Source organism: Echinops telfairi, unplaced genomic scaffold, assembly GCF_000313985.2.
Source record: "Echinops telfairi isolate 266 unplaced genomic scaffold, ASM31398v2 ScPeMD7_7458;HRSCAF=8496, whole genome shotgun sequence".
Taxonomy (NCBI): Eukaryota; Metazoa; Chordata; class Mammalia; order Afrosoricida; family Tenrecidae; genus Echinops; species Echinops telfairi.
The window spans coordinates 35,897,784-35,967,872 of record NW_022111358.1 but is presented as its reverse complement, the minus strand read 5'-3'; the positions used below and the strand labels follow the sequence as shown (position 1 = coordinate 35,967,872).

Genomic DNA, 70,089 nt, shown 5'->3' with positions numbered 1-70,089 from the left:
AGGCATTTCGTTCAGAGGATGCTGCCTCACCCAAAGGTAGCCCTTGGCCCCTCTTTCATTGACCTGCTCACTTCTGTGTGTCCCCCCCACCCCCCCACCCACCTACCGCCCCAACTCCCAAGTGAGGCACTTTTGGTTTAGCTACATCTTTGGGCCGACAAAGATGAGAATTGGCCAAGTTCAAGAGCACTTCTCTTTCCAGCTTGAAATGCCCACGTTGTCTTGTTTATGTAGTTGGTGAGCTAAGACATGATGGATTCCGAGTTTACCGTCCATGAAGCAGCCAGTTTTTATGAAATCCATGGGTGCCCCAGAAGTCCGGAGGACAGAATAGAATATTGATGGATCCTATTCATTCAATAAAAGAGTGAGTTTGCAGATGGTCATTAAAAAGAAAAAAGTTTAAGTAGACACCCAACGGCTCCTTCAGCTAGTCTTGAAGATGAGATCTCAGATGGGGTGAGTTTTCAAGAACAATTTACCATCATGTTGAGTATTGTTGGTCAGAATTTGGGACTTGGATTGATTGTTCAGAGCCAGAGCTGCCGGCAGGTGGCATTGTATTTCAATGAGTGAAACCTTTAAATCTAAAAAAACCACCAACTTTCTCTTACTGATTGCAAAAGGCAATTCCCTTGGCAAACTCCATGGATCAATGAGGATAAAAGTTAAGGTTATTACAGGGCTTGATAAAAAGTTTCTCTCCCACAGAAGGGAGAGAAAAAAATCTTAAAGTTTCCCACTGTTTTGCTGTGTGTGTGTGTGTGTGTGTGTGTGTGTGTGACCCCCTCAGGGGTTTTTTGCAGCCCATCACCTAGCCTGCATAGCCCATATAGTGCCCCCACCCCCACCCTGGAAGAATTAAATGATTGCACATTTTTGCTAACATGTGGCAGCAAATTGGAAGTAATTGTAGCGTTTGGAGCACCCAGCCAACCCTCTGGTGGACCCTTGTGATGTTACTGACCTCAAGGCCCTGCCCTCTGTGAGCCCAGGCCGCAGGATAGCAAAGCTTTTCTACGTTGGAGACTCTTTTGGGGTTGGGCCTGGGTAGGGTTGCTTTTGAAGGCGTATTTTGCCTCGAGTTCGAGAGTTGAGAGGGTGTGCCAAAGGAAAATTATATACACACACACACACATTTTAAGTAACAATATTCTAAGTGCTGGGTGAAACTTTTTAACAGCTTTAATAAGTATGAGGGCACTTAAAAAAGTTTGTGGGGAAAATGGGATTGAAAGATAATGGAGTGATCCCACACACCTTTGAAGTCCCTTCATCCATTATACCTGTTTATTAAGATCGCAAGATCAAGCACAGAACACTCAGGTACACTGGAACTTCAGATGAACAACAAGTGCTTTTTAGTACAAGTATGTCTTGTGCAATATTTGGAACACACTTGTACTGAAGAAAGAAATGCTTGTGTATGAGACTTGCGGATTTAACTGGCCATCCTGTATTTGTATTTGCTACATCTGGGGAATCCTATTTTTAGTACCTATACAGAGTCGTACCATGACCACCACCAGCCAGTTGTAAAGCATTTCCGTTGCTCCAAAATGTGGCTCCTGCCTGTTTACAGTCGGTCAGTCCCTGCCCCAGCCCCAGCCCTGCAGCGACTCGGGGAAGGCTATATTTTGAGGGGCCGGTAAAGAAAAGGAAGGCTCTTCATGAGCTGGATCGCCGCAGTGGCTCAGTGATGGGCTCGAACGTCAGAACCGTGGTGAGGATGATGCAGGAGCAGGCGGCGTTTTGTTCTGTTTAACGGTGGGTCGCGGTGAGTTGGAACCGACCTCTGTCACCTAACAACAACAACAACAACAACGTATTTTGAAGCAGATATTCTTGGTCGTTGCACAGTTGCTGTTGATTCTGAACAAACCAGTGCCTGGTTCTGCGGGATCTACACAGTTGCGTTGTTTGCGGATCCAAGTGCAATGACCTGCTTCACAGTTACAGTCTTCTCTCCGTTCATCAGGATGTTGTCTCCTGGCCCCGTGGGGAGGGCTTTTGTTTTCTACATCAGCAAGGACTTCACGTCCTCCTCGCACAAGGTTGTGACATCTGCATATCGCTGGCAGTTAATAAGCCTTCTTTCAATCCTGCTTCATTCTTCTTCATATAGTCCAACTTCTGGAATTATTTGCTCAGCAAATAATAACTGATTAAGGATGGTAAAAGGGCACAACCCTGACTCACACCTTCCAGATTTTTTAAAAAATCATTTTATTAGGGGCTCATACAACTCTTATCACAATCCATACACACATCAATTGTGTAAAGCGCATTTGTACATTCATTGTCCTCATCATTCTCAAAACATTTTCTCTCCACTTAAACCCCCGGCATTAGGTCCTCATTTTTCTCCTCCCTCCCTGCTCCCCCCTCCCTCATGAGCCCTTGATAGTTTATAAATTGTTATTTTGTCATATCTTGCCCTGTCCGACGTCTCCCTTCACCCACTTTCTGTTGTCTGTCCCCCAGGGAGGAGGTCACATACAGTCCCTTGTAATCGGTTCCCTCTTTCCTACCCACTCTCCCTCTACCCTCCCTGTTTCGCCACTCACACCACTGGTCCTGTAGAGATCACCCACCCTGGATTCCCTGTATTTTCAGTTCCTATTTGTACCAGTGTACATCCTCTGGTCTAGCCAGACTTGCAAGGTCGAATTCGAGTCTTGGTAGTGGGAGCGGGGAGGAAACATTTAGGAACTAGAGGAAAGTTGTATTTCTCATCATTGTTACATCGCACCCTGACTGGCTCATCTCCTCTCTGAGACCCCTCTGCAAGGGGATCTCCAGTGGCCTACTAATGGGCTTTGGATCTCCACTCCGCACTCCCCCCATCATTCACTATGGTAAGATTTTTTGTTCTGATGATGCCTTATACCTGATCCCTTCGACACCTCGTGGTTGCATAGGCTGGTGTGCTTCTTCCACGTGGGCTTTGTTGCTTCTGAGCTTGATGGCCGCTTGATTACCTTCAAGCCTTTAAGACCCCAGATGCTATACTTTTTGATAGCCGGGCACCATCAGCTTTCTTCGCCACAATTGCTTAAGCACCCATTTGTCTTCAGTGATCCCTTCGACACCTCGTGATCACACAGGCTGATATGTTGTTCCATGTGGGCTTTGTTGCTTCTGAACTAGATGGCCGCTTGTTTACCTTCAAGCTTTTAAGACCCCAGACGCTAAATCTTTTGATAGCCGGGCACCATCAGCTTTCTTCACCACATTTGCTTATTCACCCGCTTTGTCTTCAGCGGTTGTGTCGGGAAGGTGAGCATCATAGAATGCCAATTTAATAGAAGAAAGTATTCTTGCATTGTGGGAGTACTTGAGTCACCTTCCTGATTTTAAACCCCTTGTTTATCCCCATATTTTATTTGCACAACCGCCTGTTGATCCGTGTGGACATTCTGCACGAGCACCTTTCCTGATTTTAGATCCTCGTTCGGTTTGAACGACTGTCTTTTGGCCAGGGACAGGCTCCGCACGAGCACAGTCAAGTGCTGTGGAATTGACCTTCTTTGAAATCTTATCCACGGTTTATTATACTCCACACCATCCAGTGCCTTTGCATCTTCAATAAGACACAAGTCCGCAACTTCCTAATGTTCTCTACTTTCAGCCAACACCCGTGTGATGTGTGCAGTGCTCTCCACTGGTCTGTCAGTTTGTCATCCTGTGGTGGGTTGTGTGACGTCACTGGAATGTCAAAGTCCAGCAGAGTCACCGTGGTTAAATTATACAGATCCCTCAAGTTTTGCATACAGGGTTGGGTTTCACTTCTCCATGTGGTCCCCTGTGAGGCTGGCTGCCCAGCGTGGGTTTGCCTTTTGTCATCCGAGGGGCCTCTGGGTTGCAGGTATGGATTATTTTCCTTTTGTGGTGTTTACAGGACACATAAGTACCTAGTCCAGGGGAGGCTGAGAGCCTTCCAGCCGGAAAGGGGGAGGAGGTACTTTCCGGGTTCCTGGGCTAGGGCGGGACAGGAGGTTGGAAGAGCTATTGGCCCATCAAGGACAGTGCGCACTATGCTGGCAATGCCAAGCCATGACTACTCCAGTCCTGTTGTGTAGTCACCTAACAAAATGAAATATTGCAAGCTAAGGTGCCTAGCCTAGCCACGAGTCAGAATTAGCAGCTGAAAAGCAGCCCCCATGAATTCAGCGTTGGTTGAACACAGCTTTGGTGCACAGCCATTGCAAGCTGACACATGTCATTCAGGGATTACTCGTGGTAGATGGCCCCTGCATTAATGACTGCTGTTTCCTGGGCAATAACTTTCTAAATGCTTTAATCCTCACCAAAGCTCAGAGTAGATTTGGGGGATGCTGTGCTATAATGCAGATGGTGTAGAGGGTTACACATTGGGCTGCTAGCTGCAAGGTCAGCAGTTCAAATCCCCCAGGCAGGAGAAAGAGGAGGCTTTCCACTCTGCAAAGTGTTACAATTTTAGAAACCTACCGGGGCAGTCTACTCTATTCTGTGGAGTCACCATGGGTCAGAAGTGACTTGATGGGCAATGAGTTTGGTTTTGGTTTGGTATTAGAAGGCAGGCACTACCGATGCTGTCTGTGATAGGATAATGTCTATCCACACACAAGGAGAGTCAGATAATACAACTACTATTCAAGTTTATGCACCAACCACTAAAGCGAGTGATGCAGAAATGGGAGGACTCTACCTGAGTCTTTATTTATTTTATTTTTTTTAACATTTTATTAGGGGCTCATACAACTGTTATCCCAATCCATACACACATCAATTGTGTAAAGCGCATTTGTACATTGTTTCTCAAAACATTTTCTCTCCATTTAAACCCCTGATATTAGGTCCTCATTTTTTCCCTCCCTCCCTGCTCCCCTCTCCCGCATGAGCCCTTGATAGTTTATAAATGGGTATTTTGTCATATCTTGCCCTGTCCGACGTCCCCCTTCATCCACCCTCTGGTTGTCTGTCCCCCAGGGAGGAGGTCACACACAGTTCCATGTAATCGGTTCCCTTCTACCTGAGTCTTTAGTCTGAAGTTGATCAAGATGCACGGATAATTATTGGTGATTGGAATCAAAACATTGGAAGCAAGGAGGAAGGTATAGTAATTGGGAAGTAAGTTCTTGGTGATAGAAACGAAGTTAGAGATCATATGATAGAATTTTGCAAAACCAATAGTTTCTTCATTACAAATACCTTTTTTCAACAACACAAATGGTGACTATACATGTAGACTTTTCCAGATGGAATACATAGAAATCAAATTGACTGTATTTGTGGGAAGCTCAGTATCAGCAGCTAAAACCAGGCCAGGAGCTGACTGTGGAACAGACCTTCAATTGCACATATGTAAATTGAAGTTGAAGTTGAAGAATATTATTAAAGCAAGTCCACAAGAGCCAACATATGACCTTGAATTTTAAGAACATTTAAAGATCAGATTTGGTGCTGGAGGAGATCCATGTTTGTACTCATTCCAAAGAAAGGTGACTCAACAGAATGTGCAAATTATAGCACACTATCATTGATATCACATGCAAGTCAAATTTTGCTGAAGATCATCCAACAATGATTGCAGCAGTACATTGACAGAGGCTGCCACAGGTTCAGGATGAGGACATGGAACAAGAGGTATCATTGCTGACATCAGATGGCTCTTGGCTGCAAGTAGAGAATACCAGAAATATGTTTACTTGTGTTTTATTGACTATGTGGATCATAAAAATTATGGATAGGCGTGAGAAGAATGGGAATGCCAGAACACCTCATTGTGTTCATGTAGAACTTGTACGTGGATCACGAGGCAGCTGTGAGACCAGAACAAGGGACTATTGCATGGTTTAAAATCAGGAAAAGGTATGCTTCAAGGTTGTATCCTTTCCACCATATTTATTCAATTTATGTGCTCAGCAAACACCAGAGAAGCTGGATTATATGAAGAACAGCATCAGGGTTAGAGGAAGGCTCATTAGCAACCTGCAAGACGAACGTGAGAAGGACTGAAGCGCTTGCCCAGGAAGATTTGGGTTGCAGCCTTCCATATGGGTTACACCAGTGTAAGGAAAAGCAAATCCTCACAACTGGACCAATAGTAACGTCATGATAAGTGGAGAAAAGTCTGGAGTTGTCAAGTTGTCTTGCTTGGATCCACAATCAGTGCTTATGGAAGCAGCAGTCAAGAGATCAAAAGACACATTGCATAGAGTAAATCTGCTGCATAAGACCTCTTTCAAGCGTTAAAAAGCAAAGGATGTTACTTTGAAGACAAAGGTACTTGTGATAGTTGTGTGTGTGTGTGTGTGTGTGTGTGTGTGTGGTGTATGCCAACATGGCACTTGTAAGAAGATATGAGTGGAGTTGAGCCTGTCAATCAGGTCGCAGTTTGAGGACCTCCTCTGGAGATGCGACTGAGAGAAAAGGCTCTCTGGAGGCTGGCACCTCTCTCTCTGCCCTCACCTACCTGGTGATGAGCCACCTTGAGACCTGTGCGAGCCCTGTGATGCGGCCATCACCATTGGATCCACTCAACTCTGCACCCACAGGCCTGGGCGCTTCCTGCATTCTGCGTCATTGCATGTGGCTGCGTGAGTCTGAAGAGGGACTTACGGACTTGAGTTGGACTGAGCTCTCTGTACTGCTGTCTGTGGGCTAATTTGCTGTTATATTTCGTTTTGCTACATAAACTTATCCATATATATCTCCATTATAATGATTATATATAATCTTTGTAATCATATAATATATATAAAATCATTATAATTATATAGTTTATAATATACATATGTATAAAATCATTAATATCCTGGTTTGGGTTCTCTACAGTGCCCCTGACCCAAGCCATGATATTTTCTTTCTTTTTAATTTATTTATTAAGTCATTTTATTGGGGGCTCATACAATTCTTATCACAATCCATATTTCCATCCATTGGGTCAAGCACATTTGTACATTTGTTGCCCTCATCATTCTCAAAACATTTGCTTTCGACTTGAACCCTTGATATCAGCTCATTTTCCCCCTCCTTCCCCACTCCCCCTCCCTCATGAACCCTTGATATTTTATAAATTATTATTATTTTGTCATATCTTACACTGTCCGACATCTCCCTTCACCCACATTTCTGTTGCCCATCCCTCAGGGAGGAAGTTATATGTAGATCCTTGTAATTGGTTCCCCCTTTCTACCCCACCCTCCCTCCACAAGCCATGATATTTTCAATCTCCTCATATTCATGTTACAATTAGTCATTGAATAAGGAAGGCCAAAGAAAATGAATACATTTGAAGTATGCTATTGATGAGGAATACTGAAAATACCATGAACCTGCCAAAAGAGCAAACAGATTTGTCTTGGAAGAAGGATGGCCAGAATGCTCTATAAACTTATCCATATGTTAACTTCATGGTCTATGGTTCAAACCCATCAGCCACTCCAAGGGAGTATGGTAGACAGGGTTCTCTAGAGAAACAAAACGAGGACACTTATGATTTTATATATATTTATATAGATAGATATACAACATAAGAAACAAACAGCTAATTAGTCTATAAAGCAGTACAAATAGCTCATGCAACTCACTTCCGTGATATAGCTAATACACTGGCAGTCCTTCAAGTCTTGAGGGCTGCTAGGTGCAAGTCAAGGAAGCAGACAGCTAAGTCCTCTGTAAAGCAATTCAGGCTCTCTGGCCACAGGCAGCAAACAGCAAGGCAGGTCACCAACAGTCAGCCAGATGACAGGACCCGACAGTCCCGAGCTCTGGTGATGTATACTCAAGTAGCGTGGCGAAGCAGGTCTTGAAGGAACCTCAAACTACAACGACACAGTCCATGGGTTAGGTGTCCCTCAGGTAGTGTAGTTTGCAAATTGAGGCAGAGAACAAGCTAAGGCAGCCACACACTGGTCCGACCAGCAAAGAGCAAGAGACAAGACGAGGCTCGCCGAGCCATTCATCTTTCCCCGCTTCATTTAATCCCACGTGTGTCCACTGGCCAGATTGGCACAATAAACCTACCGATCACAGGGAGAAAGATGGACTGTCTGCTGCCATGGAGATTTTCTTCTGCAGAAACCCCGAATAGGGTGGCTGTGAGTTCAGATTGGCTTGAGGGCTATGGGTTTGGCTTTGATTTATCGTGCGTCTTGTCTTGCCTTTGCTCAGAAACGGGTGCTCAGAGTGGTGAAGTAAGTTCTCGGCTGACTGTGATGTGATTGGCTCAGGCATCAGAGTCCCTGGGAGGAAGGGCTCAGTGATCTTCCCGGGGGAGTGAGATGGCCAAAGAAGCAGGGAAGGGTATTCCAAATACAGGGAACAGCATACACACAGGTCAGAGACCAAAGAACAAGGTCCAATGATGAGTAACCAACAAGACGGGAACAAAGGACCTTTCAGAGGTTTGCTTAACTAGACTGTTTCTTTAGAAAACAAGAGCCTGCTTTGGGCAATGGAAGCAGTCTCGGAGGATGGCCCGACTCTGAGAGTTGTGTAGCTCCTGGCTGACTTGGCAAAGGGTCTCTGTCTATGGCTCACCCTCACCGGGTGTTTCTCCTTCAGTTCTTAACGGGTGACTAATGCCTGGTGAAGCACTCTCCTGTTACGTTAATGGTCAGGGGTTCAAAGCCACCAGCTGCTTCTCAGAGAGAGAGATGTGGCGATCCTGCTTCCAGGAAGATTACACGGTTACAACCTTGGGGATCCTCTAGGGGCAGTTCTGCCCTCCCCTGTGGGGTCGCTAAGAGTCCCAATTGGTTTGAGGGCATATCACCACCACTACCGCCACAATACCGCAGCTTTGTACAACACAGTGTCTCCACCGACATCAAACTCCACACTCACTCCAATTCATAGCTGCCCTGTGGGCTAGAGTAGAGCTGTGGTGTCCAAGACTCTTTACAGGAGTAGAAAGCCTCTTCTTTCTCCCACAGAGCAGCAGGTGGTTTCAAACTGCTGACTTGAGGTTAGCAGCCCAGTACATAACCTACCGCCCCACCACGGCTCTTCCATGAAGGGTATAGGGGAGCTCACAAAGCTAACTCTAGAAACCCACTTGGGATCTCACCTCCTCAGTATTAGAACGATTGTTGCTAGATGCCATCACGTCGGTATCGACCCATCGGAACCTGTGTACAACAGAATGAGGCCCTGCCAGCCCAGCACCATCCTCCCAATGGTTATGCCTGACCCATTGTTGCAGCCACCGCGTCGGTCCATCTCCTTGAGAGCCTTCCTCTGCTTCGCTGCCCTCCACCTTACCAAACATGACGCCCTTCTCCAGGGACGGGTCTCTCCTGACGATGGGTCCTAGCTTTGTGGTTGGTGCCTACTTTGACTAATAGTTATGTGTTGGTGAGATTTCCTTGAAGGTGGATCGATATCAGCCCATCGCAGACAACATCCTGCCTCGGTTTGCTTTGTCAAGATTCTTTTTGGCATTGATAGCCACACGGTCCTCTGGATGGTGTTGTGCTCGCCGTAGTCAAGCAGATTGTCTGATTCAACATCACACGGGTCTCGTTTCTGCTCGGAACCCCATTTCCTGTGCATGTGTTCATGGGAACGTGCTGGTGGCAGGCATTGAAGTGCTCTGATGACAGCAGGTGGATCTCCGCTCTCAGAATCCACCCCACACACACCCCACACCCCGCACCCCTAACGCCCCCCCCCCCACCACCACTTCCCCGTCCCTTGAAGCACCCGCGCTGCTGTCATGCAGCTAAGAGAGTCTCAGTGCTTGACTTCTCGGCTCTCATCAGCAGGGATGGTTCTGTTTGTTCCCCATCTGGCTGCGGCCTCCTCCTTCCTCCCCGTGTCCCAGGGGCTCTGCCTGCAGAGGCAGCAGGCAGTTAATCAGCCTGATGGGACACTGGGGGTGGGGGTGGGGGCCTGGGGAAGGAAAGGATCTATTGCAGACTCTCCTGGTGATTTATCGCCATGGAAACGGTGCTCTTTTCCTCTTTGCCCTGCGCTGGCTGGCCTGGAGCTCATTGTTGATGCGGGCCTGCACGGAGCAGAAGTTCCTTCCTCTTTCCTGTGGCAGAAAGGCCACAGTCACCTATGCTGTCCCCGCCCAGCGCACCTGAAGAGCCCGCTCTTGGAACAAACAATCTCAGTTGATTCCCGGGGGGCCAGTGGGGGCCTTGGGGCAAGTGGTGCCATGGAGAACAATGCCTGGAGAACAATGCAGCCCCCAGGCTGAGCCTGGCCCTGCTTCCCCCTTCCTTCTGACGTCCAGGCCAGGCCAGCCCGCTTTAAAAATGGACTTCCAGGCAGCAGCAGGTAGAATCCTACCAGGCGCCAGGAAACACCAAGTCCAAGTCCGGTTGGGCGAGCAGTCTTGGGCAGAGGCCGGGCAGAGTCATCTCCACCGTGGAGACCCCAAGAGAGAGACTTTCTTGGAGGTGGTGGGCATAGGAGGGGGGTGGGAGATGGGGGAGAAGATGGGCTGCAGGGCATCTCACACCTGTGCTTAAAACAAACACTTGGAGTTCACCAGAGCCGCAAGTGGTGTCAGCTGGGGCCCGGAGAAGACTGGCTCAGCAATGCCTGGTCCTGACCCTGGGCCAGTGGTGAGCGGGGATCCCAGGGACAGTAAAGGCTGCTCTCTGACCAGGCCGTGCCTGCCCCGGGGGTGTTGCTCACGTTCAGAGTCTGTTCCTTTTCCATTGCTGAGTAGTATTCCATGACACGGATGGACCCTTCCCTCCGTGGCAGACGTCTGAGCTGGGCCCAGGTCTTGGCCATGACAGAGAGCTGCTACGAGCAGGCCTGTCCAGGTGTCTGTGTGATTCTCTGGGCAGTACTCTGCGTTTAAATCCCTCAGAGTGGATGGCAGGCATTTGTGAGGAGCTCCTCTGGAGAGCCACGTGGGGTGTCACCTCCCTCCCTACAGCACATGGATCACATTTCTGTCTCACCAACACCCACCACCCTCCAAGTTGGCTGCCTTTTTTTTTTTTTTTAGTTTCTAACTTAATTGTATGTTTTCAATCTTTATTTTTATGTTGTTTAATCAAGCCATAAAGCTGCCAAGAAACAGGAAATATTGAGACAGTTGTGTAGAGCCAAGGGAAGGGCTCTATCCTAGAATAACCCTGGTGAACACGTATTTCATATTCTGTAAATGTCAATTTTTTTAAAGGTTTTGACCTCTTTAGTCTTTGTTCTGGGCCAATTATTATTCCCGCCCCCTCCCATTGTATGGCATTTCAAGAAGTCCTGAAATGTTTTTGTTCTTTTCCTAGAAGTTCTGGGTGGGGAACTAAGATGCCAGCAGTCCAGTACTGACCCTCAACTTGAACTTGTGGTGGGCTCTTGGGCGAGTGTACTCACTTCTCTGAGCATCTTCTTCCCCTCCTGTCAGTTGAGGATCATCCCCCTATGGGATGCGCAGGAAACATGAAGCCATCCACAGAAGACCCCGAAACGACACCGGTGTTCACCGCAGCATTACTCACTGTAGCCACATGGTGGGAACAACCCCAGCGTCCACCAAGAGACATTCTGCCCCAGGTTACAACACAGATGAACTTTGAGATCATGCTGCTGCGTGAATGAAGTCAGATACAGAGGGCACGTCTTGTGTGACCCCACTTGTTGGAAATATCTAGAAGAGACAGAGACAGAAAGTAGGTTAGTGGTTGGGGGTGGGGGTGGGGAGAAATGGAAAGTGATTGCTAAGGGGCACAGAATTTCTGTTTGGCGTGACGGAAATGTTTGGAAACCCATTGTGATGGCTGCATGAGATTGTGTGATTAATGTCACCCGGTTGTGTACTGGAAAATGGTTAACATGCCTAATTTTATATTGTTATATTTTAAGCCAATTAAAGAACAAGAAACAATGCAAAAAGACTGAAGAAGAAGCCGCCCTGACGGGAACGTGGAGCGTGTGACACCAGAGAAGAGCTTTTTCAGGGGCACTGGCACGCGATCACCAGGGACGGCCCTGCGGTTGGTCATCTTAGCACTCGGGACACCGTGGTAAATGATTTTGGGCAGGTCAGCAGCCCTGCAGACCCCTCGAGGCCCAGGTCTCATGCGCCCCTCCTCCCCCGGGCCCCAGCATGGTGTGTGGTGAGCATGAGAAACGCCGTCCCATTGGCCTGAGCGCATCTCCACTGCTTCATCTACAGGGAGCCTCCCGAGAGGACAGGGCCTGCTGCTCCTGGGCCTCGCCCAGAGAAGACTATTGCCGGCACTCCCTTCCATGTGGAGCCCTGGTTAGTGTCCTGGTTCCCCTCTGTAAGCTGACTTAGAGCCCTTTCGGATGAAGATCAGACTACAGCCTTCAATATGGGTGACACCTGAACCTGAAAACATAAACCCTCCCAACTGGACCAGTCAGCAGCATCCTGAGAACCGGAGAAAAGGCTGCAGTTGTGGAGGATTTACGTGGATACACAGGCCACACTCAGGGAAGCGGCTGTCAAGAAATCAAACACCGGCTGCAAACGATTTCTTTAACGCAGCGGTTCTCAACCTTCCTACTGCCACGACCTCATGTGGTGGTGACCCCCAACCATAAAATTATTTTCATTGCTACTGTATCACTGTCATTTTGCTACTGGGATGAATCGGGCGACCCCCGTGAAAGGGTCGTTCGACCCCCAGGTTGAGAACCGCTGCTTTAAAGTGATAAAAGCAAAGACTTCACTTCGAAGACTCAGGTGGACAGGATCCAAAGGAGGCCCTCGCCTCCTACACGTGGGAAAGGGGGACAATGAATGAGGAAGATGGAGGGATCGGTGCCTTTGGGTGATGACAAAGAATAGTAACCCTACTGTGGGCGACCAGGAAAAGGAGCAACTCCGTCTTAGAAGAAGCACAGCCAAGATGCTCCTTAGACCTGAGGCCCGAGACGAGCCTTCCGGTGTACATTTCACGGAGAGCAAGGCTGATGCCGTTCCCGGGGGTGAATTCCGATGGGGCAGGCTGGGGCATAGCCCAAACCCACAACTGTTCTTATCATTGTTGTTTTAGATTTTTACTGTGCCCTGCTGACGACATGTTTCCAAAGGCTAACTCTCATTTGATCTTCATAACAAGCCTGTGGGTTGGGTAGAGGGGGCTTCTCATCTCCAGGAGGAAACCGAGGCCCAAAGCATTTCAGGTGTTAACAGTATAGGAGGGACAGCAACTGCGGGCTCCAGATTCGAGCATTTGTACCTGTACGCTTTCTGACTGGGGTGACTCTCTGGTTCAGTGAATTCAGGATGGTTATTGTTGTTAGGTACCACTGAGTCGGTTCCGCCCATAGCACATCAAAACAAAACACTGCCCGCTCCTGCGCCGTCCTCACAGTTGCTCCTGTGCTGAGCCCATTGTTACAGCCTTGGCGTCAGTCCATCTCCTTTACCAAGCATGAAGTCCTTCTCCAGGGACTGGTCTCTCCTGACAACACGTCCAGAGTACGTGAGACAAGTCTTCTTGCCATCCTTGCCTCCAAGGAGCGCTTTGGCCATATTTCTTCCACGAGATGTTTTCTGTTCTTTTGGCAGTGCATGGTACTTTTAGTGTTCTTCTCCAACACCTTAATTCAGACGCAGCGGCTCTTCTTTGGTCTTCCCTATTCAATATGCATATGGACATTCAAAATATTGCGGCCATTGAAGATGCCATGGCTTGGGTCAGGCACACCTTAGGCCTCAAACTCCCCTCCCTGCTTCTCAACACTCTGAAAGAAGATCTTGTGCAACAGATTGACCCAGTGCAACGTGTCTCTTGGCCTCCTGACTGTTGCCCCTTAGAGCATTGACTGTGGATCCAAGGAAGACAAAATTCTTGACACCGTCCATCTTTTCTCTGTGTTTCATGATGTTACCTATTGGTCCTCTTGTGAGGATTTGGGTCCTCTCTACATTGCGTTGTAATCCATGGTGAGAGGATACAGCCTGGACACACCCCTTCCTGATTTTAAACCTTGCAGTATTCCCTTGTTCCGTGTGCACAACTGCCTCTGGATCCGTGTGCAAGGTCCCCACGAGCACAACGAAGTGTTCTGGAATTCCCATCCTTCTCAAGGCTGTCCGTAGTTTGTTAGGCTCCACAGGGTCAAATCCACAGTGAGGATGCACACAGTTGTTCAGGTTAGTACCTCTCCCCTCGAAGGCTAATCGGACTGTGGGCCACAGGCTAAGGAAATGAGAGGCCTGTCTTCCCTCCTGCCTGCTCACCCTCCCCTGGCTGCTCAGAAAAACCACTTCCTGGGGTTTTTCAGCTTTTTTGAGCAATGACTACATTGCTGTGATTTGGGTTTTTGTTCTCCAATTTGTATTTTGAAGGCAGAAGCATGCAGCAACCCCTTCGCGCATGTCCTCCTTCCGTTCCGTTTGGCCAAGCAGGGGAAGAAGGGAGCACACGCTGGCTAGGAGGAAGGCCCCAGTGCACGTATGAGGCCTGCTGGGTACAGCTGGGGCTCCGACCTTGGCATGGTGGCAGTCAGTTTATTGCTGAGCAGTTGATGCTATCGTGAGAAACGTTTTGAATATCCCACACAAAAAAGTTTTGAGTAGAAAGAGCACATCTGGAAAAAGTGGAGTCAATTCTGACTCATGGCCACCCCAGAGGGCTAGAACTGCCCTTGTGGGTCTCCGAGGCCGCACCTCTTTACAGGATAGAAAGTCCCATCGCTCTCCCACGGAGAGCGGCTGGTGGTTTCGAACGGCTGGCCTGGCCGTTAGCAGCCCGATGCATAACCACTATGCTACCAGAGCTCTTCGAATGCTCCTCAGAAGTTAGGGTTTAACTTTCCTCTGTGCTTTGGACATGTCCTCAGGAGGGGCCAATCCCTGGAGAAGGCCACCGTGCTTGTTACTAAGTAACGTAGGGAATCAGGGAGATAGCAGCAGACCCTGGGCGAGATGGCGTGGCGCAGGGGCTCACCCAGAGCCAGCCTTGTGAGGCTGGTGCCGGGCCAGGCGGGGCTTCATTCTGTTGTGCACTTTATCTCCGACAGGACACAGCGACCCACGAGCGAGGAAGCCACTAAGGAAGAGGGAGGAGATGAGACAGCCACACGTCAACAGAAAGCCGCCCAGCCTCCTGTGTTTAAAAAGGTGAAATAGGAAGCATTCCACACATATCTGTGTTTGTTTAATTTGCAGCATTTTAGTGATTTACTCATACCTGGGAAATGAAAAACAAGGAGCATGATCAGCCTTTGATAAAATGACTGAAGCAGTGGAGAGTATGTGGTTTAGTTTACTGTTGTGATTCGGGGAGGCTATCGACGTCAAGGTTTGCCGCATCAACCTTGCTTACAGGTGCGATCCAGGGCCATGACTGACAGCCCAAGTGTGGAACCCTCACCTCTCTCCATTTCCAAACTTGTCCATCACCCCTCCAGTTCTTAGTATCCACTAATAGACACTTTGGTCAAGCAGTGGTACACAGGCCGATAAAACCCGCTGCAGCCACGTTTATTCTGACTCAGGGAATCTGCTGCAGGGCTAGTGAACTCAAGAACCCTGAGGTGGGCCTGCTTCTCAACAACAAAACCCCAACTCACCACCGTAGAGTCCATGCAGACGCATAGTGAACCGGCAGGACAGGTGGAACTGGCCTGCTGCTTAGGGAGAAGAAAGCCCCATCTCTCGCCCATGGAATGGCTCGTGGCTTCAAGCTGCTGGCCTTCCCATTAGCAGCCCCACACGTCACCACTATGCCACCCTGACTCCTGGCTACGCAGCAGCACCCAACCAGGAAAGAACATGGAACCCTTTTTGCTTATCCCCCCGAGTTTGGGGGTATCTTTTTCCTACGTGGCTGTTGGTTCAGAGAGCCCTGGTGGCTTGGGGGGTCATGTGTTGAGCTCCTCACCACCAGGCCACCGTGAGTCACCGTGAGTCAGAATTTACTCGATGGCAGTGAGTTTTGCGTTGCTGCTCCTGTAAAGAGTTACAGTCTCAGAAAGCCCACAGGGAACATTCTACCCGGTCTTACAGGGTTGCTATGAGTCAGAATTGATTCCGAGGCAGCTAAGCGAATTTGTTTTTTGGTTCCCCCCCCCCCAGCAAAACTATTGGTTCATATTATTTCCTTGTTTTTCTTTCCTTCTTGATTTTTGAAAAAAAAAATCATTTATTGGGGGCTTATATAACTCATTACAATCCATCCATCCATCCATTGTGTGTCAAGCATATTTGTACATTTGTTTCCCTCATCATTCTCAAAACAGTTGCTTTCTACTTGAGCCCCTGGCATCAGCTCCTCATTTTCCCCCCTCCCTCCCTGCTCCTCCCTCCCTCATGAACCCTTGATAATTTATAAATTATTATTATTTTGTCATATCTTACACTGTCCGATGTCTCCCTTCACCTACTTTTCTATTATCCATCCCCCAGGGTGGTGGTTATACGTAGATCCTTATAATCAGTTCCCCCTTTCTACCCCACCTTCCCTCCACCCTCCAGTATCACCACTCTCAACACTGATCCTGAAGGGATGACCTGTCCTGGATTCCCTGTGTTTCCAGTTTCTCTGTACCAGTGTACATCCTCTGGTCTAGCTGGATTTGTAAGGTAAAAGTGGGATCGTGATGGGGGGGGGGGAGCATTTAAGAACTAGAGGAGAGTTGTATGTTTCATCGTTGCTACACTGCATCCTGACTGGCTCGTCCCCTCCCCACGGCGACCCTTCTGTAAGGGGATGTCCAGTTGCCAAAGATGGGCTTTGGGTCCCCAGTGTGCACTCCCCTCATTCACAATGATATGATGTTTGTTCTTTGATGCCTGATCCCTGATCCCATCAACGATCACACAGGCTGGTGTGCTCCTTCTTGATTTTTAAGAGTATATCTGAGAGGTTGATCCTTTGCTTATGATGTGAGTTGCAATTTTTTTTTCCAGTTTGAAGTTTTTCTCTTGACTTCATATTCCCCCTCCCCTTTATTTCAAAGCACAACCTCCTCCCCCACCCCTTCATGGAACACAGTTTATTTGTCAGTTTTGTTGTGGCTCCTGGACATGAGTCATCGTATGCCTTCACCAGTCGAGGCGATGAACAGTTCGTCCAGACCATTTTTTTTTTTTTTTCCGTCCAGACCATTTAAGGTTTCATTTGAACATTCAATTCTTTGGTCCAGCTCTGGCACCTAATGTCTAATGAGGATGGCGCAGGACGGGGAAGCGTTTCATTCTGATAAAGCACACGGCATCGCTATGTGTTGGAACGGATCCAATGGCTTTTAACCACAATAACAACCCCAACTTGCAGGGCACAGTTTCTCTGTTTTCCTTGAAAACGGCAAGCTGTATTTCCTCATGGCATTCTAAAAGCATTAGCATCTTGAGTCAAAGGGTGAGTATGTTTGGGAGGTTTACCTTGGAACTCAGGCCTTGAGGTCAGGCCACTTATCACAGTGGCTTAACACCCTCAAGCAGCAAAGGATGCCTTGTTTTGGGTCTCAGCGAGATTAGGACCGCCCTTGCGCCACCGAATCTAAACGTATCGTCTGAAGGCAGCATTTATTACATTAGTCATGTTTCCTTTTTTCCCTCCCAAATAGACATTTGGTAGAGGGGTGGGGTAACCTCCGGTCGGTTATTTAAGATCATTTATAATGGGGTGGGGGGGGTGGGGGGCACAAAACACTACCAGCAGCAACAAAAGCGAACAAGGCAGTTGCAAAGCCGGTCCCCTTGGAAATCCTTGACAATGGATGAAGGGTGCTTAGCCTCCAGTCGTTCTTGCTCAGCTTTTGTATAGGCAGCCGTTGGCCACTGCTCTCTTGGTACTTGCCCTAAGGCAGAGAAAAATCCACTTGGATTCTTCAGTCTCTATGGTCCCTCGCTCAAATGTCACTGACCACTACCCGGAAGAAGTATAAGGGAGTGGTCTGCTGGAACCACTGGTCATCTTGACCACACGTCAATGATTGTTCAATTCTTTCCTGACGTGTGTCCCTTTACGGGCCCAGTCTTTTGCTCTACTCGGGGTTTTGATGATCTACCAGTCACAGCCACTGCCCCCTGCCACCGAGGAGCCAGCAGCCCACTTGAGGGAGGACCGAGGTGTCATGGAAGATTGAAGAGAGCGACTGGCAGAGAGCGGGAAGCACACGAGAGGTGAGGAGATATGCAGGACGAGTCCTGCTCCGGAGAGGAGAGGGGAAACTTCTGGAACGGATGCTTGAACGGAGTCGTGAAAGCTAAGTAGGAATTCTCCAGAAAAGGAGAAGGAAAGGGGATTTCAGGCAGTGGGCACAGCACTGACAAGGCTCCGACACACGATGTCCTCTGGGGACAATGAATGGTGGGAGCCACAGGGAAGGTTCCCTGAAAGAGGTGGGGAGAGATGAGCCACGGGGCTATCCAAGGACTGAAGGGGCAGGGGTGCAGAGGCTTAGAAAGGATGACAGGAGGCTTTACAAGGTTTTACCCTGAGGGGCGAGAGGGCCTGATTGACCACGCTGTGGCCTGGGATTGGAAGTACAGACAAAGGAGTGGGTGAGGTAGAGTGTGCCTCGCAGGAGTGCTGGGAATTCTTTACACGGAGGCTGACTGAGCAGGCTCGGGAGAGCATGTTCGTTCCCCCCTGTTCCAACCTCACGGCCCCTTTAGTGCCAGATCTCCCTGGCAAAGCCCGCATGTTCAGAAACAGTCCACCGCCCTGCCCAGGAAAGCCCTGATTCATGCTCGGTGGAGAGTTGCCCTTTGGGGCCTACAGGAAAGGCCGAGAAGGCATCTCTCTGCTGTTCAAGGAGAGAAGTCTTTTGGGTAGAAACTGACTGGGCCATAGGAAAGGGTCCTCAAACACCACCCCCCACCCTCGAGAGGCTGAAGGCAGGTCAGGGGCTCCAGGGCAAATGTTACTTCTTGTGCTCTTTTTTCCCCCTAAAGAAACTAAACAAAGCAAGTGCGTTTAGTGGCCCCCGCAGGAAGACCGGTCATTTCCTGAGGAGCTATCAGGCCAGCCCAGGCCTCATTGTTCCCGGTTTCCAGCAATGGCCGCCATTCCCTGACCAGCGCCCCAGCCGGCCACTCCACAGGCGACAGGGGCAGTTGGTTCCCGGAGCTGTTTGTGTTTTGCACCGGCAGGTCTCTCATCTGTGCAAACCGCCTTGGGCCCCCAAGGCATGGTCCGAAAGCAGAACTAACCTCCCACGATGCAGCCGGTGTGGCCCAGAGGGGACAAGATGTGGCTGTGGCTCGGTGTCCTGCTGACGCTCTCACTCTGTGAGTTTTTACTCTCTTCCCTCGTCTCTGAAGCTTGATGGAACCTTCCGAAACCCAGTCTTTCTTTGTCTTTTCCAGGTGCCAGCGTTGAAGGTCAACAAGAGAACCGTAAGTTACGAAGTTTCCACTTCGTTTCCTCTTGTCTTTTTCTTCTGTCTCAGCTGGCTTGGGTGTGACCGTTATAACACTTGGGGAAGAGAAAAAAAGATTCTAATTGAAGCATAAAGCTTATTGCATTTTAGTATTTCTAGAAGGTTTTAGAGCAAGACACTTCTCAAGTATTCTAATCTGCACGGCGCGGGCTATACCTTTTTCTTTCCCATCTAGAAATCCTGCATTTCTTTTAGATTTTAGCGACCATGTTCTAATCAGCATGTTCTAGATGTCAAATGCATTTTAGATTCTATTGAACTGTTGTATTCCTTACTGTCCTACCATATACGTCTTCTTTTCATCCTCCGCCTCAATTGTTCGCATTCACAGATGAGAGCGCACTGACCCGTTAGAGACACGAGACTGGGGCTTAATGTAAATTGTTGCTGTCTAAGCGATCTAAGATCTATATTGGGTTTTAGTTTCCACCTCCCTTGCCATTATACCTGTGCTATTCTGCGCAAGTTCTCAAAGAAAGAGAGGGCTAGCATCCATTTGAGAGCTGCTTTTAAACATTGCCTTGAAATAAGTAGATTTTGTTGTGTTTCACCTGGGACCACCGTGAGTGAAGGAGGGCTTTGCTGGGGTCCGGGAACTGGATGGGGAGAAGATGCTCTTGTGAGTCACTTTCAAGAATGTGAGCGATTGTGTTGTAGACACTGTAAAGCTCTTTGCAAACAGTGGGTAGGCAGGCAATGCTGGTGTCTTGACCCAAGGTTCTGATGAGCAGCGGCTCTTGGGGGGAGAGGGCCTACTGTGCCAACGAGCCAAGGCGACTGCTGGGGTCTCGGCTGGGCTGCTATGGGGACTCTACCCTGGTGTCAACCTACGGAGTAAACCCCCCAAACTCACTGCCATCGAGTGGAGCATTAGGCATACATGGTGAGTTACGCCTTGGACTGCTACCCGAAAGGTCAGTAGTTTGAACCCACCAGCTGCTCTAAGGGGGGAAAGATGAGGCTGTTTGCTCCCCTAAAGATCGACAGCCTCAGAAACTTGAAAGGGCAGCTCTATTCTGTCCCACAGGGTTGCTATGATATGCGATAAAGGAGGCAGGAAATCCTTTGTCTTCGTAACCATCCTAATTGACCAAGGAAAAAACCCATGCGTCGTTTTGTCATCGGCACTGGACCTTCCGCTCTCCCAAACTCCACATTCTGTGTCTAGACCCGCAGGCCGAACTCAAGTCTCTTAAGCCAGGTTTACGCTGGCTCTCTAGGGCTCTTTTCCAACTTGTGCAATGGGGTCGGTATTGGAATCTATTGAACCGAGTCCGTGCGAGCCAAAGATAGGAGAGGGGAGGTGATTCTCAGGCACGGTGTCTGCCCTGTGGACACTGTTTTACGCTAGCCTTGCTCGAATCCAGTCCTCTCCGGCTTTACAATCAGCTCCTGCACCACCCACCCTCCGGCTTGTTCACGCCAGGCCACACCCTGAAAGCATCCCAGATTTGGAGCTTCTCTTTGTGCATCCGGTTTCCCGGAATCTCCGTTTTCTCCTGCCTTCTGCCCCACCTCAAGGGAAATCTCTCTCCCCGGTTCCTAGACAGCATTCTGAGTGGTTCTCAACCTTCCTGGTGCCACGACCCTTTAATACAGTTCCTCATGTTGTGGTGACTCCCCAACCATAACATTATTTTCATTGCTACTTAACTGTCATTTTGCTACTGTTATGAATCGGGGGACCCCCTGTGAAAAGGTTATTCAACCTCCAGGTTGAGAACCGCTGCCTTGAGAACTTGGCTGGCCATTGTTTCTCTCCCCTTGTTTTCTCCAGCCTTCCGCACTGTTGGAGACCTTGAGACTGAGTGTCCGTAAGACCAACACACTGGGTGTTAGCAGAGCAGGGACCAGAACCCATGTCCCCCATCACTTAGAGTCCAGAAAGGTGCACGCCTGTGAGATGCACACACTCCGGCTTGCTCCAGTGTGGCCCACTGCCTGCAGGTCAGGACCAAGGTCCTTTCCTAACTATTCCAGGCCTTCAAAGCCCTGCCAAATGCCCACCTCACCCGCAAGGATGATGATCTCAACTCCATCTTCAGCAAGAAAATAGTGGCGGTCTGTCTGCAGGGAACTCCCACAGCTTCCTGCCCTGCCCCGGCTGCGAGCTTATCTGGCTCCCCACCCATCCTCCAGCCTCAGCCTCAGGGGTGCTGTCCCCCCTCTTTGGCCAATCAGGGCTTCCTGGCTGCCTGGGCTCTAAGCCCACCCCTCTAGAGTCTCCCCCAGGACCTTCCTCTGTCACGCGCTCAGCACCCCTTCCCTTTCGCCACTCTGAGGGTTCTCATTCTCCCTCTACTGACTCCTTTCTTCAGTGCAAAATCACGACGGAGTCGCATTTCCTCTTTCGTAGGAAAAAGAAAAATCACACACCAACTCTTCCACTTATCTCGTGCTTCTCTGGACAGCCGCTTCCTTTCTCAGTCCAACTCCTTTGAAGGCTGCTTTAGCATCTCCACCTCCGCTTCTTCACCCCACCATCGACTTGCTTCCCACTCCACCACTGTCTGGCCTCAACCCGCTACCTCACCCTGGGAAGAACCGCTCCCTAACGGGTCAAGCAAGGACCCCTGGATGCCAATATCAACAAGCAAGTCCTGCCTATAGCCCTTTGGGCCCCACACTCCCTCAGACTCTATCCATCATGCCTGAGTGTCTCCTTCCTGGGCCTTCTAGTTCCTCTTCCCTGATTTTCCCCCTATCCCCAACCAGTGCCCCTCAATCTCCTTTAGGAGAGATGGTGACTTAGAATGCTCCACCTTGGCCTGGTCTCAACAGGCTCCACCGTCCCATCCTCTCCTGACATCTACACACACACACTCCTGGTCCCCTCTAGCCCTGAGTGTCAGTCTTAACATGGGGCCGGTGGCCTGATGGTCCTGCCTAGTTATCCCTAAAAGAGACACACAAGCTCACGGCATTCGAGTCAATGTGGGCTCATAGAGACCTGACAGGGCAGAATAGACTGCCCCGGCGGCTTTCCGAGATGACAACTCTTTACTGGAGAAGAAAGCCCGGCTTTCTCCCGAGGAGAGGCTGGTGGTTCTGAACCTTGTGGACCACAGCCCAATGAGTAACCCCTACACCACCCAGGCTCCCCTGTTATCCCTCAGGCCTCTCAGATTCAGCTGCACAGTGACGGCTTTCTCTCCTCTTCTCTTCCCAGTGTTCTCTCAGGTTGGTGTCTCCCTCATCCTCCCGGGCACCTAAACAAGAAACCTGGTATTTCTCCTTCCATCTTTGCCACAACGCCTGTATTTCATCCAATAAGTCCGTTGGAGTCTGCCTCTTCCCTTCACCCCCAACGCCCCTGCCCTCATTCAGGCCTCAGTAGCTTCCATCAGAACCATCCACAGGCGGGTTTCGGTAGCCGGTGCACCATCATCGACCTAGAATCCAGTCTCATCTGGTTGCTCCCTTCCAGAGGGACCAGCTCATCAGCACTGCAGGCGGAGCCCTCCTTTCTGGTGCCACCCACCCAGACCCTCTGTCCCCACACTCAGGTTCCTGAAGCCCGCCATGCCCAGGGAGTGCTGTGAGGTCTTGTGATCCCGTGCCCTCGTACCTGTCGCTCTCCCGCCCGACCTCCTCACCTCTCCTTCCTGGCCCGCTTCAAGGTTCAGTGCCTGGCTCATTCCCTTCGACCGTCCTTGACTGTCCCTGGGCAGCCCTTCCTCGGGGAGCTATCATATGGTGCCCAGATTACCTGTGTCCCCCCGCTCCCTGCAATGTCTTGGACAGCAGGTGTGATGTGTTAATCACCCTGTAATTCTAGGACCTGCACACATGCCGATAAGGGTCCCCTTGAAGGGACGTGAACGGAACCTGTTGCTGCTTGAGATGAAGCTGAGAAGGGGGGGTGTGGGGGTGCGGGGGGAAGGGGGTCAGTACTCCCTGTGCTCAGCGCAAAAGCTCGTCAGCGATGCCTCGCTTTGTGGTGCCCTGGAATGTTCCTGACAGTGGAGAGTGGGTACCCCTCCCCCGTCCCCCCACCTCCTCTTCCTGAGCCACTTCCCCTTGAGGGCCAGTTGGCCACCTAGTCACAATGCCTTGCCTTCCCAGGAGCATCCGCATCCGATGCTCGGTGGCCTTGGGGCTCAGCTCCCTTCATTTTCTTATTCTGAGACTTGCCACTGGGGTGCAAACCTCTGAGTGCCTCTTCCTTGCGGCGGCTGACTAAGTCGGATCTTCCTTCGTCAGCCTTCATCTCTCCAGGTTGAAAAGATCCGGCCTCTTTCGGCTCTTCTAAAAGCCCATCTCAGTAGTGCTGAACCTCTCAGGTTCAGTAGGGAAAGCCGTGGACCCTCTCTGCAATTGGAGGGGTCCGTGGGCTTCCAAAGCTCACCCATGCGTCCTCCAGGACTCCGTGGGAAGTACACCAGACATCTGTCCTTTATTTAAGGTTGTGTAAAGTCTCCATCACAATCGCTTTCATGAGCTGCACTCCCAGCTCTGAAATCATTGAAGGGCTTCACGCTTTTCCTTGCACGAAAGTACTAATAACCTTCTGCAACCGTCCTGACTTAACTACACGTTCCATGTAAGACGCAACTTGGAGTACATCTTGTTGGTGAGCTGGGGACGGACTGCCTGATAGCGTGTCCGTCATGAGGCCTGCACACAGAATCCAGGCTTGGTTGCATCTGGGCAGTTTATGAAGAGTGCGCCATTTTCCATATGATCTCAGAATGGGGTGAAGATGTTGGCAGACTGGTTGGCAGGTCTATTTGTTAGCTACTCCGTGTGTAAAAATGACTCCCAAACTGAACGAGGCCCACAACAGCACATGCTTGCTATAGCAGAAGTTTCTGAGGCTCGGGGATTGGAATTGGCTTAGTTGGGTGGCTCTGGCTCAGGGTCTCTCACGAGACAACAGACACACTTGTTGATGAGGGTGGCAATCGTCTGAAGGCCTGACCGAGCCTGGAGGATCTGTTTCCAAATCCCCCGGCGCATCTGACCTCCTCTCCCTTCGCACCTAGCTTTCACCATCAACAGTATCCGCATGGAGAGCCTGCCGGCATGGACGGTGCCCAACGGGCAGAATCTGACCCTCCAGTGCATTGTGGATATCAGCACCACCTCGGAGGTCAGGCCGCAACACCTGGTGCGCTTCTACAAGGACGACATCATGATCTACAACACCTCCTCTGCCAAAGATACCGAGAGCTTTTTCATCCCGCAAGCCCGCATGTACCACTCGGGGAAGTATAAATGCACCGTGACCCTGAGCAACAAGGAGAAAACCACAAAGGAATACGGGGTGCTGGTGAAAGGTGAGTCCCCGGGCTGCAGCCACGCGCAGGCCCACGGGGCGCCAGGAACAGCGCGTGGGGCTGGGACGCCCAGGCCCATGTTCTTGACCTCTAGTTCTAACCTCCCCGCCTTGGCCCACGCTGGTTCCTTTGCCGCCTGCCAGACTCAACTCAAAGGTCTCTCCTCAGATACTCTTCGGAACCAAGTGGAGCTCTTCCAGGGGACTGGCCCTGAAACACTCGGCGGTTCGTGGCCTTTGTGTGTGTGTAAAGCCCACGCCTGAGTGTTCAGAGATTGGCTTCCGAACCATTCTGATCAGATTCCTTAACCTCCCCACACTTCCAAATCCTCCCCAGGAAACGGGGATGTCATCTATCCCTGTTAGAGAGTTGTTGAGAGGATTTTTTAAAAAGTATTTTAAAGGGCTTAGGCTTATTCCCCATCTAGAGTGAGTTTCCCACAAAGGGCTGTGGCTATTCCAAATTTTTTTTTAAATCGTTTTATTAGGGGCTCATTCAACTCTCATCACAATCCATACACATGTAAAGCACATTTGTATATTCATTGTCCTCATCATTCTCAAAACATTTGCTCTCCACCTAAGCCCCTGGCATCAGCTCCTCATTTTTCCCCTCCCTCCCCGCTCCCCCCTCCCTTACGAACCCGTGATGATTTATAAATTATTATTTTGTCATATCTTGCCCTGTCCGACGGCCCCCTTCACCCACTTTTCTGTTGTCCGTTCCCCAGGGAGGAGGTCCCATGCAGATCCTTGTGATCGGTTCTCCCTGCTATTCCACTTTGGGGACCTGCTTTCCACATAGCCGTCGACACGCTTGGGCTGAGCTTATGAGGAGAGAGATGGGTGTCTGGGCTGATTCTGAAGCCTAAACAAAGAACCTGCTCCCAGCAGGCACTCGGGAAGTGCCTGTGAAACGGACTGCCGGGAGCCCTCCGTCCGTCCGAGGCGTCGGCTCCTGGGTGTGCCCTGGTGCCTGGTTGAGGCGCTCCGTAGCAGGTGCCATCTCAGGAAAGATTGGTCCAGGGACATTCTCTGTGGAGTGACCAGAAGCAGGCATGAGACTGGCTGCAGGAGCCCCTCCCTCAGCCCACCCCAGTCTCCCTGTCCCACCCCAGGCCTCATCCCAAAGCCCCCCTCAATGCCTCTGCAGCTGATGGTGTCTCCGCCTTGCTCAAGGACAGGCCTGATGATGGGAATTCCCGGGCCGGTTCATTCGCGGATATTTCACAGAGCTCGCTGGGTAGAAGAGTTTTCCTGATCCCTCCCTCACAGCGCTCCTCGGAGGTGACATGAGGACACTGAGGTTGAGAGGAAGGAGGCAGCTGGTTGAGAGCTCGGATCCAGGGAGTGGCCAGTTTGGGGGTTCAAGACTCCAGGAGGGAACCCATGGCCGCTAGCCCGTGGTGCGGCCTGAGCAAGCGCAGCTCTTCCCGGCTAGCTCCTCCAGCTCCCCAGGGCTGTCCACCTGCTGTGCTGCCCACTCCTCCCTGTAGACAAAACCCCAAACCAGTTCCAGCTCCCAGCAGCTGCAGGGGAAGGGAGAGCTGAGCTCCCTGGGATTTTCTAGGCCCCGTCGTCATTTTGACATCGGCAGATGGCCGGGCCTTTCTTCTCGGGGTCACTGGGTAGGTCTGAATGCCAACCTTGAGGTAAGGAGAGGGTCACTAAGGGCTTGCACCATCCATGGGCTTTACTCTAGCCAGGCTTCCTAAGAGCCACAGGCATGAGCTTTGAAATGTCCAGCCCCCAACCTCTCTTCCAAGGCCCTTTCTAGAGCCTGCTCTGACGGACCCCACCCCCAGGCAAAGAGAAGCCCTTTCCCTTCCTGGTGGCCCTGTCCCTTGGGGTCTCTGCAGCCTCACGCTGTTCAGGGCAGCACACAAGCAATGGCCTGGGAGACGGAGAGCCCAGTCTCGGGGCTGCGCACTTTCGAACAGGCCTTGACCTTGTCTGAGTGTCAGCTTCGTCATCTCGAAATAGGACATACTTTGATCATGGATGTCCACCCAACCCAGCAGGCTTATCATGGGAATGCCACAGACAGGATCATGGCTAGAGGGTGAAGCCTAGTCTGTGGTTTGACGAATGATTAGCATTTAAGGGATTAGTATTACAGTTACAGCAGTGATCATAAATACTGCCTGGTTGGCAGGGGAGGTTGTTTTGTTTTAAATTAACGATGGAGAAGGCTGGTCTTTCCAATGGAATTGTTAACTCTGCAGGCACTGATCACATCTTCAGTCTATTTGATATTTTTCAAGCTACCTCGTATAATGCTGGACATGTAGATGCTGACAAAAAATGAGCCCTGGAGTACATATTTTTAGGAGTGTCAGTGCAGGGCAAACCGTGAGTACACGGAGCTGCAAACCCACGGTTTGGGTTCACATAGCACCTTGGAAGAAAGGCCTGGCAATCTACTTTAAAAAAAAGAACTCAGTCATTGACAGCCAATGGGGCACAGTTCTACCCTGATGTAGTCTTGACAGCAGCTCGTTTGGTTACATGGTATTGGGTGTTCAAGGAACAAAACACCAAGAACCCTCACGATGGGTTGACTTCAGGGACCCAGCTGAGGCTTGGGCACAGCTGGATATTGATGGTCTTTCTCCTTCCCTAAAGGACTCCCAAGCCCCAAGGTGATGCTGGACAAGAAGGAGGTGGTCGAAGGTGGGGTTGTGACGGTCAACTGTTCTGTCGAAGAGGAGAGGGCCCCAATAAACTTCAAAATCGAAAAATTACTCATGGACACCAAAACTGTCAAACAAACCAGACAGAAGATGAGCACAAACCAGAACTTCATGGTGATAGAATTCCCCATTGAGGAGCAGGACCACATTGTACTCTTCCGCTGCCAAGCCATGATCTACTCTGGGTTCCAGGTGGAAACTTCAGCGGCTACCAGGAGCGAGCTGGTCACCGTGAGGGGTCAGTCCTCTTCTTTCCCTCAGCCTTCCGGTTTGCAGGCTCGGTACGGGGAGACCGAACGTAACACGGGGTATGGGCTGGGCCCTTCTGGTGACCCCGCGGGTCTCAGAACCTAAGGTTTGTCCTTCAGCACACAGTCAGTCCTTTCCAAGCATGCTTCACTCGGACACCATTCAAAAATGGAAATAAATGTCTGCACACCCTAGCTTCGAGATGTTCATGGGAAAACGTAACGAAATGATCACGGAGTTTTGCCATGAACTTTTGGAGGCTGCCTTATAATCATCGCTTTGGAAAGCTGTAGACTATTCATGCTGAAATGCCACTGCTCACGCCAGGCGGGTGTGGAAGAGCCTCGGGCATCCTTGGTGGTTGGGGACAAATCCACCTGTAACTCTCGTGGTTATTTCTGAGGTGACTTACCGAAGGTTTTGCAGAAGGGACCTAGAGAAGCTAAAGAAAATCAGAGAACTGGTAGTTTAGAAGAAGGCTGAAGCTGCAAGGTTGGACAGGAGGGTCCGGAGGGGAACCTAGGGGAAGGGTTTCGAGGGGAACGGCCAAATCTTTTCATTCATAAAGTGACGCATTGCTTGAGACTAAGAACAAGCCCCAGAGGAGCAGACGAGAGTAGGAGTGCCTTTACCCTTTCCCAGGTGTGACCGCGCCCTCTTCTCTCGTAGAGTCCTTCTCCATTCCCAAGTTCCACATCAGTCCCGAGGGGATGATCACAGAGGGAGATCAGCTCCTCATCAAGTGCACCATTCAGGTGACGTACCAGGCCCCGGAATTTCCCGAGATCATAATCCTCAAGGACAAGAACATCGTGGCCCACAGCAGCCACGGCAGCGAGGCCACCTACTCGGTGATGGCCATGGTGGAGCACAATGGCAACTACACCTGCAAAGTGGAATCCAGCCGGATAGCCAAGCTCAGCAGCATCCTGGTCAACATAACAGGTAGGGCAGCTGTGGGAAGACGGCGGCCTCTATGGGGGCGTTCGAGACGATCCAGGCGAGGATCCAAATTGGCGGTGGCCCATGAGAGTCCACAGTGTCCCCTTCCCTGCTTGTTCAACATTAGGGGCATGAGGATACGGGGTGTCCCTGGGGAGCAGGCAGCGTCAAGTGAGTCAGCGGTCAGCTGTGATGGGTGGGGTGCGGTCTCGAACATCCACTCGCCACCTTACCACCCATCACCTCTGTGGCCTAGGGAGCTTCTGCTTGCCTCAGCTCTACCTGATGGGGCTGGGGGTAAGGCCTTCCGACAACGGTCCCTAACTGAGATGGTTATTCCTGCGCTCAGAGTCTCTGAGCTCCACCACCCTTCATCGACCGTCTCTCTTGTCTGGAACACCCTTTCCCCGTGGCTGTCAGACTTCTAATGCCTTTAAAGGCCGAGCCCCAGATCTCTCTCCAGGTTTCCCTCCACCGGGTCTGCTCCTTCGCATCAGTAGCTACGGTCAGATTTGGTGTTAGTGTTTTGTCCCCATGACTATGCCGAGTCTTTAGGGGCCAGGCCGGTGACTGAAAAAACAAACATGTTTGCATCTTTGGAACTTAGCACGGAGCGTGGGACACTGGCGTAGCTCAAGAAATACTTGTTCAGACCCCTTGTACTCCTCATGAGAGTCCGACCAGGTTCTTTATATGAGAGTTACTGCTTCTGTCTCCAGGTCTGGGAACCACCTTCCTCCTTGTTCAGAGGCCGCTGCTCTGCAGCTCCTTCCCGTTACCTCCTTCACCGAGAGACTCAACGCCGAAAACCCAGACTGACTGCCACCAGGTGGATTCTGACTCTTACCGACCGCTAGGACAGGGCCAACCAGCCCCTGTGGGTTTCCGAGACGGTAACTCTTTACAAGCAGACCAGGCTTTCCTCATTCGCATTCTAAACCACCCTGCGCCCACCTGCCGATGGTTTATGGATTTTTATTATGTATATATATATATTTTTTAATGTGGTCTCATTGCTTTTGAATTTTTCCTGTCATCACCCCCCCTCGCCCATTTTTGTTTTCTTTTTCCATTGCCAGGGCCTCAGGGGAGACTGTAAGGTGTGTCAGGAGGTCAATTGCTTTGGATCCTTTGGGGCTACTCCTAACCCCAACTTCCCGGTGGTACTCAGAACACAGATAAAACGGAAGGAAGGATACACAAGGTGCCTTAAGGAAATAAATATGGAATAGCTTTGGGGACGCCACCTTTTTGAAGCTTTTTGTTTTGCTCCTTGTTGAGGAAACTAGAATTACCCTTGGACTTTGAATGGTTTTAATAGAAATGACATCCATTGCTCTGTAACCTTGATGACCATGGCAGAGCTGACCGTTCGCCCCATAACGGTTAGAGACAGTGGCAGGGCTGGATTCCCTGACCTCAGACTACATTTGCAAAACTCAGTCCCTAAAAGCTTTTTTAAAAGGAAGTTTAGGCCTCATTTCTTCTTCTTCCTCTTCTTCTTTTGAAATGCTGATTGTCTGAAAAATTACTGCCTTGAAGATATAGACTTCTTGCTTCTTCAACAAAAGTCATAATTAGAAAACTGTTTGTACTTGCTAACGCGAGCAATCCAAGTCTCTACACCGATTAGTTAACGAGTGGCTTGCCAGTAGCTAAACGCATGCACAAAGACTATGAAATATTGATCTATTTCAAGGAATATTTAAGCTAGGAAATGACTCTGCCTTTGAGTTGATGCCAACTCATAGCAAGACAGCTTGAACGTCAACCTCGGTCTTTACCCCTGCTGACATTCAAACTGAGTTATGAAACCAATCACCTCTTAGAGTGCACCATGCGTAGTAACCTCCAAAATGCTTGACCTTGGGAGGCTTCAGGAGGTCTTCCTCATTTCTCTTCACAGGAAGCACTAGAGTCATGGTGGCCAGCCGTTACTTCTTTCCAACCCCATGTCATGCTGGTCTGGGCCCAAATTGCATCTCCTCTTGTCTCCAGCCTGGGCCCTCTACCCTCACTCATTTTCTGCTAGAAATCTCTCTACAAAACCCACCTGACCCCGACCCTTCCTTGTGCCCATTATCCTGAGGATACAGTCTACACATCTTGCTACTAGGCCTTCCCCTTGGCTGCCCCTCTTGCCTTGGACACTTTCCCTGTCCTTCTTGCCTGGATAACGCTTGCATTTCTGTGGCACGTTTGTTACAATTGAGAAAGCAGTTGTTGGCTGCCTGGCCCGGTGACAACCCCATGGCAAGTTGCAGATCAGGCCATTTGTCATCTGTGTTTGTTTCGTTTGTTTGTTGTTTGATCGAAAACGTTTGTATTTAGCATTAGCCTTCTGGACTCAGTTGAGAGGATTCCGCTTTTGTGGACAGCATCTGAAGCGTCACAATGGGGAGTCAGTGGAGCCTATCCCTTCTTCTCGCTATGAAGCCTGATCAAGGTGTTGACCATGGCCGCGTCAATGTCCCAGAGCTTCTTCACAGCCTGTTGGGTCTGGTGCTTGGTGGCTTGACATCCACAATGGACACCAGGTTCTTGCCATCTTGTGTCTTCTTCATGGCAGACTCAGTGGTCAGGGAGAACTTGACCGTGGTGTAGTGGTCCAGTTTGTTTCTTCTGAGAACATTTGGGCTGCCTTCTAAGCCTCAGTGTCTTGAGCCACCAGAAGGTGGTTCACATTGGGATATTCTGTGTGTGTGTGTGTGTGTGTGTGTGTGTGTGTGTGTGTGTGTGCCTTTCAGCATGGCCCACTTGACCTGTAACTCTTTGCTTTGGCTTCAGTGTGGGGAGGGCAGGGGCTTCCTGCTTCACCTTCCACACGGTCATTAAAAGGATCCAAGGCATTTTTGTATTGGCTCGTTTCTGGAAGTAGATGGTCAAGCCCTTCTCTCTAGTCACTTTCAGCAGCCATGCGATCCTCCAGGGACAGACAGGTAAGTGCATGAGGCACACCAGGAATGGAACCAGGTCTCCTGCGTGGAATATAAGTGTTCTACCACTGACCCCATGTCCCTGTGAACCACAATTGATGCATTACCGCTAACTAAAGCTCACAGTTTGCATTAGCGATCATTCTTGGTGCTGTGCATTGATAGGGGTTTTGACCCCACGACTCTGTCAAGTTTGTCCTACTGTGGTAGTTGCTGGATGCTGGAAGTTAATGCTCCCAGTACTTCAAACACCAGCAGGGTGACTGGATTTCAACTGAGCTTCCAGACTAAGTACAGCCTAGGGAGAAGGAATAGGTCGTGCGCTTCTAAGGGATTAGGCCCTGAAAACCTTATGAGTAGCAGCCAAACATTGTCCGAGGTGGTACAGGAAGATGCACGAGGAAGATTGACCCCTTTTAATTAGGTGCTAGCAAGGAAGGTACCCAGCGAGGACTGCCACAACAACAACAAGCCTGTCTGGGGGAGCCAGAATGCTCATTGGAAACAAGAATGGTCCCACTTCCTTTCACATACTTTGGATGTGTTATCCAGAGACCAGCCCCTGGAAAATGACATGCTTGGTAAAGTAGAGGGTGGTTGAGAAAGAGGAAGACCCTCAACAAGTGGCTGCAGCAATGGCTCAAACAACAACTGTGAGGACAGCCCAGGACGGGGGAGGTGGGGGGGGGCAGGGAGGGGGGTTGGGTCTCTATGTGTCTGAGATGACTCAACAGTACCTGAGCACGGCCACCAGCATTTGGACAGACGCTTCATGCCACGTGCCTACCTTTGCAGGATCACGTGACTCAGTCCACTGCCCCATGCCCTTAATGGTTTTTTTTTTTTTTGGTTTATTTTCAGAGCTGTTTTCCAAACCGAAGCTGGAATCTTCCACCACTCTTCTGGATGAGGGGGAACGCCTCAGCCTGTGGTGCACCATCCCCGGGGCTCCCCCAGGCAACTTCACCATCCAGAAAGGAAATGTGACCATAGCCCAGGCTCAGAATCTCACCCTGGTCACCTCCGAGTGGGACAGCGGGCCGTACACCTGCACTGCCACCATTAGCAATGTCGTCAAGAGGAGCAACGTGGTCCGGATCACTGTGTGTGGTGGGTGTGGCTCCGCGGGCTCAGCGCCCAGGACCAAGGAGAGGAAGGGGGTTGCCTGCCAGCCACAACCCTCTTCTAGCCTGACACCAGAGCAGCCTTCGGCAGGGTCAGGATTCCAGGGAAGCAGAGAAGGGTGGGGTTCAGAGGCTCAGAGCACCAGAGAGGGACAATGCCAAAGAAATGTTATCAGACAAAATCAAGGTCATGGCTTGCTTGTGGTTGCATGCTTGACAAGATTGCATGCTGATGATTGACAGGGTTCTGGCTGCTGGAGCAGGGTCTTGCCCGAAAAGGCCAGGGAAGAAACACTGCTTGGTAAACATGAAATTCGTGTTTTGGTTTCTTTGTGTGTTAGTCTGGGTAGGGTTGAAAAACAAATCCATAGACACTCACATGTGTTTAAGAGCTTTATATACAAGAGCAATTGGATATTGAGAAAATATCCCAGTCCAGTCTAGGATCAAGTCCATAAGTCTGATACCAATCTATAAAGTCCTCTTCAGACTCACAAAACACGTGCAATGATGCCGAATGCAGGAGGATCACACGCCAGTGGGTGGGAAGTCTCTTGCGGCATGCCATTGGCTTCTAGGAGAGTGAGGCTCGAAGGAGCTGCTGTGAAAGGTCTTCTGCTTGGGGAGCTGTGGTGGTAGTATTAGTCCTTTCTCTGTGCCTTTGCTCGGTGTGTCTGTGTGTGCACCATGTGTGAAAATACAGACACGTGTGGACAGGGCTGTGATGCTGTATGGAGTCCATTGCTCCAGCCGCGGTGTCTCGTCAGGCATTGTCAGAGTTTCAGCACGGCTGGCAGCGCCCCACTGCTATCCAGGAGGTTTTCGGCGGCTCATCCCTCTGAAGCGGACAGCCAATTCCTTCTTCGTGATCACGTCTTAGTCTGGAAGCTCCGCCGAAACCTGTCCCCTTCGGACGACCCCGCTGCCCTTTGAGCTGCTCCCAGCATCGCGGCAACACGCAAGCTGCCACAGAACAACAAACTGATAGACAACCGATGGGCTAACCATAACAGCTGGGGGATGGCGCAGGACGGGGGAAGTGTCTCCTGCTGCTGACCAGGGGCAGGGCTGCCATGAGTCAGAAGGGCCTGGACAGCACCCAGCAATCATGGAGTCATGGAAAGCGCAGGACCCGGCAGTGTTTCCTCCTGCAGGGCGGAGGGCTGCCACGAGTCAGCACTGACTCAGCAAAGACGCCATTGTTGTTGAGTTTGTGTCACCCTCCAGTGGGTTGGAAAGACCCCCGAGTTCGGTCAAGGGAGCTAAAGCGTCGAGGCCTTGGAAAGTCGGGTGCCCTAGAAAGCAAAGGCCAGGGCTTGGGGACAAGCACCTCTTGGGCGGGCTGCTTTGCTTCTACCTTCAAGGCCCTTCAACCGATTGTTTCTTTGTCTGTTGTTGTAGAAATGCTCTCCCAGCCCAAGATTTTTCACGACACCAGCCTTGAGGTGATCAAAGGACAGACCGTGAGGATCCACTGCCAGTCGGTGAACGGGACCGGCCCTATTACTTACCGTCTTTTAAAAGCAAGAAAAGTCTTACAGAGCCACCAAACACACTCCAACGGCCCCGTGGTCTTCAAAGACAACCCGACGAAAGACGCCGAGTACCAGTGTATCGCCGACAATTGCCATTCCCACCCCGAAATGATCAGCGAGGTCCTGAAGGTCAAGGTGGTGGGTAAGTCTGTGCTATGAGGACCGCACATGGGGCTGCAGCCTTGCGTTCACATGGTTGAAGGCTCAGGGTTGGAGAGGGACTGAGGGGTGCATCAGAGAGAGGGGTGGTCCTTCCACAGTGTCCCTAACCTAGACACGAGTCAGAGCAGGACCAGGGTCCAGGTCAACGGAGCCCGTAACGACGTGGGGGCCATTCGTCCAATTCATCATCATCGCCGTCTCAGAACCTTTGAACGCAACGGCTCAAAGCTTGGAAGAGGGGAGACGTTCTGACTTTGGGGAGCCCTAGAGTCGTGCGCTTGAGTTTCCTTAGTAGATGCTCCTTTTTACGTCCCCGGAGTCACCTCCGTTAGCTGTTCTCGCCTACTGATGCCTGTCAGGGTAGCGCTGTAAGATCCAGAACACCTGCGGGTGGAGGTCTGACTGGCATTCACCTGGGATGCTCAGTCCAGAACGTACACCGCTGGCCTGGGCGAGGACTTCTTCCTTCGAGCTTTTTCTGGTCTGGTACCTCGCAGATGGCAGGCGGAGGGCCACGACTGGCAATTCTGAAATATTCTGCAGCCTGTGAGAAGGCGCTTCTGCGTCTGGCCCTCACTTACAACTGCTCATCTGTCCGTGCCGTGGAGGCCACCTCAAGTTCAACAGAACGATTCCTGCCTCCTAGAATGTTGAGTCTGAGAGCAGCCACGCTTTCCCTGGACAAATCCCACCCTCTTTTCATTCTGGTTTTCTCCCTTTTGAAGCCCCCTCCTATTTGAATAGCGGTGAGAACTGGCAGAGACGACATGCTAACAGGCAGCACCTGAATAATGGCCTTTAAAAACATCGTTTTATTGGGAGCTCTTACAGCTCTTATAACATCCCATACTCAAGTGTATCAAGCACACCTGCACATATGTTACCATTATCACTTCCAAAACATTTTCTTTCCACTTGAGCCCCTGGTTTCAGCTCCTCTTTTGGCCCGCCTCCCACCCTTGTGAATCCTTGATCAGTTATATATTGTTATGATTATTTCATATCTTACACTGTCCGTTGTCTCCCTTCACCCACATATCTGACACCCCTCCCCTTCGTGGGGGTGGTGGGGTTATATATCCAGCCTTATGAAGCGTTCCCCCTTCTCCCCGACCATCCTCTACCTTCATGATATCCACTAATGGCCTTTTGAACTGTCCTTACAAAGATGGCGATGGGGACTTAAGGGATGGGAGGTAGCGTCTGGCTGGAGGTTGGCGGTGGGGTGGAGGGGCACTTCATAAAAAAGCCAGAGTTTGCCCAGGGTGGGGAGAGAGCACTGGATGTGGCCTCCCAGATCAGCCAAGCACCGTCGCTGCAGCGTCTATGGAGCAGTTACAAGGCCGGGGTTAAGTCTGGTGGCCTGGAGGTGAAGGTATAGATGGGGAGCCACGGACCTGAGCTGGAAAAGTAGCTCAGCCCATCTGTGACAACCCTAAATGCCAGTCTTAGGGATCGGAGGCTTGCGGTGCGAGCCAGAAGGAGAAGATAAGAATGAGAATGAGGTCTAGGAAGATCAGCCCAGTGGCTCTCCCCATTTCAGGGAGTAGAGACTCCGGCCCTCGGGATCTGTGACGACAGGGGACGGCAGAGAAGTCCAGGTGACTGTCTGATCTTTGTATAGATTCGGGGCTAGTCTTTGTGGTTAGCTTTTATTCAGCTCAGAACAGGTGAGCAGCCATTTGTGAAGTACCTTGAGTGATCATGTCCATGAACACCTAAGACAGGTCATCTCGTTTTACAGGAAGGCAGCCCAGGTGCCAGAGTCCTATTTGTCACCGCCCCCCCTGAGATTCAGCTCACCCTGAGACTGTCTTCAGTGTGGGGTCCCCGCCATCCTGCTGTACTGCTTTGCAGATCAGCACCTCCACAATCAAGGCCCCCTGCACCCACTCACACGCAGACCTGGGACACATTTCATGTGCTCCCACTAGTAGGAGAGCCTGCTTAGGACTCGGCAACGTAGGATCGGCATGTGGGTGGTTGAGCATGGGGCTGGAGGACGGGGAGTTCAGCTTGGACCTGTTGGGATCGAGGAGTTGACAGATCCTCCAGAGGGAAAGACATATGGAGAAAGCCAGGCTTTGAGGTGAGGGGAATGGTCGGCACTAGAGGTGTTTAGGTGCTAACTGTGTAGAGGTAGATGCTACACAGGTAGGTAGTCGGATGAGAAGAATGAAGACAGAAAAAGCCAGGGACAGACTTTTTGCAGAAGGCCCGACCAGGGAAGGGCTGGGGGAGGGGCACGTGAAAGCTTCAGGGCTCGAGGACAGAAGCGCTGGGTTAGAAGCATCTGCTGCTGCACCTCACCCACAGGAGACTTGTGGACCAACTGGTGACCCGGGGAGCTTCTTGGAAACCAGAGACAAAATGCCACTTCAAAAACAGAAGCACAGACATCAGATTTCGGAGGCTAAAGGAAATGAAATGTAAACACGAGAAATCAGTAGGATTCAGTCACTTGTTAAGTGAAGTAAAAAGGAGGAAAACAGGACGAGAAGTAGCAGAGAAAACAAAACCTTTAAAAACAGCTTCTATTAGTTCCAACTGATAGGATGGCCGAGGCTTTGTAAATCTTTGCCGGAGTAGACAGCCTCATCTGTGTCCCAAGGCATGGCTGGTGGGTCTGAACCACCGATCTTGGGGCTAGCAGGCCTGTGCTTACCTGACAGCACCATCAAGATGCCTGGAGAAGGCAGCGGGACGAGGTCATTTCTTTGTAAGATCTAGACGTGCCAAGCACCTTTACAAGCAGAGAGAGTGAGAAATCACACACCTCTAAAACAATCCCCAAAGAATATGCAAACGAGAGGAGCTGATGAATCTTATTCTCAAACGGAGGGGTCAGTAATACTTAGGATGGTAAGGGGAGGAGTGTGTCCCTGGTGGCTTGTGTTTAATGGCATGTGAGGATAGAGGTGTCCATTCTAGTTGGGAGCCCCATCCAAGCCCAAGTCACAGCCCGAGAGGGGAGACTGGCCATGACCAGTGCCTGTGCCATGTTTTTCTTGTCCCTTCTCTCTTCCCAGAGCTAATCCTGTCCCTGCTTTTCAGCCCCAGTTGATGAAGTCAAGCTGACTATCCAGATGAACGGGGAGGTGGAGTCTGGGCAGGACATGGTGCTTCGATGCCTAGTGAATGAAGCGTCCCCTCCAATCACGTATAACTTTTACAAGGAGAACGAGGACAGGCCCTTCTATTACACCACTATCAATAACACCCAGGCGACGTGGCACAAGCCACAGGCCAGCAAGGAGCAGGAAGGGCAGTATTACTGCACAGCCTTCAACCGAGCCAACCGCGCCAGAATCGTCCCCCAGAGCAACGTGCTGCCAGTCAGAGGTGAGCCGGGCGTGGTGTGCGCTCCCACGAATGTGGACAGGACGCACACACCACCAGGTGTGGCAGGTGTCCACACGTGTGCCTGGAAATGGGTGGCCAATGTTCTCCAAGCCCTTTGGTTTCACCAGTCACCGGAAACCCATCTTCTCAATGGAACTTAAGTGGGAGGCCGGAGGTGGGGGGGGGGGAGTTCATTTCAATAAAGAATTAGCATAATAAAATATGCACAATAAAAGGTTAGCATAATAAAACAATCAGGCTAGTAAATTAGCATAATGAAATCATTTTAATAAAGAATTCACATAATAAAATGTCCTGATGCCACGTTCTTGGCAGAGAGCTGCCAACTGATTCACTTGAGGTCCACTGTCCACGCAGGGGCCCTCTGTGGCCAGGAGGCTTAGGTTCTGATTAGGGAGCACGAGGGGCGAAGCAGCACTGAATAGATGGTCCACAGGAGCGTGCTCCAGCAGAGCTGGTTCGCTCCCTCCTCTGAAGCCTTAGATGGCCTTGAGGACAGCTGAGTAACCGTCTCTGCGTGAATTTCCAAGTGCAGCGTCTCCCTCGCGGAAGCCGCTAAGGGTGAGAGGCCAGGTGCAAGGACTGTCGACATCAACCTTTATCTGTTACTTCCACCTGCAGTGATTGCATGCTGGCTGAGGACAAGCCTGTAACCTTCCATTGTTTTCCTGTGTTCCTAGTCTTCCTTGCCCCGTGGAAGAAAGGACTCATTGCAGTGGTAGTCATCGGAGTGATAATCGCCACCTTGGTACTTGGGGCCAGATGCTATTTTCTGAAGAAAGCCAAGGGTGAGAACAGCTCTTTCTTTTCCATTCGGACAGGTGGCCCTTGCCGGCAAACCAGCCAGAGTTGGGTCGTGACTTAAGAGTCGAGGGGCGGCTGAAGCCATGTAGCTGATGATTGCTTTTTCTACTGGGAATACCATCCTGAGAAGCAAAGGTCGTGGTTTGGGTGGGTGTGGCGTTACGAAGGCCCTGGGTGCCCCTAGGGACAAATGAAAGGGATTACGGCTCAGAAAAGATCATTTGGGAGGTGGGAGGACGGTGGCATCTCCACGTGAACAGAAGTTTTTCTGGTGCATTGGGCCACACCTGGTCCCAGGTGAGAGAGAATGGAGTCGGAGGGTCATGGTGACCCTGGTCATGGTGCATGCCTTCCATTGAAACTGCCATTTGCACCATGATCCCTGCCCTGTGCTTGGCACAGATGTGGAACCAGGATGGAAGACAGCTAGCATGAGGCCTGTACTCATTGCCTCTGAGCTGACGATGGTGCCTAGCGATCCTATGGGCTGTGGTAGAACTGCCTCCCTGGGTCCCTGGAGCAGTCTCTTCATGGAGGCAGACAGCCTCATCTTTCTCCTGTGGAGCAGCTGGTGGGTTTGAACCACCAATTTCTTGGTTGGCAGACAAGCTCTTCCTCAGTGTGCCACCGAGGGGCCTTCCAGCATCAGTAAATTCCACCAGAGAGTTTGGGTGGGGTGAGATGCGTGCCGCTGGAGCCCATGGTGCTGCTGGCCTGGGCGAGGGGTCCAGAGGAGTGTGGGTCAATGGAATCCTGGGTTTTTTTACAATAGGAAGCTGCCCCACTTCTGGGAAGAGGCTCCCCAACACCTTCCTTCCCAAAGCGAACCCTGGCATTGGCCTCAGGCCAGCTTGGATTTCAAAGCAAAGGGATTGAGTTCGCCTTTGCCTTGGGGAGGTTTTTTTGAATCAAGTGATCGCTCAGCTGGTCCCAGCGCTGTTCAGTTCACGTCTGTGTCTCCTCCTGCATGTCCCACCTATGGAGACAGCCCGTGGCTGAAAGAGACAAAACCACCTCTTTCTAGGGGTCAGATGTGAAATCTCTGGGCTTAAGACCAAGAGAAAACCTGTGTCTGCTCTCTTTTATTTATTTAAAGATCATTTTATTGGGGCTCTTGCGGCTCTCCTAACAAACCGTGCATCAGCCGTATCAGGCGTATTTGCACATGTGTCGCCTCATCATTTTGTAAACATTTACTTTCCAGTTGAGCCCTTGGTATCGGCTCCACTTTTTTCCCTCCCTGCCCACTCCCAATGCTCTCTTTTATTTTTGAATACCACGAATATGATTAGCTTGTGTGTGTGTGTGTGTGTGTGTGTTCTCTTTTTAATGATGTCAGCAATTTCATACTGACTTTGGTTTTCCTCTTTCTCTTTCAAGCCAAACAGATCCCGGTAGAGATGTCCAGGTCAGTACACTGTAAAACAGGGCAGCTGCTTTGTGGCGTGGGAGGGGAGGGGGCAGGCAGGGGCGCTGTCTGCAGGGAGAATCCGGCCATTAGGAAGTTTTTGGTGGTTCTTGCCAAACTCACAAAAAGAAAGGTCTGAGGTAGGAGTGAAGTGTGTGTGTGTGTGTGTGTGTGTGTGTGTGTGTGTGTGTGTGTGCACATGTCTGTCTGTGGAAGATTGCCAGGTGCTCTGTTATGGGAAGAAGGAATGGCTTTTTATTATGAGATCATGTCCTTCCTAAACTATTACATGTGAAACCCCCATTGCTGTTGTTTTTAAATATCATTCTGATGGTGGTAGATGGATTTTTAAATTTTAGTTACTTGGAGAAAGAGATTTGGCAAATTTACATGAGCCTAAAATTTTTTGGATTTTTGTTGTTCTGTGAAATCTAAAATTCCAAAGTGTGGAAACAATCCCTGTGTTCCTCAAGAGGAGTGGTCATGTAGGGTGCAGAGTTGAGGGGCTCCCAGCCATTAGGGTCACCTGATCAAGGATTCCAGATAGTATTGCCCTCTCGGGCCCTGACCCTCATTTTGAAAGCAAAAAACCAAAACAAAACAAAAAAAACTTTATTTTTAAATCATCCCCGGGTTAAAAGAATGGTCATTTTTAAAGTACAAAAACAAAGTCTTCCTGACCTTGGGAAATTCTTCCCTGTTTTTTTTTCCCCAGGGTTGTCTCAGTGGTTTAAAGTGAGAGTAAAAGATGTTCAATTTTTTTTCCTTTTTAATTTTCTTCTTAAGGCCGGCAGTACCACTTCTGAACTCCAATAATGAGAAGATAGCATCAGACCCCAACATTGAAGCCAACAGTCACTATGGTACAATCATGAGTCCCTCAAGTTGCAAAGCGTTTTCTTCAACTCACGACCTTCTCTCTTAGGGGAATTAGAGCAGGAAGGAACGACCAGTCATATTATCTATTCCGAAAAATGTCGGTGGCTATTTAGCAAAGAGTAAATTGATGCGATACAGAAAACAGTACCTTTAGTGGGTAATTTGTATTCTTTATACACAAGTACAGAGACACTTTGCAGGCTGATTTAAGTTTCTATTCAAGCATAATACTTTCATATATAATCACAACTTTGTATCATAACATACCCCCCTCCGCAATTTCAGAGTGTAAGAAATACTCCAATTGTTATTATATGGTCTGTATGGATTAGTTCAGTTTATGAATGTATCTTAATCATCATAGTAATTTCAACTGCAGATGAAAAAAATTACCCTTTAGAAATAGAATTCATGTTAAATGTAAGAATTTACTTGATTTAGAAAAGAAAAGAAACCCAACCTTTTTTTACTCAAAACCCGCTGAGTGGCCACCAGAGGTATTGCTTCAGCTTCAAGCCTTGTTCCCATGAAGTCATTTCTTCACTGGGGAGGGGGCTCAGGAACTTCTTCCCATTTGTGGCTCCTGGTCAGTCCCTTCCAGAAGGTAGTTTAATTTCTACTAAGCTTGTTCCATGAAATGTGTCTGATCCGCAAATAGAAGCATACATAGGATCTCTCTCAGGATGGGAGACTTCCCTCTGGGGCTGGAAAGAGGCCACACGCAGGTCTGGTGGGAGGAGGGAGGGCCCAGAACCCCGACACACCGTCACTGCCAGTTCCCCGCTACCTCACAAAAAGCACGCTGGACTCTCTGTGAGTGGCACTGAGTTTTCAAAAAAGTTATAGAAAACTGAAATGCCCATTTTCACGCATCCTAATTCATTATGTTATTTTTCAACTAGGTTACAACGAAGATGTTGGAAACCATGCAATTAAACCAGTAAATGAGAATAAAGGTAATTATGTAATGAAATCTTATCTTTAGAAACTTCAACATTACAAAGATTCGTTAGCAAGGGGGAAAAATCAAAGCCGGTCAAGACCTAGGGGCACGTTTCTACCCCCAGCCCACCCCACCTCCCCCTGAGGGCCCTGCAATGGCTAGGCGAGTGGTTCTCAACCTTCCTAATGCCTAGACCCTTGAATACAGTTCCTCATGTGGTGGTGACCCCCCACCCATAAAATTATTTTCGTTGCTACTTCATCACTGTCATTTTGCTTCTGTCATGAATTGGGCAACCCCTGTGAAAGGGTCGTTTGACCCCCAAAGGGATCGCGACCCCCAGGTTGAGAACCACTGGGCTAGGCTATCACAGAACTTGGCAATCGGGAGGGCTTTCTGCAGAGTGCCTATCAGGTGTCTTGTATGAGACCCAGACTCCAGTTGCAAACGACTGGTTATCACTTAAAAAAGGAAGTTTCTCATGGAACCCAGGAACAGGAATGGGAGTAGAGATACCAGAAGGGTAGGGGGAAGAGAGGAGAGGAAGGGGGAACCAATTCCAGTGATCAACACATAACCACACACTCCCCTCCAGCAGGAAGAACAACAGAAACCAAGGGGGAAGGGAGACAGCGGTCGGTATGAGATATGAAAATAATAATAATTTATAATCAAGGGGCCACCAGTAGGGGAGAGGGAGGAACAAAAGAGGAGCTGATCCCAAGGGCTCAATAGAAAGTAAATGTCTAGAAAAGAACGATGGCAATGTATGTGCTAATGTGTCTGATACAATCGATGTGTGGGTTGTGATAAGAGTTGTCAGAGCCCCCAATAAAATGATCTTTCAATTAAAAAAAAAAACAAAAGGAAGTTTCTAGCAGATCAGGACAAGAATCCAAGGATGGACTGATCACTAGCTTGCAGCTGGCTTCTTAAGACAACAGGGTGTTAGCTGGTTCTGCCCACAGCTGACAGGGATCCTGTAACCTTCACCTCTGATGCCCTGTTTCACTCGATGGCAAGAAACCCAGATTGATTGGGGCTTTCTAAACAAGACAAGACAGTCTTTTAATAACTTAGGAGATTTCACCACAGCGCCCCAAATGATCTTGTTAAAATACTTTCCCGCGTGTATGCCTCCTGCTCTAAACATGAATAGTTAAGACTGGCGACCCTTCCCTGGTTTCGGAGACCCTTTCAGCGTCGGGTCTAGCCTTCTCTGCTCGTGGCTGGAGAGCGGCATCCAGCATTTCAGGTGAGGCGGAATGGAGTTGCCTAGTGGCCCGTATTGGGCTATTTCTTGTGTCTGCAGACACAGATGCACGCATGCACACACACCAGGTCCCTTCTGACTCATGACGACCCCATGCGTGTCCATAGGCTTTTCCATGGCTGGTTTCAGAAGGAGATCTTCAGACTTTTCTTCTGAGGCACCTCTATGTAAACTCACCCCTCAACATTTTCATTCAGCAGCCAAACCTGTTAGCCACTTGCTTGCACCCCGACACGGGGAAGTATAGGAGAGCACTGTGCCTGGGGACCCATTTGGAATGGAGTTCATAGCCCCATCTCCACCTGCCCCCTGAGAATAGAGAATAATGTACTCATTTGAATGGCAACCTTTGGTGGGGGCTGCAGCCCCGGAAGGAAAGTCTGTCTAATCCCAGGCCACTGCGGTTCCTTTGTGCAGAGCTGCTGGACCTGGATGTGGAGTACACAGAAGTGGAAGTGACCTCACCGGAACCTCACCGAGGTAACATCACTCCCTCCAGGGCCCCCCAGTCCCTGCTCTCAGCTTGGATGCAGATGCTGGGTGGGGTGGTGGTGACATAGCAGGGAGGTCATAGGCACAGGGTTTCAGCCCAGATGTTGGGCCAGGACACTTCATGAGAACTCCTGATAGTCCCAATCACGGCCCACGGTGACTGAGCCATGACTGAGGACCAGGTAATGACCCTGAGTGAGTGCTCCTATTGCTGGACGGCCAACCAGCAGCCACTCCATGGGAGAAGATGAGGCTGTCTGCTCCTGTCCACATTTCCAGCCTCGGAAACCCTACGTAGAGTCACTGGAATCCACTTGATGGCAGTGGGTTGAATTGGAATGAAACCATTTGTAAGGAGCCTCGGTGTCCCACTCGGTTAAGCATTGGGTCTACGAACCAGCAGGGTCAGGTTCAAGAAAAGTTCCTCTCCGCAGCAGTTCTACTCTGTCCTATAGGGTCGCCGGGTTGGGTTGGGTTTTTTGGAAGCGCTTTGTTTCTGCTGAGCAGAGACTTTTCGAAGGTGTTTTGTTTCTTTGCGTTGCCGGCCGCCGCCAAGTGAGGCGTGTACATAGACTGTGCTGTTGGGCCACGCACACAAAGGCTTCTGAAGGCAGAGAATCCCTTTTGGTGTGAACAGGGGCACTCGTCTCAGATTTGTGGCCCTTGGTTTTGTGCTTCTTGGTTTGGTTTAGGCTTTAGACGGGTTCTGGCGGTGCTGTGGGTTAGCTAACCACAAGATCAAGGGTTTGAACCCATCAGCCTCTCCACAAGAGGAAGACGAGGCTGGCTGTTCCTGTAAAGATGTACAGCCTCAGAAACCCTCGGGGGGCAGTTCCACTCTGCCCCGCAGTGTCGCCCAGAGTCAGAATCCACTCAGCGGCAGAGGGTCGTTAGCTTGGTCATTCTTTAGCGCTGTGCTCGGCTCTTGGGGCAGGTCTGGGTTTGATGCATGTGCTTCTCTCAGGGATGGGCAGGCCTGCAAACCCCCTTCCTCTGGTTCTGTGCTGGGGAAGTGAGTCACACAGTCTAGCCTAACACAAGTACCAGTCTCGGGCACTTTGGGCACTGCCCTTGTCCTAGCCCTCCTCCACCTCAGCTCACTCGGAACCACGGGTCCTGGCCACTCAGAGTAGCCCCCCAGAGCCTTCCTGTCCTTGTTAGAACGACCACTGTCCATGCCCCTCCACCTCAGACTGTGGCCGGGGGTCCAGGCAGCCGGGTAATCCTGGCGCAGCCTGCGGCGCACTAGCCAGAAGCACGTGGTGATAGCGCCCCGGCATTGCCTTGGATTCCACCACTTAGGCGGACACTGGGGACCCTTCCGTCTTCCTTTGCTTAGCCTGATGCCTGGCGCCACGTCAGCAGGGGCAGGCACAGAACCTTCCAGACTGGGCTGTCCTGTGCAGCCAGGGGCCTGTGTGCTGCGCAGGTCAGGGCCACCCTTCCAAAACCTACCATCAGTCCCTACAGTGAAGACTGCTCGATTCCCACAGCCACTTCCCAATCTAGGCTGGACCGGGTGGATGAGGGGCCTGCGGGAGCCGAGGTCCTCCCTATTTCCTTGGGAAACGATCCCCTTGCTGGTTCGATCGTGATTAAGGGATGACGAGGTGCCCACCTGTGTGTTAGCAGCAAGAGACTCGGTCTGAAGGGGCACACCTGGGGAAGGGGCCAGCCCTGGGGAACAAGTGTATCGTTGTGGGTCCTAAGGAGGCCTTCTCAGAAGGGAAGGCAGGAAAGGGATGAGTGTCTGGCTCCGGGCTCCTGCAGGCTTCTTTCAAGGGGCAGCATGTAAGTTGGACCCTGGTGGATGCCAAGAAGGGCCCTGCCAGGAATGGGGAGGGCGGGGTGAGGCTGTGCAGATCTTGGCTCAGAGCTGAAAAGAGCCCCTGGGGCATCCACAGGGAGCAGGAGAGGAGGGCTGGAAGCTGAGAAGGAAGAGGGAAGGGCTGGGTGGAAGCCAGAGGTTCCTGTACGCCGTTCCTAGTGACTGGAGAGCCAGTGGGAGGCCTGAAGCCCCGACGTGACAGGGTCCAAGTTCGTTCCTAAAGAGCCTGGTGGTTGCTTTGGGGAACCAGTGGGAAGGGGTGAGAATGGAGCAGAGAGGTGTTACCACCAGGCGAGAGGAAATGAGGGCGGAGCTGAAATGCTGGCAATGGGTGGATTCGAGGTACCTGTCCTGGAGGCAGAGGGCAGCCCTGGGTGAGGGATTTAATGGCTAGGGGTGGGAGGAGAGGTGACTTGAATGGACAGTCATGGAGATGGTGGTGCTCTCGTGGTGAGGTCTGGTTCAGCTGGGGCCATGCTGTGTGAGGTTTGAGATGCCCAGGGGGCCTCCACGAGAAGATGGCACTAAGGCCTGGTGCTCAGAGTTCAGTCTGGGTGGGCTGTGCTGGACGGCATGGGAGGGGGTTCCCTTCCCTGACCCAGCCTGAGCCCAGGACAAGCACTCTGCCCGTCCCTCTGAGCACTGAGCCTGGTCCCGGGGCAACAATAAGTTTCCTCTTCAGAGAACTTCAGGCTTGGGAGAAGTGGAGACCCGAGGCAAGAGGGTTTGAATGTGCGTTGGGAACACCCTGCCGTCTTCTCTGTTCTTGCCCACTCACGGTCCATGGAGCAGTTTACCTGAGCCTGGTTCCCCTCGAACTGTCTGTCCCAGGCTCCCGCATGCTGGCTGCGGGGCACTGAGATTCCAGAGGGCAGGTCCTGTCTTGGTCCCCTAGCTGCTGGGCCGGGATAGGGTGGGCTGACAGGGACTGTGGCTGGAAGGAGGCCGAGGAGAGGGCAGGTTTGTGCTTGGAGAATTGACCATTCTCCGCGGTGTTGCTTCCTCCCTTGGGAAGGGCTGAGTCCATGTTCCAAGGATCGGTTTTTCTTCTTCCTGCTTAAAGGCGGGAGAAATTGATAGGGGGAAAGGCTGAAGCAAGGGCAGTCAGCCCCTACGGGCATCGCCCACCAGGCAGTATGGCCATAGGGTCTCGACCACCCAACGGGCCACCCTTTCAGAATGTGTGGGCTTCCCAAGCTGTGGTAGAGTGGTGCTCACGGTGGTGAGGAGCGCTTCAGGAGGATTTGAGTTGTGTGTGGAAGCCAGGCTCCTCCTTGGCACCAGCGGGGCAGGGAGGTGATGGGGGCATGGAGGACACTGGAGCCTGGCACCTCCCATGCTCTTCCCTGCCTTCCCATGTGGGATGTGGGGGGGGGGGGGGTGTCACTATACGAGTAAAGGGCTCTGTGAGGTTGAGGCCAGTGGTGAGTAAACTTGGCTTCACCGTGACCAGCCCCATTCCGTGTCCTCCAGATGCCCCCTCCTCCCCAGCTGGGTGGGCACCACGTCCAGCTCTAACCGTGGCTGGCAGCCAACCAAGGAGCCTCTGGGATTGTGGGAGCGGGCAGGAAGGAACTTGTTAAACTCCGGTTTACTGCTTGTTTGCCCTGATGCTGATTGCTGGGAAAACCCCTTGAGGTCACGGGGGTGGGGGTGGGGGAGGCACGGCTTTCTTTCTCTGTTAACACTGAGAAAAACAGAAGCCAAAATAAAGCCCCTTCCGGAAACATCCCTGACAGCAGAGACAAACAGCCGGCTGGCCTGGTTTAGTCGTTAGTGGGCAGCTGCTGCTACTGGGCAGCCAGAGGGGGAGGTGGGCTGATGCACCCAGGTGCACGCTGATACAAGGGAATGCTCCCATGCACGCACACAGGCCTGCCCAGCAGTGACCACGTGTGAACTTGGATAAACACACACAGGGCTGAACTGAGCCGGAGGCTGGCGGGGAGCAGCAATAGAACATACAGGGGGCTGCAGCGGGCCTGCCCAGGGGGACAGCCTCCGTTAGCTGCTCAAGGAGGGTTAGAAGCCCCTTCTGCCTCCGCTGGTCCCCTGTGTCAGCAGGCCTAGCGAGGCTCCACAGGTCCAGAAGATGCTAGAATATCTCCAAGTGGTCCGGAAAGGCCACCTGATCACCCCCGTGTGCCTGGGGGCCAGACTTGGTCCCCACCCCTTCTCCTGTCCCATCTCCCCCACCCCCTCAGCACCGTAGGCTGTGCCAGAGGGCAAGCTAGCAGTAGCCCCAGTGCACCTTGAAAGCTGGGGATGGGCCCCTGTGGGGCTGGGTGAGGGGGCCCCAGGGATGTTCCTGCTGCGGCAGCAGCAGCAGACCTGGTGTCACGGGCTGAGACCGACCTGCTCTCCGTTCCTTTTCCAGCTCTAGAATCGAAGGGCACAGAGACGGTGTACAGTGAAATCCGGAAAGCTGACCCTGGTGAGTGATGTGGCCCAGCCTGCCCCGCCTGCGGGGCACCTCCCCCAGAATCAACCAACGGTGGGCTTTGGGAGTGGAGTGAGCAGGGAAGCGGGAGCTGACGACCCGTCAAGGGGAGGCTGGGGTCCCATCTCCCACCCACACAGTCATCCGGTGCTTCTTGAGTGCCCACTATGCGTCAGACAGACAGATCCTCTCAAGTCTGTGCCCAACAAGAGAGACCTTTCTCATCCTTCTGGCCAGGAGAACCAAATGTCCCAGCTCCGCTGAGTCATTCTCTGCCCCCAGAGACACAGCACGGCCACCTAGTCCAGCTGCCAGCTGGTGAGCCTGGCCTGGGCCCTGCCCCTTGGACTGGCAAAGGGCTCAGAGGAAGTGAGGTGCTTGGCTCTGAAGACACAGCTTCAGTCTTTCCAAGAGGAGACTGCCTGGGGATCAGGGGGGTGTCGTACAATGTTGCTCCCATTTCCTGTTCATTTCTGCCCACACCCCACTTTCGTTCCCATCATGCCACGCTTCCTCGATGACGAGCTGCCCAGGCAGACGTGGAGCTAACCAACGGTGCGCCCAACGAGTTCGTCTTGTTGTAGAATGAGTGCATTCGCTGTTGGTTGAGGTGGAATCCTCAAAGACAACTTATCCAAACGGCGGCGCCGTCGCTGTGTGACTGTCTTAATACGAGGGGGCTCCATCCCCGTGGATTCTTGGGAACGGAATCATTACAACGGGCTGGGAGGCTTCCATAGACCCTGGCTGCTGGACCTGCAGCAGCTGCAGTTTTCGGGCCCCAGCCCAGACCCCCAGAACCAGAATCTGAACTCTCTCAAGCCCCAGGAGTTTCTGGTTCCCACGACTGCTAGACAAAGGTTGGCTGTTCAAAACCCATCGAGTAGCTTCGTAGAAGAAAGACCTTTCCATCTGTTTCCCTTCTGTTGCTGCATGTGCTTTTCTTCTTCTCTGGGCCAGGAGAGTCCCTTTCTCCCGTGTTGTGGGGCCCGGCGTGGACAGAGCACTCTGTGCCTGAGACTCTGTTGGCAGGGCTTTACATTACTCATCACACCCCCAGCCAACCTTCTGATGGGCCTCCGTCCCTTCTGCTTGGCAGGTGGGAAAACGGGCCATAGGGGTTAGGTCTCTTGTCCCCATCCCAAGGCCACTTGAAGTGGCAGGGCAGGGATTAGAACCAGGGACTCAGGCTGCCCTGCCAGTCCTTACGGGTCTTCTGCGTGGGTCCTCACACTGCCTCTGTTGATGTTGCCAAACTAGCTGGCTCTCTTTCCCCCACCTAAAAGGTGGCAGCAGGCACCCACCTCACTTGCTTTGGGAAATGTTACCATCAACTTAATTAGAGACTTCAGCTCTATCTACTATGGGAGCCAAGTGTGACCCCGTGGTGTGATCTAAGAGGGGTGGGGGGGGCATCCTGGGCAAGTCGTAGGACCTCTGAGGCCTTAGGCTTCTTCTCTGTGACAGGAGGGGTGTGGACTAGACTAGACTCCAGGCCGGCCGATGGTTCTCAGGCTTATTCAAACACACACTGTGGATGCCCCGCCCCCTTAGGCCTCCCAGTTCTGATTCAGTCGCTCTCAGTGGGGCTGAGGGCATTGCTAACAAGCTCTCCCAAAACACGGATGCTGTTTGGAGCATCTTTCCAATTACTCCTCTCAGATTACCTGTGTTGCTCTGTGTTTGAAGGAGAGTTATCTCTTACCCCTCAGAAATCCAATCTTAGGCAGGTGTGTGTGTGTGTGTGTGTGTGTGTGTGGTTTTGAGGGTGACCAATTCACAAAGGGATCAGGGGTGTAGCAGAGTCTTGTTCAACCTTCCCTTCTCCCCCCTTTCACGTCTCAGTTCCCCACCACCTCCGGTGGGCAGCACTCCAGGGCTGGCTGTTTGGGAAACTGGCCTCACAGGGTGTGATTCTGGCTCCTGAACCCCATGTGTGATACAAAGGAAAACCCTCCCCTAGATAAGCAAAAGGGCACTGGCAGGCCAGCCGCCAAGGAGCAGTCCCCGGGCTGCCTGTGCGATGCGGAGGGAGACCTGGGTCCTGGAGAGTGTTGGGGGCCTACGGATGGGGAGACAGGAGTCCCCAAATGGGAGCTCACAGACCCGAGGGAGAGAGCTGTCTTCAGGGATCTTTGCCTTCTTGGCGTCAATCTGGACACTCTGTTCTGTTTTCCTCTTATCTGTTAAATGAGGTGGCGGGTGCCAATGATCGTAAGTTCCCATCCAATCATCACACGGGCAAGTCTCCATGTCCTTGCATTTGAAAGTGAAAGTCCGTTGTCTGCACCCTGGTCACTCCCCAGCCACCCCCCTGAACCTGTCTGAGCGGGAGCCTTAGAAGCCAGGCACTTCTAAGAGTCCCTTCCCCTTTAGCCCATTTGAATCCTCTAAACACCCTCTGCCCACTTGCCTCCAGGACCCCTCAGATCTTGTTGCTCCTAAGCCTGCCTGTCGTGAGTCACCTCAGGGCCGGTCGTTGTGTCTCGGGTGTTCTCCTGGCTCAGAGTCAGTTGGTGGCTCTCTCTCTCTGTACTAGGAAGGTGGCCCTGGGGGCCACAGCAGGTTAAGCCTTTGACTAGTAACTGAAAAAGTGACCGCTCAAACCCGCTCAGAGACCCTCAGAAGAAAGACCTGGCGTCTACCTCTGCTTCTCGGGAACACAATTCCACTCTGCCAAACGCGGGGGGTCACCCAGAGTCCAAATTCACTCAGCCAACTCTTTTTGACTTTCTGTAGCAAGACCCTAAACCAAGCACACAGCCGACGAGCCGATGCCGACTCAGTGACCCTGTAGGGCCGTATAGAATGGCTCCCAAGTGACCCTAGAAGACCGGGTTTCCAAGACTAACTCTTTACAAGAAGAGAAAGCCCATCTTTCTCCTGGGAGGAAACTGGACAGTTTCAAACTGCTGACCCTGAGCTTGCAGCCCAACACGTCACCACGACACCACCAGGGCTCCTGCTCCATGGGGCTCTCTCAGTCCGACCGGAGTGAGTTTAATTTGGTTTGGGTTTTGGTTTGGATGGAGAAGATGAAACCAGCCCTGGGGAAGCTAGAAAGGGCTGAGAAAGAGCTCCTGCTCTTAGCCAGGGAGAACATGCTGTGGGTTTCTGTAAACAACGTTAGATGTGCAAGTTTTTTGGTTGGTTGATTGGTTGTTTTTTGTATAAGAGAGAACTTTATATCAAGAAGCAATTATGCATCAATAAAACAGCCAAGCCCAGTCCAGAGCAAGTCCATGAGTTCAATATTAGCCTGTAAGTCCAATATTTGACCTTGAATTCCTCTTGAGACTCATGCAACACATGCAATGGCACCAAATGCAGGAGGATCACAGGCCAGTGGGTGGAAAGTCTTGTGGATCCAGTGGCGGTAGAAGCATCTCAATGCTGGCAGGGGTCTCCACGTGGCTCCTCTAGCTCCAGGATTCTAGCGTAGCCCCATGTGTCTTGTCTGCAGGAATATTTCGCAGGGAGTTAGATGTGCAGGTTTTACATTTGGGAACATTTTTATATAGTTTTAAAAATAATTTACTTAATGTTTAGAAAATGATGGCAACATATGTACAAATATGCTTGACATAATTGATGTATGGATTGTTATAAGAGCTGTAAGAGCCCCTAATAAAATGATCTTTTTAAAAAAAACCATTTACTTGAAGATTTGCAAACCTCAGCCGGCAATAGTAGGCCTGGTAACAAATGAGTCAGGATGATGTGATTTACTAGAAATGGCAAAAGGTTCGCTTGTTGTTTTGTTGGTGGTGGTGCTGATTTTTAGCAACCTCACTGACGTGCAATTCACACAGGCATTTCAATAGCTCATTCACATTCATAAGAGTTGTACAGCCTTCACCACAGTCAGTCAATTCCAGTATATTTCTTCTTGTTGGGCCTCATGGCTGTTACTTCTTCATTTCCTGCCAATCCCCCACCCTGTCGGATCCCTTTGAATCTATTGATCCAGCAGTTGTCTCTCTAGGTTTACCTAATCTGGGCTTCCTATACGGAAAGGCGTACAAAGATCAAAACAGTATACAAACAAATAGCCCAATAACAAAGCAGAAACTATTCAACACTGGAGCAACGATACGTTGGGTCTGGAGGGGGATCACTGACAGGTGTCCCGTTTGACCTGACTACTATGGCAGTCACCCCCTGCGATGTCACTCCATCTGGCACAGGCCTTTCCCGTCCTTGCTGGTTTGCTCACTTTGCGTACCTCTTCCATAACCACGGGGAGGCGGTACCACAGATGGGCCTTGAAAACAGGGTGCTAATCCAGAGCGAAGCCAGAGCGATACAAACACACATATTGTGTGACTTCATGTAGACAGTGAAGTACACAACAAGCCAACCCACAGAGATAGGAGATTCGTGGTCGCTACCGGTTTTGGAGGTGGTTGGGGGAGGAGGCAACACACCAGCCTGCACAGATAGGCGGGGATGGTGGCTTGCACGTGAAGGTCTCTTGCACTACAGGCGAGAATTCAAAATGCCAGGAGTGGCCACCTGGGGAGACATCTTGAGCACATCCCACTGAAGAGACCCTGGGAGGAGGCACTTATGCCATGACTGTGAGCTAGGTCGAGCCCACCTTCCGAAGTGAGCTTCTGCTCCCTTGCCTGGCCTCTCCTGGCCGTCCACCCTCTGATTTCTCTTTGTCCAGACTGCCAGGGGTGTTCTCTTAAAGGTCCACGCTCTGCCACACCCTGCCCCCTAATATGCCAGGAGCGGTGGGGCTGAGGGCACAGTGACTGGAAGTGGCCATCAAGAAAAAGCCTGAGGACAGGGGGAGGAGGAGGTGAGGTGGGGGGAGAAGTGTCACAGGAAAGGGTCACTCCCCACCCATCCTGCAAGGCCCCAGGTAGCTTCTCTCACTTCAAAACACAGCCTGGTCAAACTTGCCCTGCGAAACCGTTGGGTGCAACCCATTAGAGTCTATCTGTGTGCGGTGGCTGCTCCATTACCAAACACCACCACTGCGTGTCTGGTTGTTGATCCACACATATAAAGACGTGGTCTCGGCCTGATTGGTCGACATCGTTGAACTCTTCATGTTTCATGCTCAAGTACTGCCTGGAGACAGCTTCCTCTTCTATCTGCCACCCCCCGCCCCTTGCCCCCATGCTTTGAGGGAGGGTGGGGTGGAAATTTACCCAAGGGTTTGCCTAGGTGGCGAGCTGATTCATCGTTTGGCCCGCAGGGTCTGAATCCGGGCCTGCCAGGGCCAAAGCGGGGGCCCCTTAGGAACCGCTGGCCCTGTTCCTGCTGGAGGGCAGGCACAATGGGGCTGTGATAAGACAGGGACTCATGAGACAGGACACGGTAAAATCAGACTGAGAAACGGCAAGGGTGGTGACTCCTGTGTCCCGGCAACTTAGCAAGATCCAGACGGGACTAGTTTGTGTTTGGGCCGCTGGTATAGATTGAGACTCTGGGAAGTCTGTGTCTGTCGCCGGCCATCTCAGGAATCCGGCTCTATCTCGGCCCTTGACCATCGACCCTAGTGGGGGGACTAGAGGCCTCTTGTCTGAAGAGGCAAGCGAGCCCCTTTTCTTCCTCCTCTCGGGCAGCCCGCCACTAACCCTCCAGGCCCGACTTTCTGTTCTCATCAACCTATCTCACCCCCACGCTCATCTTCCGACGTCGTTGCCCGGTTCCGGCTCATAGCGACCCTGCGTACCACGGAATGAACCCTGCCCAGACCTGCGCCCCGTCCGTCCTCCGCAATGGTTCAGCCACACCCTTGCAGCCGCTGTGTCACTCCCTCTTGGCAAGGGTCTTTGTCCTGTTCCCTGCCCCTCTACTTTAGGATGCGTGACGGGCTGGTCTCTCCTGACCATGCGTCCAAGGTACAGGAGAGGAAATCTCGCCATCCTTGCTTCTGTCGAGAACTCTGACAGAGCCTCGGCCAAGCCAGGTCTGTTCTGACGTGGGCATGGCCATCCTGGTGGCGATAGCGAGGCAAGCCCCGTCAGGCCCCCCTCTCCCCCACGAGCACGCCTGCGAGAGGATGGCATGGATCATCCGGAGGAGGTCCCTCGGGAAAGGGGGCTGATGGCCACCCCTGCCCAGAGCATTGGGAAACGGTGATCGCTCCGGCCCCAGCGACACCTAGTTTGGTTTATCCTGTTGCTAAGGTTGAGAACTCGCACAGCAACCAGTTTGTCCACCCACAGCTCAGTGACCCTGTTCCCCTGCTTCGGGCTGCCCGACCCTTCTTGGCCTCCTTTCCTGAGTTCTTCTCCCCCCACTGTTAACACCGAGGTGTGGACCTGCTCTGTGGGGTGGCTGTGGTCAACCTGCCCCATAGAGAGGGTTCGGTTTCGTGTTCCAGGCCAGCCTTTTTACACCAGCTCAGCACAGCTCCTGTTTGATTTGAACAAGATCGCAGGGGAGGCTTTCGGGTTCATGGGTAATGATGATGTCCGGGCAAAGATCTTCTATTTTTGCAGTAAGGAAACGGTTAAATAAACAGCAGCTCATCCGCTTGACAATTGTCATGGGGCCTGAAAACGCTTGTAAAAGTCGTCACATGTGAAAGAGAAGAGAATGTAAATAACTTATACCAGCTAATTGTTTTTTAAAAAGAAAGAAACCACACACATAGAAGAAAAATGGACTAGGGGGAAAATACATCGAAATGCAAAGGAAAATAAGGCCAGAAATGATTTTCATCTCCTTTTTGCTTTCGGTAATTTTCCATTAAAAAAAAAGCTACTAGTTTTTAAACCCGGTCCCCAATGCTCAGTGAGTTTGAGAAGATTTTGAGTGCCCGTGATGTGGCGCCACAAAGTCCCAGAGCCAATCTCCACCAGGGAGCCACAGCGTCCTGGGGCGTGGCCTGAACTAGAGGCTCGCTCCTCCGGAGCTTCACTGCACCTTTGCAGCCCCACCCGTACGTACCCCAACCCTGAACCCCGCCCTGCAGCCCCAGAGACAGGAAAGGGTGCCCAGCCTACAGGCTAGTCTTTGCTCACCACCCTCTTATTCTTTGTTTTGCAGATTTCATGGAAAATAGATACTCTGTAAGTATTTATGTCATCAACACTGCCTTAAACAGGGTCTCTCCAAGCTCACCAGGCCCTGAGGTATCCCTGGTCCCTTCCCAGACCTGGAGCCTCCAGTGCCTGGCCAGCCTGGGTGCAGGGACGTCCGGGTCTCCAGGCTGGCCAGGTTTTCTGAGGCAGCTCGAGTCTCAGACCCTCTCTCGCCTCTTCTTCTCATTGGTCAGCTCAGCCCATACACAACCCTGGGGGCCCTGGAAATACCCCTGTAAGACTGGGACTCGGTACAAATAGGCCAGTGTCACTTGCTTCCCAGCACAGGGTCTAGGCTTTGAGAAGGAGGCCAGCTAGGGGTGGGGGTCTGCTTGGCTGAGTCGTCTACCCAGCAGCTCTTTTCAACTCAAGGATCCCATGTGGAGCCCCCATCTCACACCAGGTGCCCTGTCAGATGGGGCCTCAGTTTTCTCCCCTATCGTTATCCTCTAGGGCAGTGGTTCGCAACCCTCCTCATGAATTCAGTAAATTTTGTTCTACATTTCTCTTCCACTCTCTCTAGAACAGTGGTTCTCGACCTTCCGAATGCCACGACCCTTTCATACAGTTCCTCATGTGGTGGTGACCCCCCAACCATAACATTATTTTCATTGCTACTTCATCATTGTCATTTTGCTACTGTTAGGAATCAGGCACCCCCTGTGAAAGGGTCGTTCGACCCCCAAAGGGGTCGTGATCCACAGGTTGAGAACCGCTGCTCTATGGGGATCATGGAATGCCCTCACCTGATTTTTGCCAGGATTCACTGAGAACCTACCCTACACCTGGCAAGTGCCTGGGCCCCAAGAGGCACCGTCTGATGAGGAAGTCAGTACCCTGCCACTGATTGTAAAGAAGGGGGATAGTACCCTATCCAGTGGCATGACCACAGGGGCCACCTGGTCAGAGACCTCTACCAAGGACCAGTCACTTGAATAGGCCATGCAGACTGGGTTGGGCGACAGCAGCCTGCTGGGCAGATGGGCAGAAGCAAAGGTCTTGGGTGGGGGAGCAGTTGGCATGGGAGAGCGCATGATGGGGTGCAGGTGAGAAGTGATGGGGAAAGGGAGGTGGGTGGGCGGGCCCAGGGCTCTAACCTGCAGGACCTCAAATGCTACCTCCAGAGGCTTCATTCTGTAGGGTGCCGTGGACTTAGGGAGCAGTTACTTGGAGCGGGAGAGGTTGGGAGGGAGACACAGAGGTCCACCTGTAAATCCCTGGCTCTAAACTGGAATTTTGTGTGCACTTCCCCCAAAATGCAGGAGTTAGCTGAGCAGCTATTATCTTACGAAGTGAGGGATTGGCCGCTTGCGTTCTCTGAGCGGCTGGACACACCTTCCTGCAGGCGTTCTGATAGCCCTTCCAGGGGTCTTGGCCTCCTTTGTTTTGCCCGAGTCTGCATTCTTGTAAGACAGGGCCCATTATACCTTCGCTGAAGAGGAAGCCAAGGATATTCTTTTATCAAAGAAAGGGACCAACTTTAAAAGGGGGGTGGGGTGGGGCGGTGCATGTCTTTTTCTAGTCCCAGAAGGACTGGTAGCCCGAGTCATAGGTGGGGAAACCGAGGCCCAGCAGCTTTTGCTCGGGGTCATCCGGCCAGTTCGCAGACGAGCCAGGACTAGACCCGGGTCCCCAAGGAGCAACGCCACCTCCCCAGCATCCTGGAAAGCGGCCTGGGCAGGGTGGGCCTGAGAGCGAAATGTGTCCTTCTCCTGTAACCAGCATGGCCGTGTCTGCCCAGGGCCGACCTGCTGCCAATGGGCAGTGAGCACCCTGCAGGACCGGCCTGTTTACTTTGTCTCCCGTCCAGAGGGGCTCTCGGGACAAAGGCTTCCCGCTCCCTGCCAGACAGAAGTTTCCCTTTTCCCAGGAGCAGGCCGGGGAGCCAGCAGTCTGCTCCTGGGCCGCTCCTAAGAATGGGGCCACGGCTCACCCTGTCCCCAGCCCCCCGAAGTCAAGTCGCGTGGCGTGGCGCAGGGGCTCCCAGCCGTTAGGAGGGGGGGTTTGGACCCTTGAAGCGAATGGATTTTGTTTATCCAAGAAGCAGGTATGGCTCCTCTCATTATCAGCTGCTGAGGGTCGGGAGAAAATTAATGGAATTGCGTAGCAGGGAAATGGGAGGGGACTTCCTTCCTGAGATCAAACCTGGCAATCATTCCCAGTTGTTTAATGGCCGTTGCTTGTGAAAACATATTGAAGGAAATATCTTAACAATGAGACAGCCCCTTAGCCAAATACTAATTTGGTTTTGTTTGACTGGTTTCAATGGTACACTCTGATTTCATTTTTCCCCTGCCGTGGTCACCTTGTTTATAAATGGTCTTTGCCGCCGACGCAGACAGATAATGTGAAAGGGATCAGGCTGTACTGAGAGGGTAGAATCTGGCCCTGTGTGGGGCCTCCGAGAAAACCCTGCTTTCTTCCCCCTTTACGCTGGCCTCCCTCATCCCTCCTGGCCAGCAGCAGGTATTTGACTGCTGCGGGGGACAGTCCAGGACTTGGAGTCCACTCTCCAGCCACCTCTTGTCTTTCTGACAAATAATATCAGTAGCAACAACAAGAATCGCTAGTGCTATCTCCTACGGTGTCTTAAGGCTTGAATGAGACAGGCAAGCTGCAAACCTGAGGCAGCAGTTTCCATCAAGTATTCCAATTCACGGCGAGCTCTGTCCACAGGGGTCTCCAGCCAGGGCTGGTGTTTTGGAAGCAGATCACCAGGCCTTTCTTCCGAGGCACTTCAACAGCCAACCTTTCCGTTCAAAGCGGACTCACCCCTCACTTGCTCTGCCTGGGGAGAGCACCGCATCAAAAGCTAGTTGGTTGCCTCCTGTAAAGCCAGGGGTTTTGGACCGGCCCATGAAGGTTCTACCCGCCCCTACTGAAAATTTGCCTTTCTACCTCAGCTAGGATGGAATCAGAATCGATAGCTTCCTAAGCTGCCCACGTGATTGTTTCATGAGCATGCGAGACTGGAGAGCTAGAGGGGCCCTGGTGGCATCGTGGTTAAAGCGCTCAGCCATCAACCAAAGGGTCTATGCATGGTGCTGCCAGGGAAAGGGGTGGCGCGCTGCTTCTGTGACAGTCCCCACCTTGGGAATCCAGGGGGCAGCCCTGCGCTGCCCTGTCCAGAATGGGCCCAGCAGTGGTGGGCCTGAGGTTTGTGTGTGTAAGGCAGTGGTTCTCAACCTTCCTAATGCCTCAACCCTTTCATACAGTTCCTCAAGTGGTGGTGACCCCACCCCCACCCCCAACCAGCTTAGAAGCTGCCTGATCTTCAGGGCTCCCCATTGCCCAGCGATCCCCAACCCCATCACCCCCACCCCTGCCCTCCTCTTGGCCTTTTGGCCAAGATCAAGTGTAGTAACATTATTTTCGTTGCTACTTCATCACTGTCATTTTGCTACAGTTATGAATCGCCATTTAAATATCTGATATGCAGGATGTATGAGGGGACTCCTGTGAAAGGGTCATTCAACCCCCCCAAAGGGGTCGCGACCCACAGGTTGAGAACAGCTGGTGTAAGTGGAGATCTCTAAGGGACTGGAGGCAAAATGGCTTCTGGGGGTGTCCAGAAGCACACAGGGTGTTCTCGCGGCTGGAGGGGTGTCAGGCGTCTGATTTAAGCCTCAGGAGCTGGAGCCTGCAGTATGAGTGGGTTGACCTGCCCTTCTAAATCCCCAAAGCCCATAGGTGGCCGCCCAGCCCTTCCGGCCTGTGGGGCTGGTCCTGCAGCAGCCCCCTAGCCCCGGCTTCCCCTACAGCAGGCGAGTGGAAGTGTCTTCGAAGGGCCTCAGTCTGGACCTCCGAGTCCCGTCTCCCTCCTGGGACAACGGAGGAAGTGAAAGGGCAAAGCTTCCCTGCTGGGCTGGCCAGTCCCCGCACCAGCATAGCTCTCTGGGCCGCTGGGTCTCTCCAGACAGAGAAGCCACCTGGGGCCTCTCTGCTCTGCATCCTGTTCACAAGGCTCCTCAGACCCAAGCCCTCAGGAAGATAGTCTGCCTGTCCCCGTGTTCCTAAGGCCCTGGCTGATCCCTCATCTGGACAAGCTGCAGGGACACTGAGGGTGCCCCAAGGAGGGTCCAGAGAAGTGAGCTTAGAAGCTGCCTGATCTTCAGGGCTCCCCATTGCCCAGCGATCCCCAACCCCATCACCCCCAACCCTGCCCTCCTCTTGGCAGTCTGTTCCAGCACCCTTCCCTCCTCTGCCTCCTTGGTCCTCTCTTCCCATCCTCCAGGTTTATCAAAATCCACCGGACTTTTGGGACCTGACAGCAAAGGCTCTGTCCCCAAAGCTCTCTGTAACTCCCTCGCCGCCTGGTCCAGAGTCCCCTGGTCCCCTCTCAATCCTTCCTGTGGTCTCTCAGAATCTCTTCCACCTTCTACCTCACCCTAGAGTTGCTCAGCCATGGAGGGGATATCGCCTTCTCAGGGACTGGGCTGTTGGTTTGCAGAGAACACAGGGCCAGGTCGGTGGGTACCCAGTCACCCACCCAATGCAGTTAGAGACCTTCTAAGGCGGCATGTGCAATGACTGTGTCTCTTGAGTTTTAGCGCTCCGCTTTCCTCCAGTGGGAGATGAATCACCGTCTCCAACAGAAGGGCTTGTTGTGAGCTGCCCTGGAGGCAGCCCCCGACTCACCAGAGTGAGACACACCGGGGCCTCTGTCATCTCCATCGGGAGCGTTTCACTGGCCGATTTTCAGAAACGGATCTCCGACCCTCTCTTCCTAGTCCCTCTTAGTCCGGAAGCTCCCCTGAAATCTGTTCAGCATTGTAAGCAACACACAAGCTCCCCTCCCAACAGCAGGGGCTGGGTGTGAGGTGCGCTGGTCAGGAAGGAGCGGCTCCTGCCTGGAGGCGAGAATTCTACCACGGAACCGCCTGGTTCTGGCTTGGTGGTGCTAGTTGCTGTGGAGTTGGCTCCGACCCTTGGGGACCTGAAGGATCATTATGTGCCTGAGGGAGCTGCCATGCCATGCCCGAGGGTGGGGGAGGTGGGGCAAGGAATGCCTTGGAGTTTCCTTCAGGCATGCAGTCTGCAATCTTAGGAGCACTCTGGTGATGTCGTGGGTTATGTGCTGGGCTGCTAACTATAAGGTCAGCAGTTCAAAACCACCAGCTGGCCCATGGGAGCAAGATGAGATGCTCTCAACTCCCATAAAGACTTACAGTCTCCAGGGGAGCCAGGACAGATAGACCTGTCAGGAACAGTGATGGGAGCAGCAATACCATGAGGGTAGGGGGAAGGTGGGGAACCAACAGGGAGCCAATTACAATGTCCGACGTATAACACCCACCCACCTCCCCAGGGGGACGAACAACAGAAACATGGGTGAATGGAGACAGCAGGTGGTGTAAGATATGAAAAATAATAATAATTTATAATTTATCAAGGGTTCACGAGAGTGGGAGGATGGGGGAGGGAGGGGAAAAAAGAAGAGCTGATCCCAAGGGCTCAAGTAGAAAGAAAGAAAATGTGAAAATGATGGCGGCAACATATGTACAGATGTGCTTGACACATGGATGCATGGATTGTGATAAGAGCAGTAAGAGCCCCAATAAGATGATTTTTAAAAAAGAAAGAAAATGATGGCAACATATGTACAAATGTGCTTGATACAATTGATGCATGGATTGTTATAAGACCTGTAAGAGCCCCCACCCCACCCCAAATAAAATGCTTTTTTTTTACAAGAGTTACAGCCTCAAAAAAAAAAAAGAGTTACAGCCTCGGAAACCCGCAGGAGCAGTTCTAGCCTGCCCGTAGGGTCGCTCTGAGTGGGCACTGACTCCCTGGTGGTGCCTTCGGTTAGTTTGGGCTGTGGTTTTGCATGTCATCCCACCAGGGCGCAGTTCCATCCAGAAAGCCGTGGCCATAACACGTCTCCTCTCTCCTTGATACAGAGAACGGAAAGCTCCCTTGATGGTACATAGGACAGGCGGGCCCAGACCACCCACGGGAGGACATCCACATGCCGAGAAGAGCAGGCAATTCATGGATTCTAAGAGCTCTGTGCACTGGTTTATGCACCTGCCCTACTCCCACCGAACCAAGCCACCAGCCTTTACATCCACCCTACTGCATCTGTGTTGGGTATGAAGCCATCCGAAGGGGCTGCTGACTCCCCATCTGGACCACCTGCCACCAAGCGGAGCCTCGCTTTGCAGCCCAAGGAGGTTCAGGGTAAACAGACCGTGGGAATGTACCTTGAAACTTGAATATTTTGTCTTGTGCAGAGATAAAGACCTCTTCCAAGAGCCCCCGTCACGTCTAGCAAGTGGCCTGGTCGAGGGGCGAGCTTTTCTCTTTTCCTCTGGTCCTCTCTACCTGGGTCGGTCCGAGGTCAGGGGCCCCCGTCGGTGGCACCCTTACTCTATGCACAGACACGTCAGGGGTCAGACAGCTGCAACTTGTTCCCGTGACAGTCTCACCCACCAGCCATGGCAACGCCAGCCCGGAAGCACTGCCTTGGGAGCGAGGTCCGTGCCGGGCAGTGTGCAGAAGCGAGGATGATGTTGGGCCAAGCACAGATGTCCCTCGGCTGCTTCTCTCTACCCTCTTCTTTCTGTCCCTCTGTCTTGCTGGGGGCTGAAAGGCAGGCTGGTAGTTGCCTCTAGCAAAACCTATTTTTAATAGAAATATGTATTTTCCTTACTAATCTTTTTATTATTATTATTTATTCCTTGCTATGGGAATGCTCTCTCTCTTGAAGTCCTGAGATGTTTCCTCCGGGGTGGGTGACAGCGGTGTGAGTGGGGAGAGGGGGCAGCCGCCCCTCGGCCGTGAAATGTCGCCCATGACCACACCTAACCAATGCTATGTTCCCTGCTCACCTCAGTAGCCCGGCAGCAGGGACCCTGCGGGGGCTTGTATTAAATAAATCCGATCTTTTACTCTTCCCAGGTCTCTGAACTGTCATCTTCCGAGAGGCCTCGTACAAATCAGAATACCTGGGACGCTCCAGGGCACCAGCCTGGGGCCCAGATGCCCTTTGTGCCTCAAACGCTGCTCATTAAAATCGGTTGTAGCCTGACACCTGAGTGTTCGCGTCCCAGTGCCCCTGACAACTAGGTTGTCAGTGTTGGCAAAGAAAGAAAAGAAATAGGATGTTAGTTGTTCGGTGTGTTAGTCCAGGCAGATTAGTGAAGTCCATAGACACACTCATATGTGTATGAGAGAGTTTTATAGAAAGGGTAATTGTACATTAAGAAAGCATCCCAGCCCAGTGCAGTCTAACCCCTTGAGTCCAATATTAGCCCATATGTCCAATACCAATCCATAAAGTCCTCTTCAGACTCATGAAACACATGCAATGACGCCAAGTGCAGGACGATCACAGGCCAGTGGTAGAAAGTCTTTGGATCCAGTGGTGGTGGAAGCATCTCAGCACTGGCAAGGGTCTCCATGTGGCTTCTCCAGCTCCAAGGCATGAGCGTAATGCCATGTGTATTGTAAGTAGAGCGTCTTGGAGCGAGCAGAGAGGAAGAGTGTCTTCTGCCTCCAGGGAGGAAGACAGGAATTCCCAGAATCCTCAGGAGAAGACCAGGCCCACACAGAAGCCTCATTGGCTATGATCTGACTGACAGGCTAGACTCTACCCCTTCACTCATAATCCTCTCAGATTGACAACAGATTATGTAACTACTACATCTGGTTAAATTGGAATGTCAGATTTGCAACAGGTTGAGTAGCTAGTCTCAGTGTGTCTCATGGGCCACTTGGGCCATACTTCCACTGCAACAAGGATCCGATGTGTATCTGAAATTCAGATTTCACTGAGAGCCCTAGATCGGACCTGGCCACCCTACTGGAAAAGCACCTTCTTGATCCATGCGCCACCACCACCACCACCACCCCACTCAAAGCCTTGGGACTCCCCTTCCCACCTCTACCCAAGGAGCTCCCCAGTACCCTGAGACCAATGGCCAGCAGGAGACCTGAGAGTCTGTGCAGTCTCATCACCCGCCCCACTTTCAGCTCGAGAAGCTCCCTGGCCAACTGCAGTGGAAAGAGCCTTGTGGACGAGTTTCTGTCTCGCCAGCTCCAAAAGGAGACCCGGCTTTTTGAGGGGTGCTGGCTTCTCCAGAGATATGGAAAGTTACAGACTCGCCCCCACCCCCACGCCTATGTCACAATCATTCACAAAATTGCCCTGCATTTCCAAGTTCTCAGGGCCATGGATGACCTTCAATAATGACCTTCAAGCCAATGTAGTGTGTTGATGGTCGGGGGAAGGAGGGGAGCCAGGAGTCCTCCTTGAACTCTTCAGTCACATGTCATTATCCCAGAGGGACCATGGTCCTGCAAGCGGGAAAGGAACCAGGGTTCCTATTCCTTAAAACTCCCCACCTCAAACCCACTGCCGTGGGATCCAATCCCAGACAGGGTCGCTGAGGCTGTGAATCGTTACAGGAGCAGACAGCCTCATCTTTCTCCTGTGGCGCACATGCTGGGCTTGAACTGCCAGCCTTGTGTTAGCAGCAGTCGGGGGGCGCCTGCTTCTCAATAGGTAATCTTAAGACCCTAGTCAACACTCCTGCGAATTTTTAGTTGCCTTTTCCTGGCCAGAATTTGAGGAAGAACCCCTATGGGAAACAGAAGGATTTCTCTCAAGCTGTCTCCCCCAAAATATATGCCAGACTTAGCTGCTTGAGAATGACTATACACTTGGAGGTCATCAGGAGTAGATTAGGGGTCATTCTCTCTAAAGAGCTATCAGCCATGTAGACCAAGCAGACACCACTGTTTATCCCACAACAAGTAGGGCCCACTCCCTTCTGATAAGGATAGTAGTTGTCTGTTTCCTTGTAGGAGACACCAGAGAGGTCAAACCCGCCCAAGTATGACCAAGGTTAGGCTGCCATCATGAATCTAGGGTCCATCCATCTTGTCACATGTATACCCCTAGACCTTCCCATTCGTATGGGCACACCCCTAGTTCATCCCCTTACTGTTACACTTATGCCTATCATAGATGCCCCTTCCTGTGACGTGTGGTTACCTGTAATCATGACCCCCTAAAGAGATAGAACGCTTGGTTAGCAATAAAGAAAAAGTGGTCCCAGGTTCTCGGTCCCTGAGGCTGCTCCTGCTCTCGTGGCAGGGTTACCCCCACGTGGACCATCAAACGGGGCTGAGGTCAGCAATGCTACTGTGAATTATGTCTGACTCTATTACTTTACTCTTCTATCTCTCATGCTCTCTATGGCTTTACTATAATCCTTACTTATTATCGCTATACAATTGCACCTACCGGACCTGTGATGATTTGTGGGGGACCCCTCTCCTTCACCCCACACATAGGGAATGTCATGAAAACAGAGAAAAGCTGCCAAGGGTATGATTTTACTTGGACCCACAATTAATGCCCATGGCAGCAGCGATCAAGAAATCAAATGAAGTAGAGTAGAGTTAACCATCTTTAAAGTGTTAAAGAGCAACACCACTACCTTGTGGTCACCTAACTCATTAACATGTGTCTGACCCAAGGCATGGTACTTTGCATCACCTCATAAGTATGGAAGACAATGAATAAGGAAGACTGAAGAACTGTTGCCTTTAAATGATGGTGTAGGGTACTGAATACACCGTGGGCTGCCAGAAAGGCAAACACATCTGTTTGGAAGTATAAGCAAAATGCTCCTTGGTTGGTGAGAGTGCCTCCTGTATTTTGAACCTGTTATCAGAAAGGGCCATCCCTAGAGGGCATTAAGCTTGCTAAAGCTAGGGTCAGCAAAAAGAGAAAGATCCTCAATGTGACAGAGTGACACTGCGGCTGAAATAGCAGGCTCAAACATGGCAAGGACTGTGAGGATGGGCAGTGTTTTGTTCTGTTGGACACCAGTTGAAGAACAACCTGGCACCTAACAACTACTACTCTAAAAATCTGGGAACACTTGTTCTTGTAAAACGTACCAAGTGTTAGATATCTTTCATTGGGAGGACAGATGGTGAGGTGTGAAATGGTATTACTCTATTCATGTACAGTTCAATTCCCCCTAAGTGTGGGCTGGATGTTGTAACTCTCTCTAATAGAACAAGGCACAACATTGCATCACTTCCATGGGCAGGCCTTAAGCAAGTGTTTTTTGGCTTCCATGCTCTCTTGGATCACTCATTCTGGGGAAGCCAGCACCATGTTGTGAAAACAGTCTTGCCCTTCAGGGGTCACAAGGGGAAATGAGGCCTCCAGCCAACAGCCAAGTCAGTATGAAAGCAGAGCCTCCAGGAGCAAACTTCAGACGGCTGTGGCCCCGTCTGCAACCTCTTGAGAAACTCCCAAACTCCTGACCCAGAAAAAAAGAGATAAACTTTTTTTTTTAAGAAACGAATTGATACAACAGAAAACTAATACAGGTGCTGAGCCTTTAGGTGTTAATGAGGACTAAGCATGCTTAGAAAAGTAGTATAAGGCTGAGGAAAGCAAATGTGTGTAACTGACTAAAAGAGAAGATGGGACATCGCTTAAAATGTTCTTAAAACTAGAGTTGAACTTGTGAGCTCCGTGAATATATGAAAATGTCTACTAAATGCCATAGGCATTCAACTATTCCTTTTCTGAATCATAATAGTGTAGAAGAAGCAAATTATCCAGAACTGTTAATAGCGACTTTATTGTTTCACTGGTGGAAAAAAAAATCATGATAACTGTGTGATGCATTTCCCCCTAAATTTACAATAATGAAAGCTTACATAAATTATATAGATCACAAATTTTCTACTGTCTACTATTTAGAACAAAATTATTTTGATAAATATGCCCAGGAGACAACATAGGTTCTTAATGGATCACTGCATACAAATATGCAAAATATAGCTCCAGGTTTCGACCACGGTGCTTTAGAAGTCTCAAACATGCATTAAAATATTCTACTTTTGAAGAGAATATTATATATGGCCTCATCTTGAATTTAGAGAAAAGTCCAAGGTGAATTCCACATACAGTATTCCTTTCTTCTAAATTAATCTCAAGTTGGACTAGAGAACAAAGAGACAAGACACTTTTGGGTTAGTACTCCCCAGTAATGGAAAAAATTACACAGTCAACAATGGGGGGAAACAAACACAGCAGAAAAAAAGGAAAGCTTCATTAGTGGCTGAGATAAATGGGTGTTTTCTCTTTGTTTTTAAAAATCACAGGAATTTTAAATAGCAGATCAGTCATGCTACTCAGGGCGGTCAGACAGACCTGAACACTTATGAAGTGAATAAACTTTATTAAGGTCCTGCAGGTGAGCGTCTGGAGGTGCTGGGTAAAGCACATGACAGGTAAGAAAGGGAAACCGACCTCAGCATTTCTGAAAGGCACAATCTATGGACAGGAAACTAGTATAATAAAACCCGCACTGGATGTAGATGGAAAGGAGTATGTGAGACTGTTTCCTGGTTAGAGGACGAGACCTTCATAGATTGGCCCCTCAGATTCTGGTGATTCCCGCCTCAGACGCAAATGCTCCAGAGTGTTATGGAAATGTTTGTTAATCTGTTCTGTTTCTTCACTGGATTCAAGATTCGGGAGGTCTTCTCGAATCTTCTGGATTAGCTGATTCAAAACTTGAATTGTTACCTACAAAAGAGTATGTACAATTTCATGATCAAGCAGGTACTACAAAAATGGAATTTAATAAAAACTGTTTTGTGGAGCTTGTGCTACTTCCATCAGTTTCCACAGACACTATGAGAAAAGATAAATGAGAAACTATCAAAACGAAACCCAAACCAAGTGTGATGGAATCAATTTCAACTCAGAGCAACCCCATGCAGGGTTTCTGAGGCTGCGAATCTTCACAGGAGAGAACGGCCTCAATTTTCTCCCAAGAAGCAGCTGGTCACAATTAGCAGTTCAATGCTTACCTGACAGTGCACCAGAGCTCCCAGTAAAAAACCTAGCCAAATGCATGTACACGCACCAGCATGAGTGGGGCTTCAAAAAGTTCATGGAAAAAAAAATTCCATTATCTTTTAATTCCGTTTTTCCATAATCTTAACAAAATAATTCAAACATGAGCTAATAAAAGAACAAAAGCACAAACTTATTTAACCTACAATTCTTGACTAACATCACAGTGGTAGAAGATAATGTACTAAGAAATTATTTTAAACTTGAACACAATAGCAAATCAGCCCAGTACTGGCATTTAAAATGTATTCTGTTTTTCAAACAGGCAGTGGCTAGTTTATATGACATCAAAAGAAATGTGAATTTTCTTGTATTAGTTCTTCCATTAGAGGGTGAACTGATTTGGTCACAACTAATCAGCAAAAAGAAGCCCTGGTGGAGCAATGCACTGTGTTGGGCTGTTGGCTGAAAGGTTGGTGCTTCCAACCCACTGGCCACCTGTGGCATGAGGCAGTCTTATTCCACAGAGATTACAACCTTGCAAATCCTACAGGGCACAGATCTACTCTGTCCTATCAGGTAGACATGGGTCAGAAGCCACCCCAGGGATCATTTTGCAATGAAACAACAGACAGGCCTATACAATGACGAGTAAAAACACTTGTTAGGAATGCACTGCTCAAAACAATGAACAATACAAGACCAGAGGGCAGCATTTGTCCCAAAACAAAGCTCTGAAAGAAGGAAGGGGCAGGAAAGAAACACTAATGGCTACAGGAACACAGGCAGGAAGCACTCAGAGTGCCGTTATACTGAAGGAAGTGCTACTAATGTTACAAAACAAAATGTGTATGTTGAATAATGGAAAACAGATGTGCTCTGTGAACTTTCAGCCAAAACATTTTAAAAAGAGAGAGTAGTCCACATCATTGATAACTCCCAATCAAGTATAGTCTGATAGCAAAGATTGTGTTCTCTAGCTTTTTAATGGCTGATTTTTTCAAAGAAGCCTTTCTTCTAAGGGACCTCTGGGTGGACTTAAGCTGCCAACCTTCTTTCTGGTTAGCACGTAACCATTTCCCCACCCATAAACTCCCACTCACAAGTCTCACAGTGAGATGATTTGGAGAAGGAAGACAGCAAAGTGAAAAAATCGAATAGCCTAAGAGCAAACGAATAGACTTTAGATTCAGGGTTGAAACCCAGTGCCCACTTTTCTGCTCTCTGAACTAACACTTTATCATTGGTTCACTAATGCTTTAAAGGCAGTAACTTACCGCATCATTCTCCTTTTCATAAAAATAGATGTATCTGTTCAGGATTTCTATAAAAAGCTGCACTTGTAGAGAAGGATCCATGCATTGATTTGCTATTTTTAGTGCTTTTTTTAGGCACTCCATTACTCTCTTCCCTCCATGAAGCTAAAATTAGAAATGTGGGGGAGGGGAAATAATGCAATGATTAATAATTCACAAATGTCCTGTTCTCACACAAAGAAATAAATACAATGTTATAGTGCTTCATCATTTTAAATCCTTTGCATTCTTTTTTTTAAAGTATATAACTATATTTTTAAACAAAGGCTAGTGGTATCAGCTTGCTTATGACATAAACTGGATGTTATAATATCCTCAAAGTGGAGGTTTCACCACAGGATGATACTCTCAATATATTACTGTCCACTTCAATTTACAAAACAAAGAACTTTGGGGGGGGGTGGTTAGATTCCCAGGCACTCTGAATCATCCCAAGCTGGGCACCAGCAAAGGCAGCTAGTCCCTGTTAATGATCACCCCTCTTTGTCAGAGTCAAGAATGACCTCTCTCTTTACCTCCTCCCCATTTTTGTCTGTGTTTCTGCCAGACCAGAAGAGATGTGCACACGTGCTCACAGCCCGGCCCTGGTCAGGTTTCTTCAGAAGTTTGGATGCAGCAAGGGCACACTGAGTCCTCAAGGGTTCATGATTCTCTTCACTGAAGCACTTCATCCTCTCAAACGTGCCAATGATCAAGGTAATGGCAGCGAGCTGTGCTTTGGAATCACTGATTTCATCTTCATACAGAGAAAAGGCCTGGGGGATACACAGTAAAATGGACTTTAGGGAATCGCCATCCAAAATACATGCCCCCAGTCCCCCACCTGTGAGAGTCTGCATGCCTTCCTTTTTCTTGGGGAGGCATAAGATATGGCTTCTAACAGTCAATTTCCAGACAAGTAAGTTGTATAACAAAGAAATCCATTTAACTTTAACCCAGAGCTCCCAAACCACATTCACAAAGTAGTTTTTCCCATGAAATATGTGTGTGTCTCTCATGACACACTTGGAAATCTAAGACTTCATTAACACTAGCATCTGTTGATTCTGCTACTCTACATTAGTCAATATGACTACAGTCTAAAGCGGTTCCAAGCTGGTAAAGAGATTATCCATATGCACTGTCATGGAAACTACAGAAAAGCAACTCACTGGACAATTAAAAAAAAATTAAATCACAACAAAAAGGGAAGAATAGATCAGCACCTGGGACATAAACTCATATGCTACTGTTTCATGATTTTCAAAACCAATTTCTCCAGCAGCTAAGGCCCCTTGAAGAAACAGCCTTAAGGGCAATTCTGCCAGTTCTGCCTTGATCAAGGCGCTGATAGTCTGGTGAGCAAATGAAAAAATCTTCTGGCATTTCTTTTCCCATTTGTCATCCTAAAACAAGAAAGAAAGATTTTAAATTACCTTAAGTTCAAGAATATCCATCTTATTTAAAATATCCACTATAATAAGAAGTAAACAAGGCAAAGCTGAGCACACAGTTTTACCATCATCTTCCTTCTCTATCTTGTTTATGAAACACAAAGTAAAACAAACAGGACATGTTCTCAAAACATCCACAGGAGGTTGCTGGTTTTGCCATTTTAAAAATATATTACGTGTTTGCTTTCCCTTGATCAGAAGAGTCACACATTCTCAAATTAGAGAAAACACAGAAAAGAATTTTAAAATTAAAACAGATATTATTATCACCCATAATTTATAGGTGCTAATCACTGACAACTCCCTGATGTAAACATTTTCTCTTTTTTTCTTGTGCAAATATAAATATATTTGGGATATTCATAAGTGGTTTTGTATTCTACTTTTTAAAAGCTCACTGAAAATCAATTAAAATACTAGTTGGCCTCTGACTACACATAATTTGTATCCAAAATTTTTTCTCCTATTTTGTTAAAATCATTTTCCTTATGATACTTGGAAGATTCTAAAGACCACAAAATATTACACAAACTGGATGCAGCATGACTTGTTTAACTACTTTCTATTCCCTTTGGAAATAATATGTAATACCACTGATGAATGACTGCTATACAGAAAGTCTGATCAGTTCTCTATTTCCTCACTATAGTCATAGAGGAGCCCTTGGTGTTGTCAGGTAAGCAATGGACGGTTAACTATAATGTCCGCTCAAACAACACTCTGAAGATGATAAAGCTATCTACTCTTATAAAGAAACCCGACATAGGGTCACTTGGCATTGGAATT

At 50.5% G+C, this 70,089-nt stretch overlaps 2 protein-coding genes across 4 annotated transcripts; one reads left to right on the top strand and one right to left on the bottom strand.

The window, feature by feature from the left end:
• The first annotated feature begins 17,613 nt into the window (after nt 1–17,613).
• PECAM1 (platelet and endothelial cell adhesion molecule 1) lies at nt 17,614–61,750 on the top strand. Of its 3 annotated transcripts, XM_045299672.1 has the most exons (17): nt 17,614–18,058; nt 19,031–19,168; nt 19,247–19,276; nt 24,306–24,599; nt 27,224–27,529; nt 28,210–28,485; nt 32,280–32,528; nt 33,944–34,219; nt 37,294–37,581; nt 38,283–38,390; nt 39,787–39,814; nt 40,601–40,677; nt 41,596–41,649; nt 43,327–43,389; nt 47,607–47,663; nt 54,681–54,703; nt 60,619–61,750. In XM_045299672.1, the coding sequence occupies exons 2-17, from the start codon at nt 19,099–19,101 to the stop codon at nt 60,646–60,648; spliced, it is 2,229 nt and encodes a 742-aa protein (XP_045155607.1). In that variant the 5' UTR covers nt 17,614–18,058; nt 19,031–19,098; the 3' UTR covers nt 60,649–61,750. The 3 variants fall into 3 exon arrangements, with proteins under 3 accessions (XP_045155607.1, XP_045155608.1, XP_045155606.1); XM_045299671.1 differs by lacking the exon at nt 17,614–18,058 and having other exon boundaries at nt 18,085–19,168; XM_045299673.1 differs by lacking the exons at nt 17,614–18,058; nt 54,681–54,703 and having other exon boundaries at nt 18,084–19,168.
• A 3,559-nt stretch (nt 61,751–65,309) lies between these two features.
• Nucleotides 65,310–69,290, bottom strand: LOC101659625 (vacuolar protein sorting-associated protein 35-like). The gene is made up of 4 exons (XM_013005869.3): nt 69,076–69,290; nt 68,386–68,625; nt 67,832–67,975; nt 65,310–66,281 (listed from the first exon to the last, which is right to left on the bottom strand). The coding sequence occupies exons 1-4, from the start codon at nt 69,082–69,084 to the stop codon at nt 66,102–66,104; spliced, it is 573 nt and encodes a 190-aa protein (XP_012861323.3). The 5' UTR covers nt 69,085–69,290; the 3' UTR covers nt 65,310–66,101.
• Nucleotides 69,291–70,089: the final 799 nt, after the last annotated feature.

Excerpts from the sequence above, each read along its gene's own strand:
- PECAM1 (XM_045299672.1), top strand. The coding sequence starts at position 19,099 with ATGCAGCCGGTGTGGCCCAGAGGGGACAAGATGTGGCTGTGGCTCGGT. Across the intron at positions 28,486-32,279 it reads CATCCTGGTCAACATAACAG|AGCTGTTTTCCAAACCGAAG; the intron begins GTAGGGCAGCTG and ends GTTTATTTTCAG. Across the intron at positions 32,529-33,943 it reads GGTCCGGATCACTGTGTGTG|AAATGCTCTCCCAGCCCAAG; the intron begins GTGGGTGTGGCT and ends CTGTTGTTGTAG.
- LOC101659625 (XM_013005869.3), bottom strand. Across the intron at positions 67,976-68,385 it reads CAGACAAAAATGGGGAGGAG|CTTCATGGAGGGAAGAGAGT; the intron begins GTAAAGAGAGAG and ends TTCTAATTTTAG. Across the intron at positions 66,282-67,831 it reads ATGAAAAGGAGAATGATGCG|GTAACAATTCAAGTTTTGAA; the intron begins GTAAGTTACTGC and ends ACTCTTTTGTAG.